Genomic DNA, 71,304 nt, shown 5'->3' with positions numbered 1-71,304 from the left:
CCCTTAGTGGCAGTGATGGCTTCCAGGTAGCAAGGAAGGTCTGGCACCCGTTACAGATGAATTCTTCTGTCATTAAACCTAATTGCTGGCTGACAGTGGCTTTGAGGGCCTCGGTGTTTGGATGACGGACACTGCAGGACAAAAGGTCTAGTCGAGGGGGTTGGAATCAGGGTATAATAGTCTTGCAACGAACAAGATAGTTTCTTTCGCTGCTTGTATCAAATATGGTCTCTCCATAATCTCAAGGCTCTTTCTACTCTCTTCTATTGATAGCCTTTTAGGCAGTCTGGGCTCTCAGGGACTCGAGGGGATTGGCTGGGCTGTTTCCTTTAACTCCTCCAGGTACAGTTTGGCCTTTTTGACAGAACCCTTCTACCTTTCACACGTTTCCGACTTGCTGACACCGTATACGGTGGTCTTGGAGACATTGTACATTGTAGGTTTTTCAGTGTCTAGAAGTGTACTAATTAAAATTCATGAATCAAGTTCAAGTATTATTTTCTCGACTTGTACGTAAGTTAGAGAGCTCAAATTTGTTTTATTTTGTAACTAATAGTTTATGCTTTAATATATAGGAATATAAATTAATTTCAATCACTCAACCTTCATTAATAATTGAATTAGTAAGTGTTCAGATTTCAATACTACTGAGGTATTTACAGATTATGTAATACGCAGAAGATGAGTATAAAAATAGACCTAGTACACTTATTGACCTTACTGCTGAAAGCTCCTTTTTCAAAACGAACCCTCTGCCAAATGATCAATATATAGAACCAACACCGAGACGACTTCAGGATATAGGAGTGTCAATAAGGAATGGTACCCGATACATAGGATCAGCAACACATTCTATCTAAACGATTGATTTATTCACATGGTCTATTGAATCCCAATCATTGTTTGATTGACTCTTTCTATTCTTTACACATATTTTCTCTTACTAATTAATTTATTAAGTAGTTGTCATGATTTTTGCAAGAACGTTTCTACTTGCTGTTCAAGCCAACTTTTAAAGTATTTTCAATGTGAAATGAATTAACTATGAATTAATAAACACTTCATCATTGCAATTTGTGGTAAATAATTCAATATTATATCTAAAAAATGGAAATAACATTATTGGAGATCAAAGCTACATAGCTACATGAATCATCATGAAAAATGTATTTTATTTTTTGAGCAAACTATTTGTTCGGTAAACTATCGGTGTACGGAAAAAAAGAGATACAAGGAGAGTGGAAGATGTCTTTAGAGATAGGACGTATCTTCATTTTCTCGGATCTGTGTCAGTTTGAATCTTTAGACGTAAATATTATTGTAAATTTTGAGATCCGGATCCAAAATTAGACGGATACTTAACTCAAATTTTATGAACATTTTACCCCACGTTTAGAATAAAAATGGCCCTAGGATAAAGGTTACATTTTTACTAATTACTGATGCCACAACAATAATTATAGCAATAATTATTGCTATAATAACATTGAACACGGTGTTACATTTACTGTGTCTCGCCACCTCTCATCCAAAAAAAAAAAAAAAAACAGAAAAAGTCCGAAATCAGTTTGTAGTTAGCCAAATATTTCAACTTTCGAATTATTATTCAATCATAGTTGATAATTGTTCACAGCTTTGAATAAACTAATTTGAATCCAACCACTCAATATTAAAAACTAAAAGTGGATTCGGTCTAGACTCCAGCCAAAAAACCATCATCTGAACCTCATTTTGCAAAGCCCAAAAAAGCCTGCAACCCAAACCTTCCAGCCCAACATTTATTTCTAATGTAAAATAATTCCTTTACAGGTAATTGATGACGTCATCCTCTATTTGACACCTTATGAAAAGTAAGCTGACGATGACGTTATTGATTATTTGTAAATGTTCATACACTAATTCCATATATGAATGATAAATGGCATCAAGAAGTGGCGAAAAGTATGTAATAAAACGGTAAAGCGGTATTCTCATTTTTAAATTAGAGTACTATGGATCTCAATTACTCTTATTCTCTGTTGAACGCAAAAACTATACAGAAATTCCATCTCTTACTAAAAATTTGTAGACTTCTATAGAAATGGCTAGAGAATATCAGTAAGTCCTCAAAATCAACAAAACGTCTCTTTTTATCTGTGCAGAGAGTAAATATGCTCCAATGAATCTCATATCAAAAAGGGAAATACATTCAGACTATGGAGGCATGCTAAACAAGAACTTGATAAATCTACAGCAAAATTGAATCTACCTACGCTGAAGGACCTTTTAAATAGTATCAACAATATTGATCATACATTTAATTCTGGTAGTTTTTAGCTGGTCCGTTAATTTGTAATTGGTAGTATAAAGAAGGAATTTTCTTTTCTTTTCCATTTGTGATTATTATTTAATTCCTGAGTAGAGAACATTTTTTAAACCCTGTTTAAACGTTCAAGTGTGCACATAAAACACGGATCTAAACCTGAGGATTTGTTGTGGAGTTATAATTGTAAGTCCTTTTTAAACTGAGAGTAGAATTGGGGATGGACATGGCAAATGTCCTTGGTTATGTCCTTTTTTCCTTCCTCTCTTGTTATAGCTGATTGTAGCCGATCCAATGAACAGTCATGAGCATTTTTCTCTTCTCAAAAACAAACTTCAAATTGAGTTTCAGTTTCTAGTTTTTTTTTTAACATACCCATTTCACACTGGATTTTCACCTTTGGTACTGATCATATATTGGATTAGCTGTACTATCATTTTTTTGGTCCAAGCCTGTGGGATGACCCGAAACTCGGCACCTTATAGCCCAAAACCCCGATCAACCTCAAATAAGATCACTGATTAGAGGAAAGTATATACAGGTGTGGGCGTCTAATACTGAACACTCCTTTAAATTTTACGGCATGCACATATTCGTGATTTTATTGAGTTGAAACCGGTTTATACCTCGAGAAAAGGGTCTTGACTATTATAAGCAAAACTCCAGCAAAATCCAAAAGTTCCAAAATTGCGACTCGATGTCTTTCCATATTATCGGCTATTGTTGCACTGTTGCTATTTGTTCTCAAATTATCGGCTGTTGTTTCACAGTTGCTATTTGGATTTTGTACATTTTGCTGTAGTTTTGCTTATAACTAGTCAAGACCCTTGCCTTGAAGTATAACCCGGTTTCAACTCAATAAAATCCCTAATATGTGCATGGCGTAAAATTTAAAGGAATGTTTAGTTTTAGACGCGCCCAGCTGTATATATATATATATGTATTCAACTTAGATAAACGATTTATTCACCCTTCTCAAATGTATTTATTTACAAAATTTTACGACAATCAAAAAATAAAATATATGTTCAAAAAAACCAAAATATATTCTGCCGGGGAATAATAATTATGTATCCAAAAAAAAAACTAAAAATATAGTCTTCCGGCGAATAATGTAATCTCTACATAAATCATTTATATTGTACATAGCTCTTAATTTGACATGAACAGGAGCTGCTTCTTAAAGTTGTCTCTCAGCCTCTGTCTATTCATCCTTAGGATCTGTTTAGCCTTGGAGATCAAACACTCGCTGCTGGCACTACTGGGAAGTATTACATTATATCTTTGAAAAACCTTTTTGCCTCTCAAGTAGGCCATGATAATTTGATAATTTCCAGACCTTCAGAGTCATCAGTCAGGTATCTTTCCACTTCTTCCTTGGCCATATCCATCTTTTTGGGACGTTCGGTGAGCAAATTACTCTCTGTCTGCATATCCTGAGACAGCTAGCTGGATTCCTTAACTTTATTTAAGGAGATCAAGGAAGAACTACATATTTTGCGTTTTCTTGAGTCTCCCCAGTAAGAAAGGCTACTTTGAATTTAGGGAGGCCAAAGAATTTGATGTGTCGAGACTAAAAGGAGACCAAAACCATAAATAAAAAAAACAGTTTTAAAAACAACAGCAATATTACATGATATGTAGTTTTGTACAAACTGATTGGATCGCAATTTTTTCACTATGTCTGATAGCCGATCAGAAAAAACTCCAATTAACACTCCTGAATATTTTTGACATTACTTTTCAATGGGACTTGTACCCGCTCTGTAGTGTGTAGTTTATTGTTGAATAACAAACCCACAGATAATTATAGTGTCAGAGACGATTATTATCCTAAGAACACTTATGCAATTCGAGGCATTTAATTAAACGTCTTATGAGTTAAAATTGGAGTAAGATGAATGGAGATTATCGTAATATATTGCAGCATGAATTGTCATATTTTTTTTCGGCAATGTGTCCCAGAACTGAATATTGCATATTATAATATTTAAACGTCAACAACTCTCCTTTCAAAATAAAGAGGTTTTGTTACTTAAAATGTGTTTTATTTGTAGGAGTAAAAATACCACGGTAAATTAAAATTTGGAAACACAAAAATTAGTGACGTCATCGCACACTCTCTACCGTTTGGCCTGTTGCTAAGACAATTTTTGATCACACAAAAAAATAACCATCAAATTGTCTCTTTCGAAAGGTGTTAAGTGAAAAATTATCATAATTTTAGAACTGAGGTTAGATGGCCTCGAAGAGGATTCTAATTTTTGAGTCCTCACCCTTTATACATTAGAACCATTATTTGATTGAAGAGATACATATTGTCACCGTTATGGTCCCTTTCAAATAAAATAAATTTACTATGACAATCAATTTGTTGATTGAAATTTATGATAATATGTCGAAGAATACAAATGTAATCCATACTACTTTTTGAGAAAAACCCTTCTAGCTTGCTATTGTGTTGACAGCCTGCATATATATTAAAGTAAAACCATTTTCAGGATTTGTTGTTTTAATTCATCTATTAGACGAAATATCTTTAATTTAAAAAAATCAAAAAAAATTAAAATATATAAATAAAAGTATTTATGTGAAAAAGTATTTGGCAATGAGGAAAAGATACAAAAAGTCAAGGTTACAAGCAACAAAAGACCTTTACTCCTATCTACAAAGTACGAGTACTTCAAAAGTTTTCCTTTGCAATTTTAACAGGTAATAATCGTTAATAAAAAAAATGATTTACATAGACATGTAATGGCTTTTTGGTCGGTTAATTTTCGGCCATTAACAAAATGTTAATGTATTTTCCTCAAAGGAGTGTAATAACTAGTGATGTCACGGATCGCAGTTTGCTAACCGCTAAACATTGTAAAACCAATCTTCAAAATCCGTAAAAGAACCAGCTCTTGTAAAATAAACCAACTCATAGACCCTGAATACATATTTTCCCCAAACAGTGTTTATAACTAGAAATGAAAATCGTATAGATTTTGGGCATGTTAAAAAAACAAGCGAAAATCAACATGGTAACCCTGATAATTTAATGAATTTTTGGAGGAGAGCAGCTTAGCTGTCATGATGTTTCGTTTGATCAGCAACAATCAGCAGTTACAAGGGAGTAGGAGGAGAAGGAAATAAACAAGGCTAATGGCAATAATTAATCAGATGTCGATCTCAATTCTACTCGGAGTCCAACAAGGACTAACAATTAGTCATAACTCTGCAAGAAATCCTCAAGGTTACGCTCTCTCTCTCTCTCTCTTTTATGTGCACAGATTTTGAATTAAATAGATTGTAATAGAAAAAAAAGTTCACTTCTTTTGATGTTAAATAACAATGACAACAGCTGAGGAATCAAAAATTAATTCTTAATATTTCCAATTCCAAAAAGGTGGGTCAATGAAAAAGTACACAGGATTTACATCACTATGTATGTATAACACATCCTGTTAAAAAGATATGCTATTGCACAAACAACCTTAGGCAAAATATAAATCTTAACGTCTAAACATTCGCGAAAAAGAGCAATTTACTTAATTGACTTGGATTGTTTTGCCACTCAACTGGTGATGCCAACCTAGAAATCAGCTTTTCTCTAAGTGGGTTCTGCGGTGAACTGGAATTATCTCTGTCTGTGTCAGAAGTACCGCCAATAAATTAGTAAAGGAATATATAAATACGTTATTTTTACATATGAAAGGATAACATTTTAGAGAAATAAATATATGAAAATCTGGTTCCTGTTAATTTTGTCTTAAACTATTTGGCATCAGGACATTTTTCCTTAAAACAAAAAACTTAAGACATTTTGCCATAAAGCCATTTCGTTACAAGGATATTTCGCCTTAAAATAAAAATAAATTAGGTTTATGCGTCGTTATTGTTTATTTTTGGTTGAAATTGATGTTCCTTTTGAACTTTTTTAATTGCCAATATGTAATATTTATTAATATAAAATGCATTAAATATTATTTTTTTGTTGGAACTATGCTCTTGCCGCATATTATGATTGTTCGTCAATCCATGAGTTTTTTTCTAGTATGAATAGTCGATCACTTCTAATGGTGATTAATAATGGAGAAATGATCAGCAATTCTTCTATTCAAATCGTTGCTGTGTTTTTGTTTTTTTTTTTGTTCTTTTTTCTTGTTATACTAATTTTATTATAACTTTGTCTTTGGTTCGAATATATTATATAGTGAGATCTTGTTGGTGTTAACATTGAAATTTTGTGAAATGATTCCATCATTTTTCCAACCGAAAAAAACTTTTAATGTTTTTATAGTAATACACATTAAAAATTTTTATTCACAAATTCAAAAGGAACATCAATTTCAACAAAAACGACCAATGCATCACATTTATTTATATATTAAGGCGAAATTTACTTGAGGCCAATTAGATTAAGGTAGAATGACATAGTTCCTAAAAATCTATCTCACGTATCCAATTATCAATAACATCGACAGTATATTTGATTTCACAAAGGAACTTGAGATGATAAACGATGGAATGAAATCACAGCTCTGAGTTTGTAACAAAGGGCGTAAGGGTAGAGACTTGCAAGGCTAAAAAGAGGACATACAAAGACAATTAACAGCATGCCCTATCCCTTAATGTGAGAAATATGCAGCATAAAATAGTTAAAGCTACAGAACAAAACAAACCTCACCTCTTTAGCTCAGGTAAAATTCCAGAAAATGACACTTGAACATGATCTACGAATTTCCATTTTTGAAAAAAACAACCATAAAAAAAAGAAAAAGAAAAGATATATTATACAATTTGATATAACATTAAGCCTCATGTCTCAAACTCTATAAATAAATAGAGTTCAAGCTCCATATACACAAGATTACTCGTTGCATTTCCATAGTGAGTGAGGGATTCCAAAAACGGACATTCAAGGGAGTCCTCGGGGGAATTCCTTTTTCTTTTTCTCTCTCTCTTTGTTTCTATCTCTTTTCTTCTTCTCTCTCTTCTAACTGGGGCATACAAATATTTATGGACTTTTATTATAAAATCGATTCAAAAATTTGTTTTATTTAAATTAAAGTTCATACTTTCAGCTATCCAATGAGATACTTAAAACAGCTTTGAACCTTAAAAATAGCCAAAAATAATAAAAAATGTATGACTGAGAGAAAAAACAGTACTTTTTCTACACCCAGTGGGTACTGCATTTTCATATTTCTTTTCATGAATAATTTAGGTGTTTTTGTTCTTAGGATTCCATGTTATTATTGAAAGAAAAAGTAGGAGGACATTGTTGCAATTAAGTTATAAGTTCGAAATAAATAAAAAAAAAAGAATCATACCTGTAATTATTATATATTGTGTAGCCATGATTGAAGACCTTGACATTAGGTAAGTTCTGAGGACATAAAATTAAATGTTGTATTTGTCGCATATGTTAATATACGGGTACATGGTATATATATACTTTGCCAGGACGTCATACTTTCTCTTTCTATCTAGAAAGTGGAAATGGTGTGAGTAGATAGTTGAAATTTAATACTGTCAACCTTTTAATAATAAGAAATTCCGTACTTCCCCTTCTCAGCCCTAACGAGCCATTAAATTTTAACCCGAGACTGAAGAGTAGAGATGAGTTTGCGAATGAGATAAACTTATATTCAGCTTGTCAATTCCTCTGCCAGGGGAAGTGGATTTGAAGGACGTTATACTATTATAGAGGGCTCCAAAAAGTTTCTCACAGCCTGGGTGCCATGTGTCAAACGGGCCTCCCATTCCATTCTTCTTCACTGTGAGCTATCTGAAAAATCCGAAAATTAGGAGAAAATGTATTCAACAGTCAACGACGTACTAACCCCAAAGTCCTCGTGAGGAAAAGATTTGAAAGGCTTGATATAAACTGAAACTCATCAAATGTGAGTCCCAGCGTGGTATTCCAAAATCCTTTTTGCGACACAAAGAAAAATGGTTTAGATATAAATTAGTAACATTGTCTATCTTTACCAACAAGAGTCGAGATACCCCTGAGCAGCAAATGTGTCATTTTTGTGTAACTATAATTGAGACTTCCTTCCACCTCTTTTATTTTTACACTTGTATCACCTCTGCGGTGAGAGTAGTAGAGACTGAGATATGGTTCCATTATAAGAAGTGGTTGAGTCCTTCCGACTGGCTGGTCTCGACATCAGCAAATATGGAGGAGGCTCTAAAGATAGAGTTTATCCTAGGCAAAGTTCAGGGGATAATATATGCGGCAAAGTAAACGATCATCCTCTACCAGTAGGGATGGGAAAATTAGTCAAAAGATTATTAATAGAGCTTGACTCTTTTAAAAACAATATATCCAGTATTATTAAACAATAGGGTTTTATAACCAGTTTATCTTAGGAAAGAAGGAGGGAATATATTTGTTTATATATATATTGATCTCTTTTGTGTGTATTTTTTTTTAATTGTTATTATAATTTTACTGTATTCTGCTCGTTCCTTTACGAGCGCGTGGGAGGGTGAGAAATCCCATCAATCATAACACGAGGCGTTGCGTTGCCTGTGTTTATAAAGCATTTATAGGCATGTACTACCTGCGCGTTTAGCAGGCGGAAATAAAAATATACAAAGTACTTTTAACATATAATGTATAGATTATATATTTTAATATATTTATGTAAAAATGTAGATTCACACTCTGTAACTTTTTTTTTATGGAAAGTACATAATTTTATCAATGATATTGAATAGGTGTATATTTGTGTAATATATATTAAATAAATATCAATAATAATATATATATATATCTAAATAGGAGAGGAGGACAGGGCAATCGATTTTCAACGCAGGATTAGACAATCAATGGATTTTGTACTGTATATTTTATTGTAATTTCCTGTTACAGGAGTTAACGGTTTTGATGAGGTAGAAGTTCCTCGCCTCAATACTTATTACAGTCCCAAAGTTTTCTATCTGGAGGGCCTGAATCTTGGCGGGGCGATGACATCGAGCTCTGTTTTGAGTGAAAACAAAGTTTTCCCCAAACTTTTATCTGTTAAAATTAGACCTTTAAAATTTTAAAAAAAAAGATTTCATCTATTTTTAGTTTGTTTGTGTTAAAATTATAAACAAAACAATCCACTATTAATAATTAATAGGTAAATTCCTAAGCAACATTTTTTTTGTTTTCTGTCCATTTGATGTAACCATAATCAAACTTGCACCCACTTTTGACACACTCTCGAAAATGCAACATATAATTGATCTTGTGAAAATACTGATTTTGGTAAATCTAAAGTAATCTTTTCAAATTTTTTACCTTGTGATTAATTGATTGTTATTGACATAGCTAACTGGCTATGTTCCTCCTTCAACCATATAGAAGATTGAAGATACATACTAATACTAATTTGCTAATCCTTTTCTTCCTTCATTTACCTTAGAACAATAATTCGTTCAATTGATTTTTTTTTTTTTTGGTGGATTTTCGAATTGACAACCCATACCCATAAGTTTGAGGCACGTGGAATTGATCTCGTTTTATGAAAAAAAAATCAACTTAATTGCGAAAAAAAAACAAAAAACTTGCGTCCAGAACTCAGGCATCTGGTCTGATCAGAATAAAACATAGCCCTACTTATGTCACTCAGAATTCTAAACAGCTTTTACTGTATGTGTAAAGTCTGTATTTGTCATCGTTTTTGAAGTTTTTATCGTTGTTTTTCGAAGGGGGACGAACTGAAACCAGATACACGCATAAATTATTTAATTACTATGTGTTATATTAATGTCCTTATGCAAATCAAATTAATATCCATCAGTTTGATGAGGTTGCATGTAGTATATTAAGCTATATTCACAATATGATACATTTGTCTATCATTTACCCCTCAGTCTTTAGGTCAAGAAATCAAACGGAAGCACAAAGGAACGACTTTGAAGCAAAATGGTGAATTCTATTTACTAAAATTGGATTCAAAAATGTGTAAATCCTAAAGAAGGAAACAACACGATAAATAAAGAATTGGATATTATCTGAGTTAATGCTTTTTAGAGCATACTGAGAAGTAATGACGATGAAAGTAAAGAAATAAGAGCAATTTTTATGAATCATGGGGTGAAAAGTACCCCACTTTGCTAACAGAGAGTTTAAGACTAATGGAAACATCTCTGCAAAACAAAAGCATTGCTCAACTAGAAAAAAAATCTAACACGCGTTGGAGGGCATATTTTCTACAACTCCAAACATGTAAAAACAGCTGACAATAAACTACAGTGTACATTTTCATGTTATTGTGAATTGTAGACATATCAACAGCTGACAAGAGAGTGCATAGGAGCTATTAATACTTTGTCAATCAAATTGTGTTTCGAAAATATGTTTTTTCCTGGAATTACGTCATTGAGTGTAAAAGAAGAGGGAATACTAATTTTTATTCGTTGTTAAATTGGCAATATTTTATTTCATATCTTAAAAATCATTATTTATATTTTGAGCTTACAATATCTGTAATTGAAAGAGGTAGTATTCATAGTCGGGATTTCCAAGCAAAACTTTGCCTGTTCTATCCACTATGTGCATGCAAAAGAAAAAGTTATATATGTAACACAAAAAAAAAAACCTTGAACGTTTCTGCCCTTCCTTTGATTGTAACATGCAAAAGGACGTCGTCACACAACAGCTTTACGAATCCTCATTCCCCTCCTTCATCCCCATTGTCTAGTAATGAGACCTCCTCCTCCCCTCCAGCATTTAGTAAACGTACAAGACCCTGATCCTTTAGACATCCCTTCACAAATTCCTCCTCTGAAATTTCTCCATCCCCATTTACATCCAACTCCATAAATATTTTCTTCGCTCGGGCCACGGCACATTCCCGAGAGATCCCTTCCATTTCATAGAGAGTTCCAATGATGTCCGTCATTTCTGACATTTCAATCGTTCCACTCGAATCCTCATCATACATCTGTAAATTGAGTATTTGCTGTTAGAGTTGAGTTTACTTTTATAGTCCTTGTTTTATTTGCTGTTCACCTTTCACCTCATCGTTAGACGTTTCTCCTGGTCTTTGTTTTTGTTTTGTCATCTTTGTCACATCACGTTTGTTTTAGTCTAGTCCAAGGTTTCACGTTACATTTCTTAGCTGGCATAAGTTATTAAATGTTCCTTTGATTTGCGTAACAAACTTAACATTAAGTAATGCGTATATCAAAGTTTCGTTACATGTTTCACGTCTTTTACGTACCGTTTCGATTTGTCTTCGTAGTGCCCCGTTACATTCTGTTTTGTCCTTTTTACGCACGTTTCATGTGATCTTCTTATAGTAACGTTTTGTATTTCGTTTCAAAAAAACCGTTTGTTGACGTCCTTTTACATTTGTTTTCTCTTCAAACGTCAGTAACGTCACGTTTTATGTCATGTTCGTTTAGTCTCATTTCGTCACGTTTTATGTTGTCTTTGTTTAGTCTCCTTGCATTTCGTCAGGAATAAGAAAATTTTGTTGGATCTGGCAAAACAGAAAAATGCAAACCAATTGCTTCTTTGTCATGAAAAAACCTTTGTTGAAATATATCACAATGTATTTAATTTTTCAATGGATCAATGAAAAATATATTTCTAAAAACTTTACATTTGAATAACTTCGAACCTCACATAACATGACGTTATTGTAGGGCAATGCTCACCATTTTGGAACCCAACTGACGTCATGGACAATTCATCCATAGATTCGGTCTAGACCGGTTTTTTTTTTTTTGTAACACCGGTCCAAACCGATTTTTTCTATGAGAGTAGTTCAGACTGAACTTCTTTAAATGACTGAATTAGTTCGGTCCACTGACAATCATAACAGTCTCAGTCCTATAAAGTCAATATACCGGTACCACTAAAGAACTACTATTACAGAACAATAATAGGATATACTAAGAGAAACGGTGTCTACCTTGAAAGCCCATCGGAGTTTCTCTTCCACTGTTCCTGACGCAGTCATGTCGGTCGCCATCATGAATTCTTTAAAGTCAATTGTTCCATTTCCATCCTTGTCAAAAATCCGGAATATTTGATCCACAAAGAGAGAGGAGTTGGCATTAGGGAGTATTACCTCATACATTTCCAAAATCTAAATAATATATTTTTAAACTATAAGTAACACCGAGAAAAGATTAAATATACTATATTAAAGAGAAATTTATGCCCATTGATTTAATCAAAAATAGGACTAATGGACATTTTAAAAAAAACACAATTTTTTACAAATCTCAATAAACTATCATTTAAACTTTTATGTGAGTTACCAAACTTTGCTTTTATCCAAAATATGACTTTTCAAATAGAATCTTAAAATAAAACTATTTATATATGCAAAAAATATATTTGATCTTGATAATTTTTGGGGACTATGAAAGCTAGCAACACCCCTGTCTATGATTATATAATTATTTTATTCAAACAATGAAATTTTCTACTTTAAGGCCAATTTTCAGGGGATCCATATGATTCATCAGAATAATTGTTTCACAGAAATGTACAGTAATTAGCTCTCAGTGCGTGGAAAATCACCATCAGAGATCTCTAAAGTGCTAGTTTGTAACTGCACTACTGTGTGTGCACGAGAGGTGCAGCCAAAACTTCAACAAGCTCCAAATTAGGACTAGAAGGCTAATAAAATTAGTTGAGGTAGTTAGAGCCACCATTGAAGGCAGAAAAGGCAAGGTGACCGTCTTGCTCGCGAATTTGACAGCAGCCAGACTACCGTGCACCACTTGGTGAAGTAATAACCTTAATACCTACAAGAGAACTCTCGTCAGGGTTGAAAGACATTGGAGCAAGTAAAACGAGTGGACAGTGCAAAATCCTTCTCAATAATCTTGAAAACCAAGTCTCCCAACAGCCCGACTGTTCCCCCTGGACTCTGTTATTTTTGGGCACTTCAAGGGGAAGCTTTCAGGAGTCCAATACACAAAAAAGTAACAAAAGAAGACTGAAGGCTGTCATCATCAATGCACCAACCTAGAGCCGAGCTTTGTACAGAACTGATGTGCAAAGTTCTGGCCAGGCTGTATTTCGCCATTAAGGCAAAAGGTGGCTATATGGATTGATAATGTTAATAAGCTATCCTTTAATTGTATTTATGTGTTAAGTTTTACAAATTATAATATATGTTTTTGAATATAACAATTGCAGTTTACATGGAAGAGCCAGTATAATGGTTTTTCACTCCTTTTTTTTGGACTGAAGACTGCAGTTTCGTCCAGTTTAGTTTCGGTACGGTGCAGTTCAGTCCAACATATCACCACGGCTACTTTTTTTAAATAAACACAGACGGTGGGAGTTTTCGTTTCAGCTGTTTTCTTAAGTTGACTCTGCCATGATAATAAGTAGCGGACTCAACGTATTATGAACTCAAATAATGTACTATATGGGATTTGGATTTAGAAAAAAATTAATATATATAAGTCAAGTGCCTTTGTTTGGAACTCTTGTCATTTCATAGTCAGTCATTGGTAAGATAAACAGTTTAGTGTACAATATGCAATATCTGTACATGTTGCAACTTGTATAAGCAAATTCTACAAGTTCCAATTTCTTAGTCAATCTAATTAATAACTATACATTGATATCATCATTTAGTTTTGATCTACTAAAATTATATGGTTATTAGGTATTTATGAGAAATATAACTGTGGGGATTTGAACTTTATAATGTGGCTCAGAATACATTTATTTTTGTAATTTCTGTTAAAATATTCAAAATTACATTATCAATATCTGGATCATCCATAAAACATTCAATTATTGCAGGATCCTAATCACAAGTACTGTAAATTCTTCATATAAAATTATTCATATGGTTCATTATGGTGCAACTTGTACAATTTGCACATACAAGTTACAACTGGACAAAATCGCAACTTGTACACAGCATAAATAATATTATGTTAAGTAGAAAGTTCTGGCGGTTTTTGCTATATGTCTTTAGTTAGCTATATCTCACAATTAGTTCATAAAATAAAATAAATAACGCTTAAAGTATGCTTAAAGGTTAAGAGTGCACTTTAAAAAAAGTTTATTTACAGTTTCGAGTTTGGTGAAACCGGTTGTGAGTTACAGCGTTAGTATCACTACTACCAAGTTGAAAGGCAGAGCAGGTGAGGAAATAAATTGTGTTGTTTATGGACTCAATACAATATCACACAAAAACTATCCCAAAAACCGTTTGGAACCATCTAAATCGGATAATTCTAACTATGTTAGTTGTATTGTCCAAATAAAGGAAAAAATCGTTCATAACTTCAATTATATATAGGTTTTTTTCTTTTCTTTTCTTTTGTTAGTCGAATTTAAGACTGGGTAAAAAAGCTATTCAGGCAGTCCGAAAACTTATAAGTTTATTTCCTTGCTAACGTCCACAAATTTATGTTTTCTTGTTTTAATCAGTTCTAGCATTGATGATCTGAAGGAGCTACAGTCTTAAAGACCGGTCCTAAGACCGGACTGAACTGAATAAAATAAGAACTGACACAACACTACTAATAAGTACAATTTCTGATGGAAATTTGAATAGCGAAGTTTATTATTATATATATGGATACCTAAATCAACAAACAATCGAAAATGAGTCAGCACTTATCAACAATCGATACAAAAAAGTGTAAAATTTGTTATTCATCATATAAAACAACAAGAATTTGATTGCAATACCCTACAAACATTTTGTTTATAGTTCCTCCTCAAGGATTGATTACTTTATTATTGTTATTTCAACGAGGGTCCGTTTTACCAGTGGAGCATTCAACGTCAACACGACACGAGGAGTTGACCACATGTGGCATAATTAACTATTTTTTATTATTAGAATAGTTATGAAATGAGAGAAGGATGCTAAGGATGGCTACATTAATAATTTAGAGAGCTCACACACACACATCTATTTAAAGTATTAATTTTGTTGAAATTCTAATGTTAATTAATCAATTAAACGCTTTTAATGTTTAAGGTGTTTAGATTTTAATGGATTAATAGATGCATATAATTTGATAAACAGTAAGGCCTACATTATTTTATCTGTCGATCATATTTTGATTTTTACTATTTTCCTTTCTTAACTTAAACCAAAACTTGATTTTTACTGATATCAAACTTTGTTATTTAGGCTTCACCTATAGACAACAGCAACAATGCTGACGTCACATGTAAATGTGACATATCTCTTCCTTACGTAGAAACTTTTTTTGAGATATATAAGTATGTATAAAAAAACATTTTATCATAATTGAACTATGGAGAGCTTTTTTACTTTGACAAAATTAATTACATGATTGTTTAAACACGATTCCTTCTTCAACCACATGTATTATAATCGACTAATTTTTTTAATGGAGGTAACTATTACATAGCTTTGAAAATATTTAAAATTTTACATCCATTATTTCGTTTGTTCTAGAGATATTGGCTTCCAAATGTAGTAAAATCAAACATATTTTCCTCATAAAAAAGTGCAGAAGTTTGACTTGATTCTCACTTCAACATTAATGACTAGCTCAATTTTTGCCAAATTTTGATTAAAACTCGTGAGTAGATTAATTAAAACCTGTTAATTTCAAAAATGAACATTTCATGTATGTTTTGTAAGTACTTTTAACCCCTTAGTGGGTTATTGTATGCACATACTGATAATTCGATATATCTTCGGATTTAATTTATCAAATAATTTGAAAATGTGTACACTGTTCCGTAAATTTTTCCCTACACCTCATATTTTCTCCTTCTATAACGAAATCGGAAACAGCAACAGCTAAAAGTTGAAATTCAATCCTTGCAACTTTTTAATAATATGGAAATAACTTCGCTAAGTGCAAAGATAAATATACGACTCATTACCTTTTTTTTTTGTATTTAATTTTGAATTCTGTATTTATTTATTATTATTATTTTGTGTAGGGACCCTGTTTTGTACGCTAAGTACAACACCAATATATGGCTACTATTTAGATGAGCAAAAAAGAATGTAATCTCCCTTTTTTTGACAATTCTACAACAAAATCTAACGGAGGTTATGTTTTGGTCTTTCTTTGGCAGTCACATATCGATTTTAATCAAACTTGATACAAAGATTGAATGTAGTCACAGTAAGAAGCCATTAAATTTTGGAGATTTTTGCACTTTACCGAGTTTCATTCTAATTATTTATGCTTGGGTTTTATGAAAAAATTTGGTAAATATTTTTTAACAAAATGCTCTATTTTAATCAGATTTTTAAACAGAAAGACATTTTCAGAAAATAAAAATTAATAAAATTCGAATGGGCACTAAATACAGACGCAAAACCTTTGTCTAAAATAAAATTGAGTTATTTATCTCAATTTTTTTCAAAGTTTTGCATTTTTTGCTACTTTTATCTTGAAATCAAAATATAAAATTTTCATGTTTTGATCTAATTCGATCTGTAACTTTTGCCGTAATCCTGGTGCCGAACAGACAAACAGAGACATAAACTCTGTTCAACTACGTTGGCGGTGGTAATTATGTTGCTCAATTAAAAATATATAAAATGTTCAGGGACCCTTCATTAAACAATCAAATTCCCCCTTCAAAGCGGCACTGATTTCTACTCTACCTTTTTCTTTGTGAGCGTACCATCTGGACAATCATTACGAAATCCGCGGTACCAGTCCTTGATTTCCTCTTCATCATATCGCGTATTTTTCTTAAGAAATATCATTTCATCATTTGACAAGTTAAAAGGAGCCGGAGTTCTACGTCCTCGTTGCCAACGTTCGGATTTCCGTCTACGAATTTTTCTTCGTCTCTCGTAAGTTATTGTTTCTTTCACCGGGGGTTTCATTTGTTCAGGGACTTCTTCACTCATTTCATTTTGTTCTTTGATCCCGGAACTCATTTTCATAGATTCCCTTCTGAAAATTATTAGAATATATTTTTTTAATACTGAGTGGTCAATTAAAAACTGAACACATTCAATTTCAAACTTCAAGGACATATAATGTATTAATTTACAATAGAATTTCAACAAAATTAACAGTATAAATAGATGTGTCTCTGAGCTTCCATAATCATTAGTATAGCCTTCCTTAGCGGCAATGATGACTTCCAGGTGGAAGGCCTAGATGAAGTTCTCTTTCTTGGTGTCCCAAGGGCTTGGTGCTTGGATGACCGGCACATTCCCTTCGACATTTGCCTAAAATGTGTAGTCGAGGGGGTTAGCTTAGGGCTGTGGGTGGGCCAAAGGTGTAAAGAGAGTTCAAAATAACTCAAAAGAGTCTTGCAACGGAGGAGATGTGTTTCTTTCATTGCTGGTATCAAAAGTGGCCTCTCCACCCTCACAAGGCTCTTTTTCTCACGTTTTTTTATAGCTCTCTGGACATTCTGGTGGGAAACCCCTTATCTCTTGTATGGGCTCTCATGGACTTAATCCATCATAAGCCATAGAAAATGATTATTGCACAAAATAGTGTAGATATTTACATAGTCAATTTCTGCAAAATGAATGAGTTAGCGACTAGACAATATATGGATATTCTAGAGTCACGAATTGTGACTCAGTAAATATGGAGCTTGATAATATTAAATATGCATAGACAAGCATATTTGTAAAACATCTAAAAAGATCCTTTATACAATTCCGTAGCAAAGTAATCGATAATCATACAAAAAGACAATAATGTGTTTGTAGTAAAAGTACAAGGTCGTTCTGATTAGTCTTCTATTCGACACCTCTTTTGTTGTCTTAAGAAAAACCGATCGAGAAAAATACATTAAAAAATGTATTAAAAGTTGTCAAATACACTTTTTATTTTTATTTTCTGGAGTTTTATTGTACGACCATATAATGGAATGGCCACTATGAAACGAATTGTAACAAAGTAGTATAAATCTCCATATTTGAAGAATATATACTAGATGTGTGACTTATCACCAAAGCATTAGTGAACATAGCTCAATTGAAAAAAAAAAAAAGTTGAAAATCAAACCCCTTTACTCCACAATTCTCCCATTTCAAAATGAAAAAGTTCTGTAATTTAATTTTATTTTTGTTCTGGGGGAGAGAAAATATCACATTAGTGATATCCGTGCTTCCCAAAATCTAATTTATAATATGGTTTTCACTCCAACAAACATGATACATTTTAAATCACAAAACCCTTACATTTTCAAAGGGATAATTTTTCAGGTTTGAAGATTAAGATATGCACAGATTTTACAAATAAACTGGGTATACACGTATTCCTTCAACAAGCATTTATCAGAGTGGGCACCCAAAACCTTCATTAACAAGTCTAAATTACGAAAAACGTGATGTATATGACATAAAGAAAAGACAACTCTAAACCAATTTCGGATATGTTTAAGAACTATATTTAGTTATATTTCTCATATAATATGTCCTCCTTCACAATCAATAACAGCCTCGATTAATGAGGGCCACAATGAATCAGACCAGAAGTCAGTCATATTGTTACTACAGAAGTTTTGGTTTTACTTAGTTGTATGGGCTGTAATGTAGCTCTTGATGTTTAGGGATTTGGGATGCAGATGCCATCGTTTTCGGCAGCCTTCTTTGGACTGAAACTGGTGCAAAGGAAATCCTATACGCGTTGCCTTTTTTGTTGTGTCTTCAATATTTTCACACTTGTGTAGCGATAACATAAAAATAAGCTGGGTTTTTTTTAATGAAACAGAAAAACGTATTATAAGCTTTTTACTTCAATGAAAAACTGAAGAGTATTTTTTAACGAGTCAAATACAATATTAAACCACTGAAAAACTGTCTAACAATATATAAATGTGATTCATATTTGTTTAAATTTTTACATGACCATATTATATGCAAGTTCAGTCAATTTGATTGTGCGGTATTTGAACTTTAAATTGAATATTTTTATATTCAATATAACCAATTTCAGTTGGTGAGGTATGTTCTTAACAAGCTATGTTATCGCCACATATTAAAAAACATGGGATGCAAACAAAATAAATTTATTTGTTTCAACTTTCGTTTAGTAATGAAGTCTTGTAATAAGAAATAACGGGGATAACATTAAATGCAACTACAAATTATTTGAGGCCACTCGGTAGATGTCTCACCTTTAGGAGTATAAAAATAGTCTACCCTTTACTCTACATAAGTCTTTCCCAGAATCCCCACTGCCATTTCTAAGATGTACTGTTGGTCAACTATCTCACTCCTACCTACTTTCGGACTATTCTAAAAGGGATGGACATTTTGTAGCAAGAAATAATAGTTTAGGAGTAAAAAAGAAATAACAGTTGGTACTGTTGTTCTTAGTCGAAGTTATGTTCATTTTTTTGTTTGATCATTACGTTGGAAGCATCTGTATCTAGAAAAATCGACAGGTGATAACAAAGTACAGTGCTATTATTTAAAATTATTTTCTACCTTTAAAATTTCTGATAAGGTTAGATGATGACGTCAGAGGCAGATATATATGATAACATCAATTAACAAAGATTGTTCTATGGGGCTACTTTTCCATTTGATTTGGATGTGTCGTCTTAAGTCTTTAGAAAACATACATCTTAAAAAAGTTGGGCAACTTTAGGATGAGATTGGGATGATTTTAGATATGCTCGAATAATATTTCACCGTATGGATGTAAGAAGGTAAGTTAGTCATTGTCAAATAGTCACATACAACCGCGAATAACCAATGATATCTAAAAGCTTTTGGCCCCTCAGATACCTTGTTTCAACTATATGACACGCGATATGCTTCTTATTTTATGCATTTTTATAGTTACTGATTAAATTTTGGAAACTACTTGGCAAGCTGATCACGAATATGTAATTATTTTTTTCATATCACTATACGAAGTTGAACGGAGGATATGTCTTTGTTTGTTTGTTGGAAATCAGACTCACGCTAAAAGTTACAAATCAATTTTGGTCACTATTCAAACTGTGGTAGAAGTAAAACGTCAGTCGGAAAAAGCGTTATGGTATAACCTTGTATTTCTATTAACTTTGGTCTGTACCACTTTTGATCAAAATCGATCCATAAATTTTACTGTAAGCCTGCTGACTAACAAACCAAATAAGAGGTATTCATTGGTGGAAGTTTACTACACCTTATATATAGGGCTTCATAACAAAAGAGTATTTGGGGTTTAAAAAAGAAACATTTTGAGGATTTCTGTGATGTTTGAGTGATTGATTTGTTTTGTTAACTGTTTTTAAATTTTCTGTAAATAGAATTTGTTGTTCGGTGTACATTTAAAATCAATATATTCTTACAACTTCATACTCAAATTAACCGAAATCTTTCAAATTTATAATCTCAATGAGTACGTTCATACTATTTCATTTCAAATATAGTGATCACTTTTATACGAGTATATGTATACGCACTACCACTATTTACCTGCTTGACAATTACGTGATATTTAAGATATTATCATAAAATAAATATATTTCCTTTTTAAAATATACTTTTATTTTAAAGCAAAGCAAAACAAAATAAAGAACAATAAAACCTTCAAAAGTCTTTTGAAACATATAATAAATAAATTTTTGTGTAAAAGACTTACTATTTGCCTATACAATAAATATGTTGAAAGAATTTGTGTAGGTATGCACTAGTGTTATGTTTCGGTCTGAAAATCCTGGACTAGTTTGATAACTTTATGATTTAAAATGGAACGAACTCATTCCGTCCTTAAAGAAATTCGATCTCATTTTAAAATTTGGTCTACTTAAAATCTCCTGTGGCAGATTCTGAGTTTCCCCTCAGATCCTGGACATTAGTTCGGATTTTGTGTTGTATAGGATCTGATGATGTGTTGCTCAACTCAACCCTACACAAAGAACAGCATTGGATTGATGTTTGGTGAGCTTGGAGGCCAAACACTGGTCCAACAAATTATTTGGCTTCCTTTCCTTTATCTTTTCTGTCAGAACTTGAACTCATCGTATCTTGGGACGGCTTATCATCAAGTATTTTTTTCCAAATTTGCAATAAAATCCTGATTCCAATGGTAGCCTGACCTCATTTTGGGATCAGCACTTTTTACTGGTGATTCATAATCCCATCCATACTGTTCCAGTTTCTCCCTGACTCTCCAGAGAAAGGATTTGTCCAGCTTTAAGAAGTTTGCATTCTCGTCATGGTCTCGTCCTGCGCGGAATCGTCGAATACATTTTTCGTTGATCAATGCTATTTTTTTTAAAGTGACTTCAAACACTTCAAGATAGCCGCCAAAAACAGTAAACAACGTCCTACCTGGTACTAGGGGATTGTATTCCTAATAAATCTATTACATGTCTTTTCATTCCTCGTAATTTCCTTCCCAGGTATTGGCTGTAAAATTCATCCCCAGACATTTCATTCCCATTGTTAAGAGGGATATTTAGTGACGTCATATGGTTTATATTTCTAAACTGCTTAGCAGTTTTTGTGTAGGGCTATCTCATGGACTGGAGATGAGTGGTGAGAGAACGATGACTAGTGATGGATGGGAGACGGATACGAATTATTTATGTCCGGTTATACCTTGGGAAATAGAAGAAGAAAAAAAGTTCCCAAGGCATAAATATTTTCCACGGATTAGGATTCTATTCTTACTCACTATTAACATTTATCATGACGTCATTTTAATATCCATAGACACCATATATCCTTCATATCCATCCCCCACCTAACATTCTCTCCTACTAGCCATTACTTTTCTCCAGTGCTGGCTGCTCAATGCCCAAGCCTCTCTTTAGAGCCCTGCACAAACAAATACTTTAGTAGTTTCGAAACATAAACCGCATGACGTCACTAAATATCCCTCTTCAAAGTAAAAATGAAATGTCAGGGGATTAATTTTACAGGAAACAATTTTCTGAGAATTAAATTACGGTCACGGCCATACCTGTATATGCAGAGGAGTTGCAGGCACTCAAAGCTCGTTGTTAGACAACGACTGCGCCCTGTACATCAGGGAGCACAACATACAGTACACTCTGTGTAAATGATTGAGGCTACATTCAAAACGCATGGGAGATTCCATTGATATTTCTTGTATCAAAAACTATTAAGTTTTACATACATACTTTAAGGTAGACATAAGCAAAAACTTTACTTTGTTATATCTGTTCCCCTGTTTATAAGTTAGTTTGATGTTGCAAGTTACAGATCAATTTTCATCCAACAAATGGTACGAAGATTATATATACAGTAACAATAAGAGGCCATTCAATTTTGAGAGGTCAAGGTAACACAATACGTAAAAAATGCAAAATCGACAATAACTTTCTAACCTATTGAGATGAATAACTCAATTGGATTTGAGACGGAGGTTTTGTCCCCTACTGGGTGCCCATTCCTGTTCATTTAATTATTCAGACCAACCTTTTTAAGAACTATACATTTTATTTTGAATTATTTTATTATTGATTTAGGTGTGATCCAACTATGGACACTTGAACTTCATAATAACTATTTGCAAAATTTTATGTTAATTTCAAACATTGATTAATATTTCATTTTTGTGATCATTTAATGCTGAGAGAATGGAATTTAAAAAATTAAAAGACTAAGGGTGTAAAGGGGTTAACTTGGCATTTAAGTAGAAGATATTGCAACTACCACACATTACGACTTTTACACACCATGTGCATTAATCGAGTAAGGTTTGTCTTTCTGTCTATCTTAATATCTGAATTTATGACAAAAAGTCACCGGGTGCTTTGTATATAGTGCTCTATGATGTATATCATAAATATATTTTGACTTAAGAAGTAATAATTCAGTCTTATTAATGAAATATTGCAGGTCTGTGCGTATAACATCGAACGTGTATGCAGACTGCACTGTATATAATGATCCCTGATATAAATCATATAAATATTTTTGATATAAGAAATAATAGTGTAGTTGTATTTACGAAATATTGCGGGCGTGTGTAAATATACAAAGATTAATATCTTTTTATGGGTCTCCTATGTATGTGAATCATTATTTAGGTGCATTTTCAGTTTATATTAGCATTTGAATAAATTATAATTGCTGCTATATTCAAATAAAGGTTGTTGGAATCTTTGGTCATCATAATGCCTTAGGTCCTGATGAACCACTTAACTATAACACACGCCTTAGAACTGTCGATCAGTACTATAAAAAACATGCCCTATCTTTAACAGGCAAGCTAAAAAAACCACATGAAACATTGCCGATTGTTTTCTTCATGCAGGGGTCATTTCATCTACTCGTGCAGCTAACTTTCCACAACATGGCCAACTAATCCTCTTCTAGAAATCGGTTCTGAAGAAAGGAAAAATCATGACAAAAAAAATAGTCAACACCAAGTTTGTTGGTGGCGAAGTTCTGAAGCTTAGTATGGAAGAATAAGCAATCAAATAACCCCTTTACTGCATGGTCACAAAAGTGGTTTCATTACAGTTTGCGACATCCTCAATATATTCCAGAAAGTCGAATAAAGCTTACCCTGGATGGTTTTTTCTGCAAGGAAGCTTTGGAATCTTCGTTCCATTTAGATAATTTATTTTTGTGATCGAGTAAGATTTCTATTATTTATGGTGAATAGTGTCATTACCGAAGGGTTTGGCATAAGTTTCAAACCTTAAGATTGACTCATTACGCTTACAATTAGAGGAGAAAATGACTTTAAGGTGGAGGCGATAATAGCAAAGATTCTAACGATAATTTATCCTTGCAGATCCAAAAGGACTCCTCTTCCTGCAGGTCTGAACACGGAAATCGTGAGAGATATGGAATCAATGGGCTTTTAATCATTTACAAATTTTTATAGTGTAAGGGGGACTTTTACCCATCTTTTAACAACTTTCAAATCTTTCATGTGTTATTAAGTAACTGACAAAAACTCCATTTTTAATGGATATATTTTTTTAAATTATGTACTATTGTATGCATTTGATTGATTATATAATATAAAAAATAAAAATATTTTTTCTGGGTTTTTTTATTAGTGAGCCCCTTCAAACTAACGTACTCATCAGTTATCCAAAAATATTATTTTTCTTATCTCAAACTCTTATTGTTATATTTGCATTCTTGAGGAGAGAACACAACATACGAATTGATAAAAGTATTGAGTAGCTACGTGTGAGTGTGCTCATGAAAAATAGAAATAATATTGAGGATGTCTTGCTGTTATCTTTAAATTATTACACGAAAGTTTATCTTCTAGCCAAAGCCTAATTACGACGATAATTATTTAATTAGATTCAATTTTGAACAATCGACGGTCTTTATATATTTTATATTCAATTATAATTTGTATTTAACCTTTTATTTTATTTTAAATTTCAATACCTAGTTAATGTTTTCCTGATGGTGTTGAACTCAATAAACATACAAAGGACCTTTATAGTTCAACATTTTCGTTTTTATGGCCTATTGAGAGTAATATTTTATATACCATCACTAAGCATGGAACTCTAAATCCCTGAAATACAGTCGATATTTTTCTTTTTCCCAAATGAGTCATACTTTCTTTAACTATGTGCAATGACATATTTGAGTTAGATAAGGCCTAAATACAGATGGAATTAAAAGTTCCAGATTTCACACATAGATTGGGCTATTTTTAATTTTTTTTAATTCACCTCATTTTCAGTGTGTACCAACCTTCAAAAGTCAGCTGTCAAAATTTCATTACAATCTGTTTTAGTTTGTGAGTCATTGTGGTAAGTGTGAAGCTACTTTTTCATACTTTCTCAGTGAAATAGGTTCAAACTAATTTAGGTTTTTAATTTTAAACTGCTTCTTAATGGGAAAAAAAACTGTTCAAGCTAATTAATGGTTGGAAAATTGTCAGGGAGACTCTGCTCTACAAAACAAATAAAATAAATCAATATTAATAATAATTAAAAATAAATAAAATAATTTTGGAGGAAAAAAACACGTGGTTTCTTTCTTAAGCCCGCAAATTTTCAGTTCATGTCTTATGGTATGATTGAAATTTTAAAAATGTCAAACTATTAACTTTAAAAAAAAAAAAATTTATCACATTTTTTTTAATAAAAAAAAAATGTATAACTGCTATCTTTGAATATGTTTATTTTCAAAGAATCTTTTCTAACAAAAAAATTATTCAGGGAAATCATGCAGCAGAGAAAAAATTTAACTTTCGAAATTTTTCTCAAAATATAATCCAGCGGACACCCCTAAATTTAGTAAATAAATAAGACTGACTGTACCTTCACCGCTTCATTAATCAAAATTCATGACACAAGTAAATGGAGAGTAGTCCTTGTTTGTTACCTTTCTTTCTTAATAATTTCTTTCTCTATGTCTGTGCAGTATAGGGTCTTACCCAAGCGCGTAACTAACAACGACTATAAAAAGACTTGATCGTTAATAAGAAATTATAGAGTAAAAAAATAAATGGTTTTCCTTGGTTGCCACTACCATGTGGAGAGATTGGAAAGGCAAATACATACGTACAAACAAACAATATACACGTTGTCTGTCAAAAAAAACAAGTTGGGGGGAGAGGGGGGGAGTAGGGAAGTCTGAGGAAAGTTGCAATAGTCCCTTAAAAAATCTTGTAATCAACTTTTACCTTTTTATGATAGGAAATACCTGGGAAAGTGTCTACATGTGACTATTGGATAGAAGAGGGAGATGAGGGGGTGTTTAGCTGCCTTTGGCTAGAATTTTGTTGCCCAATTTGTCGAAAAGACAGTTTTGATTTCGTCCAATAATAAATATCTGTTCTTAATTTTTTTCGAAGATATAGTTTTTATCAAATAATGAAAGTAGGCTGTCAATTTTGTCAAAAATGAAAGTTTTTTTCAAATTTTTCGAACCCCGTTTTATTTCGTCAAAATGAATGTAGGTTCTCATATTTTTCAATAAGAAAGCGTTTTTTGTCAAAAGATGAAATTTGTTGTCATATTTGTCGAAAACCGAGGGGGTTGTACAAAAAATGAAATTATGTTCTCAGATTAATAATTAGAAGTGTCTTTAGCCTAAAAATGAAAGTATATTGTTAGATTTGTCAAAAAGAAAAATAGATAAATCTTGTTGAATTGATCAAAAACACAGTTTTTGTGTCAAAAGGGGATTTTTTTTTTTTTTTTTTTTTTTGAGTATATGAAAAAATTCACTCATTGTCTGAGCTTTTTAATTATCAATGTAGCCGCCCTTAGTGGTAATGATAACTTCCAGATGGAATGGAAGGCCTGGCACCTGCTGCAGATGTAGTCATCTTTCATGGCGTCCCTGGCAGTGGTTTTGATGGCCTCAGTGTTGGGATGACGGTTTTTCAGGCCTTCCCCTCGACAAATAAGGGGCCCAAAGTGTCAAAAAAAAAGAGTTCAAAAGAGTCTTAGTACGGAAGAGATGGGTTTCTTTCATTGCTGGTGTCAAATGGGGCTTTTCCACCCTCACAAGTCTCGTTCCATCCCATTTTTTATAGCTTTCTGGACAGTTTGGTGTGAAACCCCCGAGAGCTCCTAAAGGGCCCTAATGGACTTGAAGGAATTGCCTGGGAACTCTTCCGGATCCAGGTTGGCTTCTTTGAAATAGTCGTTCTTCCTCTCAAACGTTTAGAGATGCTAATGGCGTAGACGGTGGTCTTGGAGATGTCTAACTACTTACGAGTGCGCAAATCGAAATTTGTTGATGACGTTAAAGTGTTATTTTCTCCACTTGTACATAAGCGAGGGAGCTCAAATCTGTTTTGTTTTGTAACTAATTTTGTATGCTGTAATATATTGCAATATGAATTAATTTCAATCACTCAACCTTCATTAATTATTGAATTAGTGAGAGCTCAGATATCAGCGACACAGCCGATAGAGTACACTGTATGTACTTCCTTTTCTTTTTTCTTTTTTATATGAGCTCGATGTTAAAATCTTACCAAAAAAAAACAGACTTACTTTGCTTTGCTTATATACATGATTAAGAGGTTGCAATTATTGATTTTGAGTTTTCCATTTAGGCTGTCTCCAAATTCGAGAAAGAAAAGTTTGTAACCATACTTAAATTTAGCAACTCTGCATAAGTTCAATCAGCTCACAAAAATACAATGTTGAAATTATTCTGGTCTTCCCTATTACTCTTACTTTGATTAGAAAAAGAAAGGACTCAGAGTTACTTTTTCTTACGCCTTCAAAACATATTATGGTAAACACAAACAATCAACGCATGAATTTGCATGTTTTTGTTATTGTACTCTAAGGTACCTACATATTCTACAACTACGACGCAAATTTCTATCCATCCGGATGACGAATCTGTTTTATGTTTTCCTAACTAAGATCTTAGAATTTCAATTAAATTAATATAATAAATAGATGTGTGTTTAAGCTCTCTTATGATGGATTCCAGGTGGCACTGGAAAGCCTGTCTCCTACTGCGGATGTAGTCCTCTGTCATAGCATCCCAGTGCTGGTTGACAGTGTCTTTGAGGGCCTCTGTGTTTGGTTGACTTACAGTGCAGGTGCCTTTCATTATTGGTGTCAAATTGGCCTTTCTATCCTCCAAGGCTCTTTCCATCCAATTTTTCGATAGCTCTCTGAACAATCTATTGAGAAATCCTGAAATTCTGGCATGGCCCTGTCATAGACTTGAAGGAATTGACACGGACTGTTTTCTTTAACTCCTTCGGATCTTGTCTGGTCTTTTTGAGAGAGCCCTTCTTTTTTAAATAAAAGTGAGAGTCTTTGCTACTATAGCCTCCACTTTCAAATAATCCTCTCCTCTCATTGTGAGAGCAATGCGCCAGTCTACCGTCATGAGAGTTATGTTAAACCTATCATTAATGACACTCTCACAATCAACAATAGAGGTCTCGTTCGATCACAGAAATATAAAGTTGGAACGAAAATTCTACTGCTTCTTTACAGAAAAAACATCCAAGGTCCGTTTTATTTGACTTGCTGGTGTATATCGAGGATTTCGCCAGCCTGTACTTCTTTACCCATGTATTGAAGTGGTTTGAGGGTATTATTCTTGGATGAATTGCTTCTTCTTCCATGTTAAGTTTCTTCTAGCGCTCTTCCACAAACAAACTTTTCTTTTCCACTGAACCTCATTTCCTAGAAGAAGATGATCCGCAGGCCATGTTGTAAGAAATTAGCACCACGAGTCAATGAAGTGACCCCAAAAAATGTTTGAAAAAGAAGTGACGTTTTACGTTTTGCCTCTTCTTTTATTTTTATAAAAACAAATCATAGAGGTTTAGTGATCTGTAATTGACCTTCTGGCTACACCGAAAGGAAAGCGATAGTTTTGCTCAAAGGATGGAGGCCGAGGGGTCTACCGAGGAGCAGCAGGATTTGCAAATTGGGAAGAATTCGACTTGTGCGAGTGATATAGGAGATGATTTCTAGATGAAGCTAGAAATATCAAAGTATCAACTAACGCGGATAAAGAAAAGGACAAAGGATACTCAATAAGGAAAATTGAGTCACGACAGCTTAACTATAAATGTAGTCTTTTAAAGAAGTAAAATCCAGAGGCGGATCATAATAATCCGTTTTGGAGTAAAATTTATATTGAATGGAAAGACGATAATGGAGTTCTTCGAAAAGGAATTTTCCCCTGACATTCTCCGTTATGAAAAGCAATTTAATAATTTGGCAATTCAAGAAGATGATATCAACCAAATTAAGGATTGTAAAAGTGGAGCAGGATTCATAATACTTACCAAGAAACCCCCAATAAATGTTCTCTTAAAGCTTAACCACCTATAAGATCTACAGTATATTGATCAAGGAATGTCATTTAGTTTGATGTGACTAAAAAGAATGATGATGCTACAGGAACCTATCGAAGTAGCAGTTAAAATTAATCCAAGGTTGATCTTGTGAAACTGAAGGAAATCATGAAAAAATATGGATTGCTTAGTGGGAAAATAAAAAAACATACCACAATACCTTCAGCATAGAGATGGGGTGAAAAAGTCATTTTTTAGGAAAAAAAATAATAAGATTTGCTCCGGGGTTTTGAAGTTTAAAAATATATTGTACAAGCCAATTCCAGCAATTGTCCCAGTTGAAAGAAAATAGGAAGATTTAATTTGTAAATTGTAATGTTTTAAATGTCATGAATTGGGTCATAAAGGAAGTAATTTGCTAGGTGAAGACAAGGACTTTGTTCGATGAGTTTGAAAAAAAGTTTGGACTACCGGTACGGATAGAAAGTACCAAGACTGTAGATGGCTATGAACCTGTCTCTGATGAAGATCAACCGGAGTGCTTGGTCGAGAATCTTGAGGAGATCTCAACAAATCTGGGAAGTCGTAATGTAGGAGCTAAGGCTGTACATACTAATTCAGATCTACAAGATATGCTGTCTGAAAGAAACGAAATTAATAAGAATGATGAAGAACATATTGAACAGTCACAAGAAGAAGTATCCAATTCCATATCTAAAGTTACAAACGCTATTCACCTCAGAGATGTCTGGAGAATAGTATCGAGAAAATATAAAGAGGTCTTCTGGAAGCCTACACCTATTCCTAAATCTCTAGAAACTGAGTCAAGCAGACTCATGTTCTACAAATGCTCAAGGATTCGAGGTATTAGGGAAGCCGTACGGATGTTTTTCTACTTTACAACAATTCTTGGTTTTGAATTCAATTCTTTTGTTTACATAGTCTCGCTACGATCAACCGGAATTTTCTAAAAGGGAGAAATGAGGGCTCGCTCATCAACTCACCCTTTTTATCTCCCTCGTTTTTCTTACGTTGGAGGAAGGGAGGAAAAAAATTGTATGAATGAGTTTGTGTTTATATTAATCTACATATATTAATATTATAATAAATTTTTTTTTTTTTAAATCCAATCAGCAATATTTCCTGTGAACTTTATAGCTCCCCTGTTAAAGTTAAGGCATGTTCTTTATAGTACTGATCGACAGTTCTAAAGCGAAAGTTAAAGTTGAGTAGTTCAATTATTTTAGAGATATTTATTACTTTAAAAACTTTGTTTGGTCCAGAATATATTCTACTTGAGATTGCATATTGAGAAGATCTTTAGAACGCATATTATATTCTTTTTTGCCTAAACGTCTTCGTTTTTCATGCGTATTTTTATCCAACTAGGGTTTAGATTTTTGTAAAATACTTCTGTGTCTATGGAACCCCGTCTCCACCTTTTTAAGTGAGGTAATAAGGCGGTTATCGGAGATAAACTATCGTTCGTCTACCAAAAAAAATACCCAAATGTATCCCAAGATATGAAAAATTTTGGGAACGACCAATTTGTCCACGATTTGAAGTTTTCCAGAATTCTTGAGCGATGGGTAATCAGATGGAACCAATTAACCAAATTAACTCTTTAGTTAAGCAAAACACTACTTGATGGTTGACGGTTACTAAAAATGAAAACAAACGGAAATTTATTTTATTAGTAAATCAATCTTTTGCATGATCAAGGGAGAACTTGGTTGTGATGCACTCATACGGGATCTGGATGAGGAAATGTTAGCCGAATGAAAGGAGAGAGTAACAAAAAATAAGAAAAAATTATCTACCATAATGCAAAAGTAAAGTGTTGAAATTTATGTTTTAAACTTCCTTAAAATTCGTGAATATTTAAATAGTACTCCAATAAATATTTACATTAATCGTTTTTTTGTTATCTATGACATTATTACTAAAAAATTATGAAATAAGTACTGCTTTTAATTTAAAAATATTTATTTTTAGTCAAATAAAATTTAAGTTTTCGATTTATTGAATGAAATTATTATAATTATTGTCCTCTAAATAAAACTGCAATTATATTCCTCACATATTCCGGGTGCAATTTTAGGATATCGATTCTCCCTTGTTGAAAAAGTCGAATCCTAAAATAAGTTGAAGCTAACTGGTTGATCAAAACAAATATGGGATTTGTTCGTTAGGTTTCCATTAAAAATGTTTTCATTAAGAACATTAAAAATCTAATTCTTTTTCACTAATTCTTTTTCAAATAACCAATTTTTACCAGGTTCAGTTAACCTTAAAACCCGGCTCCAACAGGCTTTATCACTTTTGAAATTAATATAAATTATAGTACTCATATCAATGGATATGTCTATCATACTATCACAATATTCAGAAAAAGTATCCCAGCTTGCTTTTATGGTATCGCCATACATATAATCGATCTTTTAGATCAAGATATGAAGGTTGCAACTTATATTTCTGGCTTCAAGCCATGTGTAGTATTCATAAGGTCCATCTATAGTTTTCAGTTGATAGCTTGGTATAACGTTATACGTGATTTTAGTATTTGATAGAGATCTGAAATATTATTTCCAGAAAAAAAAATATAATTGACTATAGAACACTTATGGGCAATAATTTTTCATATATTTCTGCGTAAATTATCAAGGCAACAGAATATCGATGAACTTGATTCCTTTTATGGCGACCATGCACCACCGTGCAATGAAACAATGGTATAACAAATTCAAGAGAGACAGGTCGTGAAGACCGTCCCAAATCGGTTGTTGTGACAGAATACATCGATCCTGTGCATGAGCTTATAAAACAAGATCCTCATGTGACTTATCAGGGAATCGAGGCATGTTTGGAATTAATTCTGACCAGTATCTACAGAATATTTCATGAAAATTAGCAGAAAAGAAGATTTGTTTACGTAAGATTCCACGTAATCTGACGACTAATCAAAAGAAGGCTCGTGTCGATTAGTTCCAGGAAATGCTGAAAAAAAAGTTATTAGAGGTGTATAATATTTACAGAGGGGACGAAACATGGGCCTATGCATATGACTTTAAAACAAAACAACAATCGACTGTATAGATCTTTCAAAATAAACCAAATTCAACAAAAGTTGTTCGTCGAGGAGCCATCAAAGGAAAAGGTTCCCTGTTTTTTTCTGTTTGACAGGTCACATAGCTTCAGTGACATAAGAGCAACGGTTAACATTTAATTCTTATTGTTACACGACCAAATGTCTCCGGAAGTTTTCCAAATATCTTTGAAAAAACAACAGAAAAAGAGACCAATAATTCTTCATCAAGACAATACAAATGTTTTCACTTTGGCTCAAACTAAGAACTATTTGGATAGTTTGAACCAATATTGGATATACCAAGCCAACAGTTATTATTAACTCATTCGAACTGACAGGATTCTGGGAAAATTAGGAAACAAGTGTATTAATTATTAATTGAAACCCAAAGAACATGTTTTAGTCCATGTATCTGCCCTCAGAATTGATGGTGAGCTCCAGGTGGTGGCGGAAGTTGTAAATTCAGGATATACTGGGTGCTCATGGAGGCCAAAACCTTCAGGGCGCGGATGATGTTGTACCGTCTCCTGCAGACCTTGTACTCCACGTGCGCCAAGATTTAATAGTCTAAGGGGTGGAAGTCTTGACTCAGGGGCGGCCAGAAGTACTTTGAACGTTTAATTAATAGACTTTCTCCTGCCTTTTTTAAAGCCCTGGACACCGCTGATGGGGACTTCAATACTTTGTGTGTTCGAATGGGTTAATAATAACTGTTGGCTCGGTATATCAAATATTGGTTCATACTATCCAAATAGCTCTTAGTTTGACCTTTTTTTTTTCTTCTTTTTTTCCATTGCAGGTCTGGGTTGCTCCATGTTTGGGGTTACATTGCTTTTATTTCTTGGTTGACTTTGCTTATTATTGTCTACAGTTTCTTTATACAATTATTTAGAATAAGTTGTTTGGACAAAGGTACGCCATTTAAAAAAGTGTTGCATTTTAAACAGATGGGATAAACTATGTGTTCAAACAATAGGATATCTTTTGTCCTGATTGGAACAAAGTTAATTCACTCTAAAATTAGATTAATTGACGTAGTAGTGTGTAATTACACCCTTAACTGACATTATTCAGGGAAATATAATCATTATCTCTCTCTCTCTAGATTATAACGCTATAAATTATTAATCAAAATTTAAGTATTTATATCCTATTATTTAAATCACAATAGATTTAGAAATGTAAGTTTTTTGTATATACTTCGAGTTATCAAAGTAGAGATTCAACTAAATGGCCCTAGTTCCTTATTTTTGTAATTTAATCTAAGGACAAAAATCCATCTTTACCTCTTATCTTAATAAATATTCATAATTTTACAGCTGTACCCCCCTCAAATTCACGAAATTTTGCTTATTACTAGAAAATTTTATTGAGAAACTCGTGCTCAAACAATGGAAATGAAAGATAACATGAAATGACATCAAAAATAATCTTTTGTATTGAAATCTTTTCGGGATCAAAAGGTCTCTGACTAATTCTTGCCCCGGTTTCTTTGAAAATAGTATTATTGAATATTATTTAGTCGACCACAGCAGCGCTCAGCGTGGCAGCATGTATGGCCTCGTCTCAACTCAGCAAGCCAAATTTTTATTTTTGTAAAAAAAGAAGCACAGTTACCCAAAGTATTTTCCCGCTTTTATATTGGTTGAACTGAATTTAAAAGCGGGATTATACTCTGGGTGAGTCTGCTTCTTTTTTTACAAAAGTATATGTTGTCCTTAGGGCGTCCACACTGGGAGGGCTGGAGGGGCTTTTCACCCTCCCCCAAATTAAATTTTTCTAATTTTTCTCCGAAAAAATGAATAATTGACATTTTCCTCCAAATAAATGTCTGTTTATTACAAAAAGCTCTGGATTTTTTTTTTAATTTCCCAAAAAATAATTTTAATAAGAATAGCTATGGTTTTTTAAACTTTTTTTCTCAAAAAATTAATTATTTGAAATTTTTTCGGAAAATTTTAATAATTGAAATTTGTTTTTATAATTTTTTTCCTACAATATTTTATTTTTCGTGGTCGGCTCTGAATTTTTCAAAATATTTCCAAAAAAATTGGTTTTTGCGAATAGGTGTTGATTTTTGAAATTTAAAAAAATCCAAATTTTAAGCCTCCCCTCCCCCTTCAATATAGTTTTGCGGACGCCCCTGAGTCCGTAGGAGAATTGGATGAGGAAAAGCATTCCTATTTCATATGATAACTTAAGAGAGAAGTGGAAACGTATTAATGACAATCTTCTATTTAATAGTAAACACAAAGCAACGCCAGAGTATTTATAACAACATCAACTCTTGCTTCCTTCAACACGGTGTTACCTAACTAACACAAAAAATGTATTTTGTTGTCATTAGTAGATTAACTCTTCTCACTTAATTCACCATCCTAACTTCATTTCCTACCTTTCCCAAAAGGACAGGAATACAATTTTTTGTTGATCCCTCGTCGAATAATTGAGGGTAGTTCAGATAAATTAGAAAAATCTTTAAAGTCTTATAACGAACGAACTAGATGGTATAAAATCATATATTTTTTTTAATTAAATGAAAGCTACATTAAATGGCATTTACCCTCTCTTGATAACTTCGGCCACACGGCGCCAGAATCTCTTACGCCGGGCCCGGTGATCTATGGGAAGACTCAGTTTTGCCATTGTACGAATATTGAATTTCTTCAGGGCCTCCAGAGACGAATCTTACACGACGCAGTCATATTGCTCGACCATCCCTCAAAGATACAAATAACATAGGTTACTGTCTAGGCTGTTTGCAGCCAAAAAAAATTGGCTCCAAAAGTGAGGAAATTTTGCAGCCAATACCCAGCACTTTTTTTGGGCTTGTAGGCTGGTGCACTGTCTTATTGGAAGGTATAATTTCTTCATGGGGCTACTCCATCCATCCAAGGAATGTAAGTTCAAAGAACTTAACCAGTACAATGGAAAAGCTGGATCCATACGAAAATTGCCAAAGCTTGCACAGCCGTATGGCTGAGGTTATCAAAAGATGTGGATTTCATTATGAATCATTGAATGTCATTAAATGTAGCTCTCAAATTATAAATTTAATGATTCTATGATAGTCTAGTATTATTTAAGTGATAAATAGCTGTTGCTATGATTGACTTATTTCGCTTAATAACAGATTATTTCTGGCCTTGTTTTCCTGTTTCTTTTTTGGGAAAGTTTGGGTGACATAATAAAGATAAGGACGTGTCAATCTTAAAGGATACTTCAAATATGAAATTAGGGCATTTCATTCAGTAAGTTGATACATTTTGACTGAATTAAGTGAAACATCTGTGTTTTTTTTTCTTCTTCCATACTGGCTAAATATAATAGATTTGGAACTGTAAATTATATCTGCAAGGGATAGAAGAAAATTCTATATATTATAAATTAGTTCTTTCTTTTACCAAATTGAATCATACATGTTGATTGCTTTTGGAGCACTCTTTCAAATTTCACCCAGCAAAAATGATATTTTCAGACAAAATCTTTCCTCTTCCATAGGTCCATGATTAATAACTTAAATCAGAAATGAGGGTTCCAATAGGAGCAGTGGTTCTCAAATGGGGGTACTCATACCCCTTGGGTATTTGGAAGCATTACATCATGTATTTGAGATTTTGAAAAAATATTTTGCAACCGGTACAGAACTCAGGGGCGTCCACAACAGGTGGTCTGGAGGGGCTGTAGCCCGCCAAATTAAGGATTTTTTTTGTTTTTTTACAAGAAAATTTAATAAAATTTTATTGAATATCTATGGATTTTTAAATCTATATCCAAAAAAATTCATTTTTGAGAACAACTGTGAATTTTGAATTTTTGTTTTACTAAAAACTTTTTTGAGAATAAATATGGATTTTTAAAAAAAAATCCAAAATTTAAATTGTGTGAATAGATTTTTGAAATTTTTTGAGAATAGCTAATAGATTTTGAAATTTTGTTCGAAAAATATAATCTTTTGAATTATTTTACAAAACATTTAATACTCACCAAAATATAATTTTGTGGACGCCCCTGTCACTGAAACTAAAAATTACTTGTGCTGTTAAGGGGGTATTTGGGTTAAATAAATATTTTACAGGTGGTACATCAATAAAAAAAGGTTGAGAATCCCTGCAATAAACGATGTCTGAGCGTTCTTAATTCATCACTTCTCCACAAAAATTATTTCTTCTATTTTACAATTGTTATTTAATGGAGGTTCTGCAAATCTATATGTGAAGACCGATACCTGTCTGCTCATTTAGTAATACTATTTTGACAAGCCTCCGTATGATAGTTACTTTAAATACATATTTTATTCCACATCTTTAGGCTATATGTTTGGCCCGTCAACTCAAAAGAAAAGTTGAAGTATTTTTCTACAAAAAATCAGCCTTGATTACATTTGTATTCTTTGAAGAATTTTCGTTAACTTCTATCAGTGAGGGTTTTGGTCTGGAAATCCTAGACACCTATGAGATTGTTATATTTTTTGTTGGACAGAATGAGTTTGGTCCAACAAAAAAGCTCGGTCTGGACCGGTCTCATAAATAAAATTTCGTACAACATCGGTCCAAAGGAAAAAATCAGTCTAGTTCGGTCCCAAAAAAATTGGTCCAAACCGATTTTACAGATATATTTTTTATAACATGACATCATATATTTTTTCAAGTACAATGGCGTATACGAAGTTTAAACAGAGATCGATTGGATTAATTTTGGTCCTCCCGTCTCTTATATTTATACAGTAGTTGTTCTAGAATTTATCTTTACTTTTGAGATTTTTTTGAAAAAAATGATTGACAAGATCATGATCTAAAAAAATAGTCATTTCATAATATATCAGACCGAATAAAGTCGGTATAGAAAAAATCACTTAAGATTGAAACGAAAAGAAAAATTTGGTGCTGGACCAAGTCTGAACACTAATTTATATCAACAAATAGAATGTCTAAGGTACATGGCCCAATTCTTCCTTTCAGAAGTATGATTTCAATAATGTCGATGTCCTTAAATAGAAAATGCACGCAAACTCCAAATTTGGATCCTTTTAAGACTATCTAAAGCGCCAGAGAATTAATAGAAACATTTCCGGGTCTGTCGTTACTTTTAAGCATTTTGTGTATTTTTGTAAACGTCTGCAGAGAAATGGATCGCATATAGGAAATTTAATGGGACTCTTGAAGTAGGATCCAAATTATATCGGGACAAGCGAAGTGAAGGCTTTTTATGCAGAATATTGGAAACCACAGACAATTCATTGGAAACCCGATCAACATTGCCCCAGACATAAAAGTCTAAAGGGTTCAATTCAAAAGAGGAAGGAGGCCAAGAACTGGGTGGGACGTGCATCACATTCTCAGAATCAAGAAGATATTCTTCTTCTTTTTTTTCTTACTGATTTGCTGTCCACCTTGCTGCCAGATCCAAGGTGGATATTTTATGATGGTACAGATCCAGTTAAATACTTTGTTGCGCTGAACTTTGATGTAAAGCATGCTGTGGGTACTTGGCCTTCATGATCTTAGGTACATTATTAAGACTTTTTGTCAACCATATAATATTCTTCGATTTATGCAGAATTTTTCATGATCAAGAAGAACCAGAGTATATTATCTACCGGAGGCTTCTGTTTTAGCTTGATAAGAGACTAGGATCAAGTGATCCTTTTCTCCCCATTTGACAGGGTGAAATACTGTCCCTTACGTGCATGCATAGCTGTGATACTGTAAGTCTTCATTGATGACAAGATGTACAGCTGAACAAGACTCTACGTGGATGCTATCATGTTCGGATTAATTGATTAGACGCGATTCTTCTCAACTTTTTTTTTTTTCTCTCAACAAATGTGGTATTTTAGACAATTTTGGGAACTGCTGCGGCACAAGGCTAAGTCAGCAGTCCTTTAACATCCTGCTTGACACTTTTCTGAATTTTAGGAGTAATCGAGTAGTGCATAAAGTAAGTAGTAGCCATAAATGCATTGTTAATTTTACTATTTATATTGCATAAAATACACAAAAATCATTCTGATTAAAAGAAGATGTTGTCGTAAGGATGCACTGAGTAACTGACGTGGTGGAGCGACATTCATACCGGACTTATTCTCCATTAGTGTATGTTTGTATTAAAATTGGTTTGTAGCTAGATGTAATGTGGCAATTTGTTAAAGAAACCACCCATTAATTTGGCATTAGATGAGGCCATGAAAAAAGAAATTTTATTTCAATACATATCAGAAATGGAAAAGCAGGGTGGAAAAGTAATCCAGACAATTAGTGGCATGGGTCCTCCAAACCAAAAGCTATGGAAATAATGGGGCATATCATAGGACCAACCTTTTTTTTTAGTCATCCAGGTCTTTGGAATTTTTTTTTTTTTTGAATAAAAAAACATATCTTTTGATAAGATTAATCTATATTCTTTTTTTTTATGTTACAGATGTCTTCAAAAGAAGAATATTTTTTGATGGCTGGATCCAAACCAAAAGCATCTAATTAGACTTGAATTTTTTTTTTTTTTTGATAGATATATTTTTTTATTAACAAGTGGATTTGATCTTCCAAAAAGGAAGAAACCCTTCGGAAAGAACTATTCCAAAATGTTTTAAAAGCTCAATTGCAATGTGATTTAACTCCATTACATTTCCTTAAGCATAAAGCGTTAAAAAAAAGTAGTGAAACCTGCTAGCTGGATAACAATTCAGTGTCAGAGGGTTGCCCCTTATTCCTACTAGATGTCGTTTTTGAATCAATCTTCTACTGACGTCAGAAATTGTATATTGGTATTAAGGAAATTCCATACTCAATATACACATAAGATAAAGAAGACCCCATTTAAAGCCCTTGATTAAGTTATTTTTGATTTTTTTGTAGCCTACCTACTTATTATATGTTTTTATTCATTTATATTATACTACGAATATCGCATTTTCTGAAAGAAATTAGTTCTTGATAAAGTCTTCAGTTTTAGCTATTGCTTTTTTAAATTTTGAAAATTAGAATTGATTTACCTACTCAGCTGTTGCTTCATGAACGCACCCTCGCGGGGAAAAAATTATCTACAGTCCATTCAAATAATAAAAAATCGTGACGATATATTCTTTGACGCGCCACTATCTTTTAACGCTTTACTGAGCTGGACCGCTTTTTTGGAATTGGAAATCAGAATAATAAATTTTTATTCTCCTTAGCATTTGTCATTATACTTGTAATCCTAAGTAGTGAGCTTCATTTCCTAAATAGATTCAATTATTTAGTTTACCTGATGGAATATTCGTGAGGTCTCATAGTAGACGGAGATTAACTTTCAGGATTTGCTGCAGAGTTATAATTCCAAGTCATGGTTGGACTCAGAGTAGAATTGGGAATCGACATCTGAGTAATTCTAACCAAAGGCTTTCTTGTTGTCCTTCTCCCATATCCTCCGTAGTCGCAGGTGATTGTAGTTGATCTCTTTCAAAATATTCTTTAAATTATCGGGGTATCATGTAGATTTCTGGTTTCTTTTTCTTTTTTAAACATGCCCATTTGACATATAATAATCATCACTCGTTATAGTATTCCCTGAAAAGGGAAAATATATATAAATTTACTGTTTATTACTGAAAAAATATGCATCATTGTCTCTTAATAAAATTTGTTAGACATAAATTATAATAATTGCAAATTATTTTCCGCATAAATATATACTTGAAAATATAGCTTTTTGTCTAATTTAATTTAATTTTCTAAATGACAATAAAAAAACAATTTATTTATTTGTTAACAGACAAAGCTGTTCAAATGAGAACTTATTGTACTCAGTAATCTTTAGAATTCTAAATTTCTATTACTTTCGATAAGTTGAAAAATTAACTAAACGCCTTCAAAATTTCATTCACTTTTATATACCGTTTTTATACCAAAGCCATCTTTTAGTACAGGACTTGAACGCTAAAAACGGGCGTGTGTATTTTACAAGAACTACGTGCCTTCATTTTCTTATTAGCAGTCACTGAAGGTAAAAAGAAATACAAGGTTAAGCCATGATGTAATCGGCTTGCTAAAATATTCCATTTGATGTTTTTACCTACTGCTAGGTAAGGTAGACAGATTTTTACGTAATGCATAGTTGCAAACTCAGCTGTTCACAAGTAATTTTACAACCATTAGTTGACTATCAATTATTAAAATATAATCTCTAGAGAAGTCTCAAAAAGTAGAGATTATATCTCCAAATATGAGTCCAAGTCAAGTCGTGAGTGTTTGGGCACGTCAGTTAGTGAGTTTCAAGCCTTGAGTCTCATTAATATCATAACCTTGTCGATCTGACGACGAATTTTAGTCCACTTACGAGTCTTTCACTAAGAGTACAAGTCAAATCTTAAATTTCTTTTTTCTAGTCCAAATCGACTCCTCGTGGAGTTTGAAGAGCCAATTTAATCAAAGTTAACTATAACCTATGTTGGAGTATTCAATTCTGATAAGTTACTTATAATTATAATTAATTGATGACCGTATATACTGAATATTATTTTCTTTACTTTACTTCCTTGTATTGAATTTAACTAAGTCTAAAGAAAACAGCACACACTTTTAAGAGGTTGTGTGAGTTATTCAACTCCTGAAGTAAAAGGTATCTTTGCTTTAATACAACTCTCAGGGTTGGGCAAATGAGCGAGTGCGAGGAGAGGATAGGAGGGATACCTATGGTACTGTTGATTTAAAGTTAGTTTTAATAAAACTGCTGGCTATTATGCTATAATTTAAAAAAATAGAATATGATATGCTTCTCCTCGATACTCCATATTTCCATATAATATGTGTGGTGATACCATAAAAGAAAGCTGAGATACTTTTTTCAATATTACGACAGTATGATAAACGTATCCCTGGATATGAAGTACTATAATTTATTTTTATTCAAGAAAGTCATAAAGTCCTTAGGAGCTGCGGTTTTAAGGTACACTGAACCTGATAAAATTGGATATTTGGTAACACTGATCCTAAAAGATAATGTGACGCCATAACGTATAAATTATTATTAAGGAAGAGGGTATAAGGGAGTATTGCAAGAATCACGAAAATAAGAAAGAAATTAGTTGGTTAAAAGCATGTTCATCAATTGATTATATTGATGATATCAAAATTCCATTTAAAGTTCAAATACTGCACGATCAAATTGATTGAGTTTGTATATAATATGTTTATGTAAAATTTTTAACAAATATGAATCATATTAAAAATATGATTGGACACCTTTTCAGTGGTTTATTATTAGATTTTACTCTTTAAAAAATCCTCTTCGGTTTTTATTGAAGTAAAAAACCTATTCTCTGCTTCATCAAAAAAAATCCCAGCTTGCTTTTATGTTATCGCTACACATATTTAGATCTACTAACATTAAGATCTATTCAACTTTTTCAATTAAAGTCGTAAATATGATACGTTCTATGTAAAGAAGGGATGTGAGTAAATAAAAAATTATGTATAGCGATAAGAAAAGGAAAAGCGGTTGATGAGTGTGCTCTGTTTGTCTCTTTGGCTCATCATTTAATCAGTCGTGGGTGTGCTAATATCACCCACTAAAAGAAGAATTATCGCCTATCTTTGGTGTAAACTGTTTTTCAAATGCATAATAAAATAAATATAATTATGATAGTTTACCTTTATTGTCTGGCTCCCACCTTGTGTACTTACAAAACACCCATCTCTAGGCATTTAATTAAGGTTTACCTACCCATGAAATTGGAAGATATAATTATCTTTCAATAATTATATGTAGAAATATTTCATATTTCTATACTATTGATCACCTAACATTGAGATCTCTTCAATTTCTGCAATTAAAGTTTCAAATAGGATATGTTATAGAAATAATAAATCAAGAACTAAGGAGTATTTGTGATATTAAATTAAATAAGTGTGAGTAACTTTTAAAAATTCAACTAACAAACAAAAAACTATTATTTAAAAATTCTAATAGAAGTTATATGCAGACAAATGACACGATCCCCTAAGATAGTGTATCTTGGGGGCTCAAAATTGATATTTTTCTATTTAAAAAGGAAAAATTTCAAATAAATAGTGATGAAACTTCTTCCAATATCTTTACCAAGTGGTCCATTAAAATCTGAACATTTTGACTCTTAAATTTCAACACGATATAATTTATTAACTAACAATATAATTTTAACAAAATCAATACTATAAATATGTAGAAGTGTGTTTGAGCTCTCTTAATCATTAATGTAGCCACACTTAGCAGCAATGACGGCTTCCAGATGGTGCAAGTCCTGTCATCCGCTACGGATGTCATGTCCGGTCATGGAGTCCCAATCATGTCTGATATTGCTTTGAGTGCCTCGTTATTTGGATGATGGACACTGCTGGCCTTACCCTTGACATGCACCCAAAAGGTGTTGTCGAAGGGGCTGGCATCAGGGCTGTAGGGGACCAGAGTAAAAAAATAAAATAAAAATTCAAAAAATGTATTCATTCAAAAGAGTCTTGCAATGGAGGAGATGGGTTTCTTTCATGACTGTTGTCCAAAGTGGTCCTTCATCTTCACAAGGCTTTTTCCACCCGCTTTTCTGATAGCTCTCTAAATAGTCTGGTGTCAAACCCCGAGATCTCTTGTATGGGTGCACATAGACTTTAGAGGGTAGGCATGATATGTTTTTTTTAACTCTTCCGGGTCCATTTTGGCTTTATTGAAGAGCTTTCTTCCTCTCCAACAATTCGGACTTGGTGACGACGTAGACGTTGGTCCTGGAGGCTTCCATTTGCTTGGAGTGCACGAATTGAAATTCATCAATCACATTCAATTGTCAATTTCTCGACTTGTTCGTAAGATAGAGAGCTTAGGTTTATTTTGGTTTGTAACAAATTGCCTATGACTTAATATATCAAAATATTAATTAATTTCTATCACTCAACCTTCATTAATTATTGAATTACCATGACTAAAACAAAAACTAGTTAGAGATGAGGAAACGTTCATTTTTTGTGTATGGCACTAAAAAAGAAGCACAAAAAAGTTTCTCAAAAAGTAACACTGTTATTCCCAAATCCCGTTATGTGATACTAAATAGAAGGGCTACCAGATTATGAAAGTTTGATGGATTTGGATTTATTTAATTTAATAAAATCACCTTCATTTTCAATTTCGATTGGTTTTTCATTCAATTGCGCCACACAAACAAAAAAAAATGTATTGGCTTTAGATACGGCGAATTTGGAGGGCAAAAGTCGTGCGAGATGAAGACGTCATAATTGTCTTGGAGCCATTTTTAGTCTTTCTTTCTAGGTGTGGCAGGGATCCTGCTACAACATATTGGTAACTATGTCAATCCAGGGTTTCCCCTTGGTCTCTAGTACGTCTAGGTAGGCATCAATGTTCACCCTGGGGCCAACACATGAGGAGGTATGATTTGGCCTTCAGGGATAACCACCACAAACACCATGACGTGGCTGGGATCTTCGTCTGCATGACCTTTAGATGCCTCCAATTCCCTCTTAACAATGTGAACGTACGTCTCACTAAGTTGCAGAATTCCAACAATTGTTATGTTGTAAAGTCCGGAAAGAATTTCAAGAAGGGATCCGTCCCTTTTCCAAATATTTAGTAGAGCAACTTTGTAATTGATTTTATTTTTTTCAACTGGTGGAAAATTGAAGAAGCTATATACCAAATAATGAAAGATTATCTGTCTTGATGCCCATGTTTGTTGAAGAGAACACCACAAAGTGGCTGCATAGATATCTTGTGCCCCTTGTATATCATATTTTTCTTAAACCCACCTAGCAACTTCCCTCAATTTTCTACATTCATATTTTGTTTTATTCTACTTTTTTAGTCCTGCATTGAGAGCATACTCTGCTAGTATTTTATATAATTCCATAAATCTAATAACACAATTAAAATGTAGCCTCAATCAAAATGATACTATTTTTAGACTACCTGGAGTTAATTTATCATTGTGTGAAGGATTAGTTACGAGAAGGACGTTGCTTAGATTCTACATATTGATCAATCTTCACATTCAAAAAACTTGTACAAATGTATAAAATCTGGAATCAACGTATTTTTAGCTTTTTCTCATTATATCAAAAGTGTTTCTAAATGTTTTAATTAATTCCATAATGAAGTTGGAAAAATAGCAAGAATTTCCTATAAGTAGTCACATTTGCTGCATTTATCGATCATAGATTCGTATTTGTACCGGGTGTCCGGAAAGTCCTGACTCATTTCTAACTTCCAACTTCATTAAAATCTACAAGGACTAAAAGTAGAGATACAGAGAAATATTTTTAATAAAAAACCTTCACTTGGTTATAATCTATAATATGTTTTTTACAATTTGGCCTTTAGCTTCCATAACAGCCACCGCACAGGGACGGAAGGAGGAGCAGGTGTTCTTGATGTAGGTGGGGCCCAGGCCTTGGTGATACTGGCCTTGAGAGCTTTGATACTGCTGTGGCGTTTTTTGCAAGCCTGCTTTTCAATGTGCGCCCAGATGTTGAAAACCAAGGGGTTCAGGTCGGGGAAGGAGGGGGCCAGAAGTCCTTATGCCAGAATTCCACATTCTCCTTGAACCACTTCTGGGTGTTCTTGGCTGTGTGTGCAGGTACCCTATCCTGCTGGAAACACCCCCTCTTGCCAGGATACTCCTTCCGGATCCATGGGACCACCTTGGTCTTGAGCACCTTGATGTAGTCCTCCAAGGTGAGCCTGTAGCCCTCTCGGAAGAAGACTGGAGGCATGGCTTTACCATCTGAGCCAACAACTCCAAGCATCATGATGCTGTCTGGGTGCTTGGTCACGGACACATATTTCTCATATCCCACATAACCATTAAGGCTAATGTAGCGATCATTTTAGCGGTTGAAGACTGGATCCACTTTAAAAGTTTTCTCATCGGAAAAAATGAGAATTCTGTCCCCATTGCTTTTCATGTTGTTCCAAATCTTCTTGCATCGGATGTATCTGGCCTCCATATTGGCCTTGGACAACATGAGACGGGTGGTGCGGACCAAGGACTTGCTCCCCAATGTCCTTGATAATATTGGCAGCAGTAGTCTTACCCATGTTGTTCTTCTTGGCAATTGTTCTGATGCTCAGAAGAGGGTTTATCTTGATCTGGGCCCTGATCTTCTTCTTAGTGGCCTTGGTGGCCTTTAAGACTGGTCTCCTACTTCGAGGCTTGTCTTCAAGGCCTTCCCCCTTGCCCAACCTCCTCTTGATCCTCCCAATGGGGCTCGCAGACATGCTGGTGGCCTCAGAGATCTCCTTGTGGCTGATTCCTGCACGAAGCAGGGGAGCTACTTCATGTCTTTTAGCCTCCATGTCAAAAACAATTATGAATTTCGAAATGTCATGGAAACAAAACTTGTAAATCTGAAAACGGTCTTTAACTTTTATTTACGCAACATTTACGTAAAAATTCTCTGAAACCTTGAAAAAAGCCATCGAAGGTACCGGTCAAGACTTTCGGGACACCCGATATTTACTTGAATTCAGTGTGTCTAAGCCTTTCCTTCATACAAATCTCTGCAGAGCCTTGGACATCCCTAAATATAAAAAATGATAAGGAATATGTATGGACTTGAGGGGATTAGCCTGGGCTGTTTTATACAGCTCCTCCAGATCCAGTTTGGCCTTTTAGACTGAGCCCTTCTTCCTCTCCAACAATTCAGACTTGCCAACGGCAAGGACGGTGGTCCTGGAGGCGTCCATGTACTTGGAGTGCACGTGTAGAAATTTGTCGATCACGTTCAAGTGTCATTTTCTCGACTTGTGCGTAAGCTAGAAAACTCAAGTTTTTTTTTTTTGTAAATAATTATTTATGCTTTCATATATGGAAATATGAATTAATTTCAATTTCTCAACCTTCAGTTTTCAATGGACCACCCAGTAATACTATATGCATGTATAACATTTGCATTGAATACTATTTGATGCAAGTGTTAAATAGTAATATTTGAATTAAATCAGAGTAAAATAATTAGAGAAAAATATTTTGTTCTTTCCATTGTTTACACTATGGAAAATTTTATAACGATGTTCTGACATATTTTAAATAGATTTTAAGGTCAAATATATAATCAAACTTGGCAATAGAGGCAAAAATTTTCATAGAATGTATTATTTAAGTCTTTTTATTTCCTGGTCCCATTTTGACATCCAATAGTTCAATAAATATTATTAAAAAAGGGGTTTTTATTTTTATACAACTTGGTTGTTTAGTCACAAAATGGGAAAGACTAAAATGATGAAGTCACATGAAAACACTCTGTTCTATATTTTGTAGATAGCCTGAAGGATTTTATAATATGTGTTAAGCAATAATACATTTTTTCTCTGAGCAAACTCCATTGTATCGCGAAGAGTGTTAAAAAATATATATATTAAGGAGCCCTTAAAAAATTAAACCTAAATATAAGAGGATTGGAAAATCTAAGAACAGCTCAAAGTCCGGTAGAGGTAATAGTTAAAAATGGCTCTGAACAGACATGGCGTCGCTAAGGGAAGTTATGACGGAGTTTGGTGTGATTACCAGTGAGGTTTAAGAGGTTTTATACTCACTAACAAAATGAGGAAGAGTTGGAGTTCTTTTAAAACATTAACCAAATAAGATCTGGAAGATTAACATTTTCTATAAAAGCAAAAAAGAGATTGCCGTCAGTAATTCCTCTCAAAGGAAAAAAGGTCGAATTAATATCTGACATGCAACATATACAATGTTTCAGATGCGTAAATTAGGTCATAGTAAGTCCAAATTTTCTGCTCAAAAAAATCATCCTACATGGTTTACGAAAAAAACATTTTTCGAGCTGACCTACGTCTGCCTGATAGACTTGAAGGTGCTCAGGAAAGAAGTGCTATTGCACAAGCTGTCATCTTAGAGGAACGGGAGGGTATTGAAGATGTCAATAATGAACACATTCAACAGGTCCAAGTGTGTGGAACTCAAAGTGTATCTCTATCACCACATATGGATAACAAGATTGATATCAACACACCACATAACACTCCACTCAGAGACTATTCGAAAATATTTTTAAGAAAAGCCCGGAAGTTCCTTCCAAGAGACCCAACAATTAGGTAAAAAGACGCTAAGAGGGCATTTTCATCCCAACAGGGGAACTCTTTGGAAAAAAAATCACGGAAAAATAAGCAAAAACGAATTCCAATCTGTACGGAGGTTTACGGAACGAAAAATGTTAAAAAGATGGACCTTTCAGATCCGGAAGGGTAGGAAGTGTTACATCTATAGATAATTTTAAAAAAAAACAAATAAAAATCCCTTTCAATATTTCTATCAAAACATAAATATAACGTCAACTCCATTGCATCTTATGGAAGGGTTTCTTCTATTTTTAAATATTTAAACGCAGTTCCATTCCCAGATGAGGTTACTCTTGCCGACACTCGTCATAAGGATACTAAGGCTATTTGTCTCCTCTTTCACCAAAACCATACTTATTTTGTGTATGCGGCTGTTTCAAGTTCATCTAACCCCTCCAGAAGCGTTCTCTTGCTTATAAGAAAGTGTCTTGCTGCGGTGCTAATTAATTCTGACAAAAGTGTTAATTTCGTATCTCTGGATATCAATATTTTGGGAGAGATGACAAGAATCCCAACAAGAACTGCAATAACTTTTTCTCTAACATTGTCTCCGAATACCATTGCCTTAAGTCATCTTAGTTTTCGGGGCCCTGCAAGAATATGGGGTACAACACACTCTATTTATATGGTAGCTTCGGCCCTGTTTGTATCTTATATAATTTCCTGTGTTCAAATTTTCTAGCAATGCCCTTGTTTTGAGTGGCTGTTACCAAACAAAGCCTCTATAAAAAATAACCGAGACCGAAGACCGGAACCCAGACCAATAAAGCCGAGCCGAGACTGAAACCATTGCAATAAAAGAACTGAGACCAGGACAGATAGAACCGCAGTACTTAAACCAGGCACAACCTTGCTTGTCCCCCCCTGTAAAGCCAATTTTGCCTAAGCCTACCTTCAACACTACTCTTTTCTCCTATATTCGTGCTTTGTTTAGATGCTCCCCCTTTTTGGTCCTGTATTGAGGGTATCATCAGCTAGTATTTTATATAACTACACAGATCAGTATTTACCCATGCACCATTAAACGGTACAAACATTACTTGCTTAAACAGAGAAATTGCCTGTTCTCAACAGGGAGTAAGTTTCTTCTTCAATCCAGCAAAAGGCTGTCCTCAAGGGGGAATTCTATCTCCATTCGTATGGAACTGCGCCATTCAGCATATTATTTAATTACTATTTGTTTGCAGAGCACATAGCCTAGCTGACAACTAGGATTGATCTGATTTCAATGGCTGATATGATTCAAAAGCGAATATAACTAACTTTTGTTATCTCAAATTAGTCTCAAGTTTAGTGGGTCAAAGAATAAGGAGATGTTATGTACCTGGGCACGTAAAGGGGATCTGCAATAGAGCCGGAAAGAGTATTTATTTTTTTATTGATAGAATTATTGCCGTTGGTCGTTTTGGCGATGTTTTTATAGAAGTTTGTGATTTTGACAGTAATTGCGAACATTGTGAAATGGCATTATGTGTGTTGACTTGGACTTTAAGAGATAATCTTATTTTCATTGGGGAGTGTTTTTATTTAATTTTAGTTTATGTTTTGGTCAGGAAGTGGTGTTTATTTTAAATCTTTCATATAAATGTTCCCTTTGGGATCAGATTTCATTTGTAACAATGTGATGATTGCATTTTGATATGAAATATAACTTCTGGGGTATAAGCCATACGCAAGGATTGCTGCATTAAATTGGAGTTCAGTGCCCTTGGGCGGCTTTGTTGTCGCATATGATCCAAGGGTAAGAATAGAAAAACTACACAGATCAAATAACTCAATAAAATTGAGGTTCAATGCAAATCATAGACGTACTGAAGGGACATCAGGAACCCCACCTGAAGTCGCTGGTGTCAATCTTAAAATGGCATTGGTCTCATTTTAAAAAGGGAGACAAAGGGTGAAGGGAAGGAAAAGGAAAAAGAGAGAGAGAAAGAGACACAAAGATAGAAAGCTAGACAGTGAAATTAAAGATCACATGACATGCATTATCATGAGAAATAACATATCGATGACAATATGATATTATTGTTTCTATACCACCAACTTCTTGTTCTGCAGAACAATCATTCTCATCTCTTTGTCGTATAAAAACATACCTGAGGAACCGATTCAATGAAGATCGTGTCACATCAGTTGCAATTTTGAATATTGAACGTGAAACCACTTATTTTGTTGAGGGTCATAAGATGGAGGAGATAAACAACTAATTTGGGAAACAACATGAAGCTCAAGAGCATTTGCTTTTTGATAATTCTTGTTATCTGTTGGTTGCATGTTTTTCTGTTGCATGGAAAATGTGTAAAAGATAATAACATTTTTGATGTTATAGATTCATATTTAACTGAGTTGTTCTTTTTGTAATTTGAACACATACCCTAACATGCATATACCGGGTGATTAAAAACTTGTTTCTTTTTATCACCCGGTATTTGTATTTCATCATTCAATATCCCCCGATGTTTTCTCATAGATGGTGCTGTTATCGCCCCATCTATTTATTAATTTTTTTACGTTGAACCAGACTTCAAACGAAACATATCAAATTTTTATGACAATCGGACTATTTGTTTACAAATTACAATGCTTGAAGTTATGCTACTTCTGGTGTTTGTAAAAAAAAATGTATTCAACCCGATGTCATGTGTTGATATATCATTGCTTCTTGATGGGGAAAAATCCCTTAAAGACAAACGTTTGGTTAGATTAGTGTTATCCGAACTCTGTTGCATCGACAACGACGGTAGAACGTTGGTTTGCTGAGTTTAAATGTGGTCTTACAGACAACGATTATGCTGAACGCTCTGGTCGCCCAAATTTTGCAATTACTCCCGAAAACATATCAAAAGTCCACAAAATGAATTGTTCGATCGTAAAATGAAGATGTACTAGATACATGACATCCTACAGATATCAAACAGCAGTGTAATTACTATTTTGCAAGAAAAATTGTGTATGACCAAAGTATTCTCAAAGTATTTTGCTCACAGTCGACAAAAAACTGCAACGTGTCAAGGACTTGGAACGTGGTTTGGAGCTGTTCCGCTGCAATAACCCAGAGTTTTTACGTAAGTATGTCACAATGGACGAAACCTTTTAATAAAAGATAAATTGTATCATGCTTGAAATGCTTGAAGAAGACTATGTTGAAGAATAAAGTTGAATGTTTCTAGGATATTGAGTTTTACTTACTTTCCTCGGGACTTATTGAACGATGTGTTATTATCTGGCGTAAATGGTTGTCGGGCTTAAAAAAGGCTGTGACGTTCCTAATGTAGAGGTCTACGATACTAATGATACTATTTTTTAACAACCTCTTAAAGAGTCAAGGAGTCAATTTAACATTATGTGTGGGATTAGATTCTAGAAAGTCATTGCTAGATTCAACATATTCATCAAATGAGAAGTGTTCTGTGAAAATAGTTGTCCGAGTTGTTTACCAATAGGGGCAAGGGCTTCTACGTAAAGGTAATTATAAAGTTGGATTCTCATTGGCAACAACCTATTGAACAGAACGGAGCGTACTGAGCTGAAATTGTATGATTATAACACTTTTATAAAGCATTGAAATAAAGAGAAAAATCCGAAATTACTTTTTCCCTACCTATTACATACTGAAAATCTAAAAAGAAATATCTAAATTTATAATTTTTTTTTTTTTGATCGATTAGGAACAAGAAAAGAAGGATAACAGAAAACCCCGTTCCTAGTAATTTTTGTGTAGTGGCATAAACGTGGGAGTTACAGTCTGGAGAGAAGTGTGGCAAAATTAAGAAATTATGCTGTAACCAAGTCAACAATTTTCAACCTTTCTAGGCCTGGTTGTCTTTTGTTTGCTGCTGAAAGCAGTTGCTGATGCATCGTACATATCAGTGCAATATTGAGATCCTTGACATACTGTCTCATCGTCTTTACAAGACTTTTGATGATCATCATTTCCACGTCCTCCATGATCCCAAATTTCCCGTGTCTACCACTACCGTGGCACCTCTCCAGACTCTGACCTCTGAAGCTATCATGTTTTTTATCTTGTAAACAAGAATCCAGAAACACCCTACTACCTTCATTATGCCCTTGACACTTACTTTGGAGTAGAGCAAATCAGACACCATTTACCTTTCCGCCTCCATGCTTAAAACTGTTTATTTGTGAAAGTGTTTCTTAATTTATTGGAATACTACTTGCTTTTCAATGAGACTAATTAAAATATTTATTTTTTTTAATTGTCAGGAAGGGAAGGGTAATTATTTGTGTAATGCGACTAAAAATGAAGGGAATGTATTCAAAAGAGTTTTTTAAAACTTAAAAACTGACGCTGCTATTCTCATATCCAGTTATGGGATATTAAATTAGAAGGAATGTCGATTGAAAGACTGACAAAATTTAATTTTTTTAATTTAATTTATTTCATTCGAAATATACAATACTTTACAAGTTGTAAATATTGGTCAACCCTATCGTTAATAAAAATACTATTGTGAATGTGCAGGTAGATAGTAAGACAAAATATTATATGCTCTCAGGTTGACCTGTCTTCTCCTTCTTACCCTTTTCAATTTCTTTAAAGTCCAAGTAGATAAAATAGCCGATACAAACATCTGAAAGCACAAAAACCAAAAACACAATCATGAGATGAAACTCATTTCGTAGAATCTCATTGGACAATGTTGTATTTTGGAAAATATTTATCTTTGAATTTTGGAAGGAAAGGAACGAAAACCAATGCGCTGTAGCGATAAATAAATTAACATACAGAAAATACAGGTTGAATTTTGCATTTCGAGTGATGCTTCCGAAAATGAGGAGTATACTTCCGATCAAGGAGAGCCCTGATGCAGATGTCATACTATATAAGGCATAACTGTACTCATAATTCAAATTGAGTTCCTTGATGATTAAATAAATAAGACATGGCAGAACGAAGATGTTGTTCATCAATATACCAAGAGCCAACAATAATACTTCCCATCGAGTTTTTTTAATCCGAAGAGTTCTCTGGCTCTGTGAACACAATGTATCTTCGTCTTCTTGTGTCTCCCATCCAAGATCTAAAGAAAAAAAGTTTAGGAAATAATTTGGGAAATGACAAAATCTTACTCATTTTTATATATTTTATCGTTCAAAATAAATGTATCAAAGTCCCGAAAAAGCTAAAAAACTTTCTGTAAATGCCTAGATTCCCTTTTTAGCACTAAATTCAAACACGCTTAGAACTCCAATAATACACATTTACTAACTGATATCTATCATTTCTATCTGAGGTAACATATTATATAAATAGGAAATTGCTGACTTTGTATCATATGTATCCAATTAACGCTTTTTTTTGCAAAAAAAAAAGTTGGTCGAATAGCAAATACGTAGAATGAGCCCTTTGCAACGATAGATATCTCTAAAAATTTATATAAGGAAAATAGTCCGAAAAAAAGCTTATTTTTAATTGGTTTAAAAAACATAATTTTTGTGTCCCAGTAGAAAAAAAAGCACAATGTTCCTATTTCTCCTCATTGACTACAACGTTAGTTATATTAAGATTTGAGTAGTTTGAAATGAAAAAACAATTTTTACAAGTAGAATTGGAAAGACGGTGTTTGTGTGTGCTCTTTCTTCTTGGAGAATAAACACTCACTGCAGGCACTACTCGGTATTCCAATATCATTTCCAAATTTTCAGAGTTATCAACAAGGTATCTTTCAAATTTCTGTTTGGCCGTATTCATCTTTTTGAGACGTTTGGGGCAGAAATTACTCTCTTTCTGCACATCCATAGGCAGCTGGTTTGATGGCTGATCTTCAAATAAGGTTGTATCCTCAAAAAGGAACGATTTTGTTTTTTCTTGAGTCTCCTTAGTAAGAAAGACTACTTTGAATTAAGGAAGATAAACTGATATATAATTTAGTACAAATTGATCGGATCCCTTTTTTTTTTTTGCCTATTTTTGGTGCAACATTGAGATATAAAGATCAGGACAGATTGCGATACTGCAATCAGCGATTATTGCAATTGATCGCCCATCAGAAAAAACTCCTATCGAAAAGACTTGTAGGTCATAATTTTTAACATAATATGGATATTTGGGGTTAAATCATATTAATATAAAAGGTTGCGTGAACAATACACTATAACTTCCACCTCAATGTTTTGACAACAAACAATAATCATCATGGAACAAGCAAGGAGAGACACCATCCTCGAATTGGCTCGCGTGGGCCACAAGCCCTCTGTTATCTACAAGCTTATTAACTACCCCAAGACCACGATCTTCAATGCCTGGAAGGTTGCGGGGAAGGTCTCAGTGACCTTATCCCCACTCCCCGCTTCCTTGAAGGCCTCCGGAAGTCCATCAAGGCTTCACCAGGGACTTCCTTGTCCAGTTTGGCGAAGAACCGTGGTGTAAGCAAGCAGCTGATCTCCAAGGCTGTGAATGAGGACCTCGGGTACAGGTCATATTGAATGGCCAAACAACACACCCTGATGGCATTCATGAAGGCCACCAGGCTCACCAACGGTAAGTGTCTCCTCGATGACCTGAACAGCCATGGAATCATCTTCTTCTCCGACGAGAAGAACTGGACTATCGACAGAAGCTACGACGTCCAGAATGACAGGTGGCTTGCCAAGGTGAGAGAAAAGGTCCCTGCGGTCTTCACCACAAAGTCCCCGGCCTCCGTGATGACCCTGGGTGTCATCTGCTGCACCGGTGAGGTGATGCCTCTTTTCTTCTTCAATCCCAAGGAAAGGGTTAACGCGATAAGGTACTGCGAAGTACTTGAGGAGTTCGTCATCCCCTGGATGAAGGATACGGGCGCTGGGAGGGAGTTTATATTCCAACAAGACTCAGCACCCGCACACATCGCCATGAGGACCACTAACCTCTTCAACTCCCACGACATCACTTTCTGGGATCGAAACACCTGGCCCTCCAACTCATCCGACCACAATCCGTGTGATTACTACTGGTAGGGGAAGTTTGAGAGGGAGATGTGCAAGGTCAGCCACAAGAGCATCGCGGCCCTGTAGGGCTCCATTACGAGGAAGTGGAATGCTGTCGATTCCGCGGAAGTCATCAGGGCATACAAATCCTTTAGGGGCAGGATGGAGAAGATGGTGGCTGCTGATGGAGGACATGTTGAATAAATTTATTGTTTAATATCATGTCTAACTTTTACATATTAACAAATACACTCCAAATTCCATTTTTATCAAGCAGGTTGAATTTTAAGATAGTTCCAATTTATCGTGAACACCCTGTACATATGTTAACTTATAACGTGATAATAAGTTTTGATGACTAACCCTAAAGAAAATTATTCTATGAATTTTAAAGGAGAACGTAAGTGTGCTAACCTAGCTCACTTATATATTGTCTGTCAAATCTTTCTTGCAGGACAATAACATAACAATTGAAGATGGCTATCAGTTGTTGTAGTTCTTAGATGAGTTTTTATAAGCTTTTCCCCCCCAGTTGTACTCTTTACATATTTATGAGCTAACAAGCATTCATAAGGTGTCATATCTTTCACGTATCTTGAAACAATAGACATTTGATCATAACGTTATAGATCAAGTGTAGTGTCAGAAGATATTCCGAACATTCCTGAAGCAATAATCTTGTTTATAATCATTATTTGTATATCAGTGCTCAAGACGTCTATCATCTCGTTCTGGGATTGACTTGACATATTCTGTTTTCTAACAAAGGTTTCTTCGTCACACAATGTCAAGATAAAAGATTTACAATTTGTTTGAAATTTACATTTCCAGGATGATCTGTCCAGCTAACGTTTTTACATCATTCATCAAAATTTCAACAACTTTAGTATTCTAAGTGCATATACTTCTTTTAGAATCTGTAGGTTACGACGAGACTTATCAACAAGCGCATCAATGAACTTAATGGATTTGAATACTGTCCAAGATTAGAAATGGTTTCTCTATGACTGTTGGATGATAAGTACGCACTTAACTTGCCCTGTTTTTGCTTCCCAACACTTTTCATCTTACTCCAGGATGATACGTCATTTCTCACCCATACATTTTCGATATTATGCCGCTGAAAGAGAAAGCAAAGCAATATGAATCATCTTTATCGATGTTATACTCTTTTATCGGAAACATGTTGTGCCATAGAGCAAAAAAATGTTTTTTGTATTTGAGACAAAATTGTATTATTCTTATGGAATGTCTTCAGCTTTAGCTTAAATGGCCCTTTAGCTATAAAATATCCGTGCTCGGCATAACTTAACTTTTGTGGGCGTTTACCAGGATCCAAAGACGGTAATTTTTATAGCTGCAAAGATTGTCTAAGTTATTAAATATAAGTATCGCATCTTGTGTTTCGTGAAGGTCTATGTTTTTTTCTCGTATGCTTGACAAAAACTTTGAACTGGAACAAATCTGTTCCATGATATCTGTCATTTGACAAAGTCCAGGATTTTTAAGTAAAACGTGGAATGTTAATAAATGCTAATTATGTAATTAAAATAGTGATATTTGTGATTTTTTCCTGCATCTTCCGAATCTCCTGTCCTTTCTACCATAAGTAAACCATAACGCACAATTCTCAAATCTTTCATCATGAGTGAGCAAGAAGCAAACAGGCAGAGGATTTCAAACCTTCTGGATGCAGAATAATTGAGGTGGCAGAAATTAGGGACATTGTGAAGTGATCCATATATAAAAAAGGATGGAAAAGACCTCCCAAGGAAAGACAGAAGTGGGAGATACAACATGAAAAGGGATTCTGAGTTTCTGGGGGACCTGAAGAAGAAGATCAAGGAGTACCCCACAAAATCAATGAATCGTCTCTCTAACTAATTTAACGTGGACGAGGGGACAATCAGTAGGTCTGTGAAGGAGGACTTTGGGTTGTCCTCTTACACAAAGACTCCACGCTACCTATTGACGGACACTCTAAAGGAAAGGATACTGCAGAGGTGCAAGAAATTTCGTTGAAAGATATGTTGATTCATTGCTTATTTTTGGGTAGTTATTGACTAATAGTATATATAACACGTAAAAATATTTTGGATCAATATATAAAATTTTAATAATTATAATTTTATCAAATTTTCCAATTGATATCTAATTTTTTTACAAATGGCAAGCTTGAAACACTTCGATTGGTTGGGGAGGGCAACGACCCTGTTTGAGAGCATTACCGATATAGGAAAAAACAACAATGATCCACGCTAAATAGTTTTCATCTTGTTTGAGCATTATACAAGCTGTTCATCCTTGATAAACACATGGTAATATAATGAGTTGATACTTAATACAATAGTGTAACTGTACTTAAGGATACATCATTGATAGACACGGGGTCGGATTGAACATTGGTGTCTGCTTAAGAAATAAACGGATTAAAATTGAGAATTTGTTAGGGAGTTATATTTGTAACTTATCGTTACACTCAGATTTGAATTAAGGATATACATTGGATACGTTTTTGCCCTATGAACTCTTCATATGGTATACAGAGTGACATTTGTGTTTATTTTTTTCCTTTAAACCCAAATCTTTCTTCAAAAGAGCTGTTCACAGCTAATCGAATAAAACGTCATAACAGCTAAGCTGCTCTCCTCGCACACATTCTAGAAATTGTCAAAGTGACCCAGTTCATTTTTGTTTTTTTTAATATACCAGGGGGACATAACGGGTGAAGCAACTAAATCTTTACACTTTCAATCTAGAACTTTAACAAGATGTAAACGGTAATTCAAAACGAGCGGTTTTTGGACTGTAGAAATAAATCACATAAAATATTATGTTATGGTCAAAACTTTGTTATGAACCGAAAAAACAATCCTCTACAATTATTTCTAGAAAATAATCCCCCTCATGTTGGCTACAACTGGCCTTTAAATGGTCCATTCTTTTGCCCCAATTTTCGATGACGTGTTCGAGCATTGTGAAGGGGATCTCCCGAAAAACTCGCTCAATACAAATCTTGATACCATTCGGATTGCTCCTCACCCCAAATACGGCAATTTTGCTTATTTACATAACAATTGAGCCGGAAGTGGGCCTCATCAATGAACAAAATTTGGCATGGAAAAGAAGGATTTTCTTGGATACGTTCAAGAGCCCATTCACTGAACACATGACGCAAACGAAGGTCCGACGGCCTCAATTCTTGCACTAGCTGTATTTTCTATGCCTTTAAACCCAAATCTTTCTTCAATATAGGCCAGGTTGTTGCATACTATAAGCCAAGCTATTGAGAGCGGTGGCGAATCGATTTTTCACAATCTTCGGCTACACTCTCGGCTATCAATTCCAGCAAATTATCCTCCATTGATCAGAGTCCAAAATGGCACGTACCGAAATGCATTGGTCCCGTTCAGATGGCATTTTCTCGGCTTCTAAGACACTTAGGTAGATGTAGTTTTTTTTTGTTTACTTTAGTATTTAACTAGAACAATTTTACTACATTCCCAAACACCTTGATTGATGTAGCAAAAATGAAGTTTAAATATTTTTTCGCCGCACCCGTTATAATATTAATCAATTATAACAAATCATAGATATATGTATATTAATTGGGAAAGTTATCTCTTCCCCCTCCAGCCTGATACCGGGCTGAGCGAAGAAGAGGAGTAAAATTTTATAAGTTCAATAATTCATCTGCGTGAGGACTTTGAAGTACATAAGTTCCCAGCGAGCATTTGGAGGAAGAATGATATATGTCGACTCATGAAGAAAGGCTTCCTTGTCTTTTTACGTACAATTAACAGTCTTGCAAGCGTTCTGCTATTTTTGCTGGTCGTTCTATTATTTATTTATTTTCGATAAGCGTTCAGGCATTATTTCCATTCGGTGTTCTCATCATAAGGCAGTACCATAAACACTGAACGACAGCAAATCGAAACTTCAACTTTGATAGTGTCAGGAAGCCCTAATTTGAGAACTAGGTTTCAATATTTTTTAACACTATAATAAGGTGTTCAAATGAGCTACAACTGATTAAAATTGGTTATTTTATTGTCGAGATGTAGCCCAAAAGGCAAAGTTTAGCCAAATGGATTCGAGCCCAACACAGCAACAAGACAAGACAAACTAGACTGTGGACTAGTCAAAAACACCAGGAACTACCGCTAACTCGTCTAAGAGGTCGATGAGGTTCCACCAGGTCGACCAAACTAAGTTCCCTGCCTCTGCGACAATACTGGGAATCGTGGCATCGGACAGGAAGAGGATGCTCCTGTATTTGTTTCTGCAACGCCTCAAAGTCAGGACCAAGTAAAACTAGGACGTTCTCAAGGAGTTGGTCTCACCCTGGGTGAAGTTCAACTACCCAGAGGGACACTATGCACTCCAGCAGGACTCTGCCCTGGTACCAATCCAGGACCACGCAGCAATGGCACGATGGAAGAGTTTTCGATTTCTGGAAACACTATTTGTGTCCTCCCTTCTCACCTGACATGAATTTTCTCGACTGTGTCTGGGGTTATGTCGATTGTAGGCCCTATTCCGTCCATATCCATGTTTCGATGCACAAAAGATATCTGCCTTGAGGTAGTGGGCGGCCATGTCCAAAGGCAATGTGTCAAGGTGTGGCAGCCTTCAGGCCTAGGCTCAAACCATGAGGACGACAGAGGGCGGCTCTTTCTAGAAATAACTTTGAAATTAGAGAATGGGGGATTTAGAAGCTAAACTGACAAAAAAATTAAGCAATTTCTTTTTTCTATTGCATCAGATCCAATTGTAACGGCGCAAGAATTGGAATTCCTTACACTACTATAAGTACAGCCTTGCTCATAATTGAACGAGAAGTGAGGGGGGCACATCCCACCTCTAAAGAGTAATAAATGTCTTTCGTAAGGCAGAAAAAATCTTATTTCTCAATTACTACAGTTATTCACCTCTCTTCGATGAAAATAACTTCCAGCAACATTGCTATTATAGACACCAATTAGTGAGAAACTATACAGTGGCTCTCGCAAGACACAAGAGCAGCATTTCTTATTTTAGTGGTCAACTTGCTTACATTCACGGGGAAATAATTAGCCTTAGCCGCATGATTCAACATTATTGAACTAGTTAAGTTCATATGTTTAGAGTTTTTGTTAGTACTATTGTAACGGGACCCATAAATCTCATTTTTAGCGTTCATTGTTCAAAAAAGAAAATTGCACGTTCTATGGACGTCATTCAATTTTGTGTTCTGCTCACAAGCCTTACAATTAATAATCTAGAATCTTGAAAATCGTTGAAATGTAATGGATACAAATTCTTTCTGTATCTTCCATAGGTCTGAGTTCGTAAAAATGAAAATAAGGAGGAATTACACAACAAATACAGAATACACATTCCTCATTTAATATGTTCTTACACTACTATATAAAATTTTACAAAAACTCATAATATCCAATGATTATCTGCCCTAGATTACTTATCGCATAGAATTAGTTCAATGTGTTTCGTTGAAAATTGAGAAGTTTATTTTACAAAAAATTATTCATACAACTTTGAACGTACTCATAAATTAAAATAACGAAATGAACTTCTAAATTTGTTTCTGTATGACCTATCGTTTTCAAGCAAAACCTTATATGTGCTGATGAAAATCGGGTGTATAATGGGCATGTTAAAAAAAGAAAAGGAAAATCAATATGGTAACCTTGAAAATTTGAATAATGTATTGGAGTAGATCAGTACAATCAGCTGTGACAAGGGAGGAGGAGGAGAAGAAAATAGATAAAAAACATTGCTAGGAAATATTCCCATATCGATCCCCAATTCTACTCCCAGTTCAACAAGGACTTACAATTATAACTCCACACCAAATCCTCCAGGTTACTCTCCGTCTTTTATGTTGTGTATGTACTAAGGATCAAAGGATCTTCTTCTCTCCTTCCTCTCTTCTCCTTCTTCTTATTATTTAATATGTGTTATAAAAATATGTAAGGTACTTAATTTATTATTCTTAGTATAAATACCCTGTCAGTATTGTTAATGTCAGAGTAGTCAATATTATTTACCTGAATCCGTGTTCCTTGTAAATCTACCTTTGAATTATTTCTCTACGTTATTCCTCTTTCTCATGATCGTCCTGGATTCCTTTTTATTATAGATTGTGTCCTAAACACCTTGTCAAAACACAACACAAAATGGGATACGAACCACAAAACTTGCCTTTCCCTCTGTCTATCTTTGGATTAGCCTTGGATGTAGACTCCATCCTTTTGGAACGATGGATAACTTTTGAGCACTTATTGTCTAATCCATGACAGATTCACTCGATCCCATTTCTTTGGCGTGGCTGATGGAGGTTTCCAACAATCTTGCTATAGGTAACACGTCTTTCAACTTTGTGCTGCCCCTCTGGAAGACAGTTTGGCAGAGCCGTGGGGACGGCATGTTTTTGGCTAATAAGTCGATAATATTTTTGTCTTCGAACGAGACTTTGTAGCTTCCACACGAAAATTGCCCAAATTTTGCTTAGTCACGCAAAAGTAGTCATCCATAGGCTCCCCAACTCTCTGTTTCATCTCAAAAAGTCCGAAACGTTCAAATAATAGACTTTCCGATGGAGAAAAAGCCTCACAAATCGCCCTTACCGTCGAGGTAAAGACGTCTTCTTCAGGCAAATGAATAATTTTTATGGTGTTGAACCATTGCTGGACCTCTGTCCTAGCACAGCACAGTGCAGCGGTAGATACTTTTTCCGTTCTGGGGAAAAATCTCCAAACAGGGACTCCCTAATTTTAAACTTGTCCCACCATGTCGACCATCTATTGCACCTTTGCTTACCATCCATCACGAAGGGGGAAAATTACCGTACCCCCCAATTGCCCCGTCGTGCCTGATTGCACGAGACTTCAGTACCCATCAATTAAATCGAAGGACTTGGGAGAACAGCCACAACCCTCGATATAATCCCTCACCAACGCCACGAGTTCCATTTTCCTCTCAACTTGTCCACACTTCCCAGTTCCAACTGGGAACATTCACATCTCAGCTCTGCGAGCTTGAGCCTGTGTAATAATTTTACCATCTTCGTCGCCATTGTAGTGTTCCACAAATGCTACCAAAATACAGAAGTATCGGATTGGAGAAAAAGCTAATAAAGGAAACGATTGGATACAATCATACACTCAGATATATTTAACAGGGATTCCTTTTGAAAAGGATGTACATACACTCTGATAATACATAAAATATTTATACAAGTTGACTCTTCTTGATAACGACTATGGTTAAAAACTAATCCCTGCGTCATAAAAGTAAATAAAAGACGCTAATACATAACATTTTATGAGAACACACGACTTGCTTTTTTGAATAAATAAACACAGATGTATTCTATTTTCCTTTCAGCTGATTTGATTAATTTTTAGTGATGTACTGCGAGCAGCAATCGAGGAATTGCGAGTTTTACTCGTTACTCGCTTAAATACTTGCTGCTCTCTGGAATAATCGTGACGTGCTTAAATACTTGTTACTTGTTTGAATACTTAAGATATACTCTCATGGGTAATAAAGATAAAATTAATTGCTTTATGGGGGACTACATCCCCTCCAGTCTACGGACGCCTCTGACACTACCAAACACTTTTTGCTTGCTAACAAATTTTTCAGTTAAAAAATCATGTATAATATAGGATTATTGAAAATTTGTCATATAAAAATCGTCTTTCCCTTCTCTAAAAGTAACCATAAGATTAACATACTTAACGGGCTCAAGATCTTGTTGACCAGAAACTTTTTGAATCTGTATATTAAATTAAAAAAAAAATACCTTTTGAGGATTGTCATGCTTTTATATTCTGATAAAAGAAAAAGGGTTGAAACATAATTTTTGAGAATTATGAGTAAATAATATTTTAGACACACGAGCCGATTTTATAGTGTATTTTTTGAAGCCTATCAACCATAGCTAAGCCTTATGATAAAAAGTAATATTTATTGACTATGTAATATTGGAAAACTTAATAATCATACCCAAGTCTGAAGAAACTAGTCTAGCAGTATGTTTTTACATATTTTTAGGGTTATTTAAAAAAATTGAATAGTTGTAGTACAAAATTCAGAGTTTCTTCATTTCGAAATTAGTAAATATTTTATACTTTACTGATAACTTGATTCATTTGGTGTGGACGATAAAAACATTTTTTAACTTCATAAAACTCGAATACCAATTTTGCTCGTGACAAATCACTATTAATTTTCATAAGTTGACTCTTGCATGATATAAAGCAACTGACTATATGTTTTATTAAATCAAAAAGTGTACTACATAAGATTTTTATTTTTACATGTAATAATATAAATCTAGGTCTTTCTTTAAAATTTGTGTTACTCCATGCTCAGTCATTCGTAAGATTGTCAATTTAATATATATAATGATTATTAATTCATATCTCAATTATAATTAACAGTTGCCTAAAACAAAAAGGCAGAAGGGAATATGTTGTTGTTTTTTTTCCTTTTGTCAGTGGAGGCTCAGAGCAAATAAAAAGCAACACACGAATATGCAATCAAATTTTGAATATCATTGAATCTATTTAAGATAGAAAGTTTACTACTCAGAAATTAAAGAATTATTTCAAGTAGTACATAACATACTTCGCAGATTTAATATTTACAATATATTGGATGATTTTTCATGCTTTTCTTATTAAAATCTTTATTTTTGATTAGTATAGTCATATAACTATATATTATATTATTTGCCTCTTAGTTGAACTTCATGGAGTTGAAATGACCTTAAAGTTGTTGATTTGCATATAATGCATATATGCATTTGCATACACTCTAACCTTTCTATTTATCTCTCAATAAGAGGTATAGGGGTGCACATTGTCTAGCCACATATTTTAATGGTCGAACTCAAAAAAGTTTGGGAACCAAAGGTTAAGGCCCCCAAAATAGTTGCAATTTTTTTTTTTTTTTTTTTTTTTTTAACCAGAATTATTGTGTTTTTTATCCTCAAAGTCAACACATAAAAGTAACAGCAACCTTCTAAACTAAACAAATACTCAAAATAACCAACATATACGTAATATTTAAAATAACATAAATTTTAAAATGCCTAAATAAAGTATTTAAAATAACATAAATTTTAAAATGCCTAAATAAAGTATTTAAAATAACATAAATTTTAAAATGCCTAAATAAAGTATTTAAAATAAACCATTCATAGTCAATAAAACTTCCATTCATAGCTTTTAGTTTCTTTTCAATCGATCATAGTCTCTAAATTGTAGATACAAATTTCAGTGTAATAATATTGACTCTCATTAACTCCGACGACAAGTATATATCCCACGCATCAACAATTCACAAATATTGTCTAATTGTCATTCTTCCATTTTGTGGATAAGGGCACTTCAAGAATAAATCAATATAATCCTCTTCTTTCCCCTCACAAAGTCGACAAATTGCACTATTCTTTTTCACTTATTTATTTGTAGGAAGCAAATTTGTAATGAGCCAATAATGTACCCACCATGTGTAATGGGAAATCAAATGGCTTTGAATGCTTTTTAAAATCCCCTTGGCACATTTGTTGATCCCCATCTCATCCTGAATTTTTCGATAAGCCTCAAACCAGTTGAGGTAAGTTAAGTTATGGGGTTCTTGATACTCTCCTTCCAAATAGTTTTTAGTGAATGGACACATGTATTCACAGGTCTTTCAGAACAAACCAACAAGCCATTTGGGCTCGTTTCTTGTTATTTTACAGATTTCAATATTATTTCTTTTTCATTTATTAATATGAAAGAAGCAGTTTGCCTACGCCTCCTCCTTTATATTTGATATATTTTTATTAGTCTGCATTGACGTAAAAAATAAATAATTTAGAAAAAATTGTCATGGTTCTTATTGGTATTTTTTTCCTTATGCTGAATTTGGCCTCCTAGTGTGACAAAAGAAATACTTATTTGATTCTGTATTTACTATTTAGAATTTACATGCTGTATAAATTAATATGTTTATATCCTATTTTGGGAACAACATTTTTATTATCTCATTTACCAAAATACTACTTACAATTCTTGGTAATACTGCATAATATGCTACAATTTTCTTACTTTGTTTTGGTTAAACCCAAGGTTAATAGAAATACAAGGTTAGCCCATCATGTAATCCGGCTTGCTAGAATTTTTTATCTGATGTATTGTACCGACTGCTGGGCAAGATAGGTAGATTTTAACAAAACACGCAACCCTTAATAGCCTATGACGTCACTATTGTTAGAATGTTCAATTTAATGTATAGTAAAGACTGCTGGGCAAGAACAATAGATTTTGATAAAACAAGTAACAAAGCGTCATAGTAGATCTACTATGACGTCAATATTATTAGCGTGGTGGAAGTCAAACATCAGTTGTACACGCGTTATGGTATTACCTTAGATTTCTATTAAACTTGGTGAAACATAAAGGACTCTTGGGAAATAGCTGACATATAAAACATCAACAACAACTACATAAATATAAGGAGAAGAAATAAACTTCTTATCTATGCATTCATGAAGTACTATTATTAGTGATGAAAATCCTGTGTAAAATAGGTATGTAAAAAAAAGAAACGGAAGATCAACATGGTAACCCTGACAATTTGGGGAAGATAACGAATAAAGCTCATTACATTACATTAAATCAACTACAATCAGCTCTGACAGGGGAAGAAGAAGAAAAGGATATAAACAATGGCATTTGCTAGAATTACCCCGATGTTGATCCCTAATTCTACTCGGAGTCCAAAAAGGACTTACAATTATAACTCGGAAACAAATCCTCAGGATTACACTCCGTCTTGTATGAGCACACACGAACGTTCAAACAGGTTTTGAATATAATTGGATCTATTAAGTAAAGGATGTTCACTACTCAGGAACTAAATAATATCGACAGCTGCTAAGGAAAAGATAATTCATTCTTCAGGTTAACAATTAAAAAAAACAGGCCAGCTAAAAATTTCATTAGATTTACATTACTGACTATTATAAAATAACCAGGAAAGGGTTACTTGCCGTTGATTGGGTAATGGGCAATGCTATTGCTTCTAAATGTTTAGATCGCTTCCGTGCGGGCGAGCATTATAATATTGCGCCTGTATGTTATATGATTCTTTTTTATTATGAATTTCAAAAAATATAGGCTATATACTGCAAATAGGAAACATAAAACACATAAAAATTTGTCTAAAGGAGGAATCTATCTTATATTTTGTCAAAAAAATTTGAAAAGAAAATTGAAAAAAATTTCTTAATGTTGTATACATCTTTTTTAACAAGAAATTACTCATTTAGAAGTCTTATAAATTCGAAAGAGACATAAATTTAGAATACTATATTTCAATGTCTATCAAATTTTGACAAAATAATATTTTTAATTATTCAGCAAATGTATAATAATTGAATGATTTGCCTTAACACGGGCGTCCGGGGGATTATATTTTGGGGGCTTAATTTTTGTAGAAAAAAATTCTACCTTGCAACATATAAGGGTTGCTGTTCAAAATATCAGAGATGAGGCTTCTGCTGTCATTAGGAAAAATTATAAATTTAGTGCATAGCATAGACGAACAAAGATATATAACTGTACTCCTCCATCGCCCTCGTTTAGTCATGGATTTTTAATCACAGCCAACCTTATCAGAATCAATTTCATTATTTGATTCTGGATCGATGAATGAAAATCGAATAATAACAAATTCAACTAAAAAGAGTATTCCCTCCTTGTTTGTGAATGTAACTTTTAGAGTTAGTCCTATTATATTTTATCCATTATTCACGGTAGACGTACTTGTCATGGACACAGTAACTCCATGTGTATATATACTTCTTTCGAACAAAAGTCGTGAGACATACAATAGATGTCGGGATGGATTAATGAGGAACAAAAATGGAGTTACATTTAATCCCATCAGTGTATAAGCTGATTTTGAACTAAACACTATACCTACAACTAAGGATGTTTCCCCTTTGACTAAAGTTCTTGGATCAGTCATTGTGGAGGCAAGTAAAAAAGTCAGGGCTACGACACATTTATATTGAAAACGAGGATATAATAACTAAAATAAAGAAATATTTATTTCATTACCTTTCCTACCTCGTCAATGAATTATAAATACTTTTGAGATCCTGACAGAAACATTTCATTAGGATCTTAGAGGCATTGTCGATTATTTTGAAGATAATTAATTCGTTAGATTTATAGTAAGATCAAGACGAGAGCCAAGATAACGATCAGCTATATGGAATATTAATAAAAGAATGGAAGAAGGTTTACCTAGAATAAATAACCCCTTAGAGGCTTTGCATATGGTTTTCCAGTCTTCCATGCAGAGCCAGAACATTTCACTTTCAAAATATAAATAGTATGCCTATTCTTTTTTTAAGTGGATGTGTGATAAATATAGGAATAAATGTAAAATTTGAATGTATTTTAACTTATTTTAATGTTTCATACCACAAAAGTACTTGCAAAGGAGGGGTGAGTAGACTACATGGAAGTAATTAAATGGAAGGATGGAGGACTAAACGACTAAAATGACTATTATTATTGTCTAGATTTCTCTACATACTAAAAAGGTCAAGATGGGTACATAAAAGATGATAGATAAGTAAAAGTATTATAAATACAAGTTGTAACAAATACTAATATGCTACAATATACAAATAGCGAAGCACATCAATGATTCGATCTCAGAGACAAACATGAACAGTATGATCCCAGAGGTTGTTAAACTCTGTAGACTCTATATTGCGAATCTAGTAACAATAGCGTCAGCAGAACACTCTTTCAGTGTACTCAGATGTCTCAAATTCCATCGGAGCAGGACAATGTTACTGTCTAGGTTGAGCTCACGATTAATTTTCAATATGTACAGGGATTGGGTAGTTTTCATTGGCAATAAAAGACTGGTCAATGAGTTCATTTCACGCTGTGACACAAAACTAAGGAACACATAGTCTCTCATGAAGAAAGTTTAAATGTTCTTCAGTGTTCCAGTATGGATCGAATGTTTAAAAAGTTGTCGTGTTTTTTTCAATCGTTTCAAAAAGTGATGTTTAGGACAGCAATTTTAATTGTGATAAATATGTATTAAAATTAATGTATAAGAAATTACATATAATTAACCATATTGTTGGTATTTCGTTACAGTTGGGATAATGATATATTATACAATGGCCAACAGCATCACTTCTATGTAATTCAATGTAACAAACCTTGATAACTTTTTTGTGACTTCAGGTATTTATTTCATATAAACTTTGCACGTGCACGTGTGTACTTGCTCTTCTATGTGAATACATGTCGAGTAACTTGAGCATGTTCTGAGGTGATTGTGTTTGGGGTTGAACCTGAAGCAAAACATATCTTGAGCCATCTTAGGTCTTTGCTCCCTCCCCCTCTAATCCGACCCTTGTGCTGGCGCACCTGGTCACATTCATTATTTTTTATTTAATATTAGGTTAAGTAAAAAATTTGAGCTCTTTTCGCTAGATGTCTTTAATCTCACGATTAATAAATTGTAATTAAAAAAAAGCTTAAAGTATGAAAGGTCAAGTGTATACTTAAAAAAAGTTCTTTTATAGTTTTGTGTTTGGTTAAAAGGCAGAGCAGCTGAGTCAGAAAAATTTGTGCTGGTTATGGACGCAATACAGTAACAAATACAACAGCAGAGAGGTACTTCCAACGATTCCTTTCGGGTACTATAGACGTTGAAGATGTGAAGACGATTGAGATTGCATCAATTCTTTCTCTTACTGTGTGATCATGGTGGCTACTAGACAATTTTCTTATTAAATCGAAAGCTAATTATGTGTTCTAGAACATTGCTCATAGGAAAGTTGTAAAAGAAATAATCTTGACCTCTCAAAATTTTCAAAATAGAGATGAGCACATAATAAAGGTTGCCCCGGTATACAGAGTGGGATTTCTGTTTATTTTTTACATACTGCAGATCATATTTTATACGACTCTAACTATGAGCATTTCCTTGCTTTTATTTACGAGTGTCGTTTGAAAATTTCGTACAAAGTTCGAGATATGGTACTACTGGCGCTTATCGAGATTATGTTTAGTCAGAAGCATCTTTTGGAAGAGCACACAGCAACTTTCAGCCAAATCAGTCAATTTCTTTTTGTTTGGCATTCGTTTGAATCGAGGAAGTTGATTGATTTTCAAAAAATGGACGGAAAAGAATTTCATTTGTTGATTAAACATTACTTTATGAAACGTAAAACGCCTGAGGAGACTAAAAAGAACCATGATAAATATTATGAGGACTCTACACCTTCGATTAGAACAGTTAATTAGTGGTTTCAGAAAAAATTGAGTGGTCATATGGGCGCAAGTGACGTTGAACGTTCTGGACGACGCCCTGTTGAGGATGCTACTCTAGAAATCATTAATAAAATCTATGATATGGTCATCAATGACAGAAGAGTGAAGGTGCGTGAGATTACTACTGCTGTTTGGATCTCGAGTTGGATCCCTATTTCCATTAATTTAGCAACTACAATGACTAAAGTATGAGCTTGTGCATTGTCTTGATGGAAACTGACTTTTTTGTGGCCAATCGTGGAGTTTTTTCTTGCAGCTCACTTTTCAAATGGTCCAATAACGATGAGCAACATGCACTTGTAATAGTTTTACCCTTTTCCAGATAGACGATGATGAGTATTGCTTGCGAATCCAAAAGACAGTCGTCATAATCTTTCCAGTCTATTCCTCGATTCAGACGAATGCCAAACAGAATAGACCGATCTGGCTGAAAGCTGGTGTGTGTGGTTCTTCCAAGAAATGCTACTAGCTAAACATATGTGCTCGATACGTGTAAGTATTTCCATCTCTCAGACTTTTCACACAACCCTCTCGTTATAGTAACTCAATAGTTGGGATGAATTGGATAACTAACAACTGATTTTTTTTTCTTTGTTGTTGTTGTTTTTTTGAGAAAAAGTTGCATGATACAATTAAGCTAAGTATAAATTTTTGTATTTATGAGGTGATGCTGTAATATAAACATGAAGAAGTATGTCACGCAAACTTTCCACCTTCTTTGAAAAACGAAAAATTCAAAATATATTTTGCAGATTGTATCATATTATATTCTGCTAAATTATGTAATTGTAGTGGTTAGAAGAAGAGGTTCAATATAAATTATTTATTTTATGTATTGATGCTTCAAATCATATTTGCATTCAAAAGAAGAAGGGAATTAAATTTGTCCCATCAATATTATATTATTCATCCTCTTTCTTTTTTTGCATTGATTTGCATGAGAAAGGCAATAACCTTTAATAGGTATGAATTAGTGATACCCTGGATTGCGGTTCTAAAACGGTTCACAAACTTGTAAACTCAAAAAGTGGATTATCTAGTTTCTCTTTCTACCTACCTATATTCTATCATTACCAGTGATGAAAATCAAGTATAGAATGGGCATGTTAAAAAAAAAGAAACTTAAAATCAACATGGTAACCCTGAAAGCTTAAAAATAATTTCGAGAATAGAAAGAATAATGGGCATGACGTTTCATTATATCAGCAACAATCAGCTGTGGAAAGAGAGGAAAGAGAAAAGGATATAAACAAGGAAATTGACAAGAATTACTCGGATGTTGATCCCCAATTCTTCTCTGAATCCAACAAGAACTTACTCTGCAACATATCCTCAGCTTTACGCTCTGTCTTTTATGAGCACACACGAATATTTAATCAGGTTTTGAATGTAATAGGAAAGGATGTTCACTATACAGGAATTAAATAATAATGACAACTGCTAAGGAAAGTAAAATTTATTCTTCATATTACCAATTCCAAAAAACGGGCCAGCTAAAAATGCACCAGATTTGCATCACTGATCATTACACTCCTCATCTACAATCAGCACCTTTGTGTGAGTTCTTCTTCTAAAATCCAGTTTGGTTGGGGAAAATAAGCAAAATAATTGGAAAGAACCCCAGCTAATCGATGTAGTGTCCCATTTAATTGTTCATCATGTCATCAATGGAGACTTACAGTACCACAGCTATACACTCCACAAGGGGCAGATTCTTACCCAGTCAAACATGTAGAAATGTTTCAAAACAACTAAGTTATGAAGACCAAGTACCCTCAACAAGTTATGTTTCTTGGCGTTAATATCAGTGGGGATCATATTATGCAGCCTTTCATCTTCAAACAGAGCCTGAAGGTCAACACCAAGGTCATTATCAGGGTTTTACATAACAAAGTCTTCCCCTGGAACTAGGATCCGGCAGCAAAACAGGACACTCTTCCAGACCAGCAAAAGAACACTCGATTTTTTCATTCAGATAATGTTACGTACGTCTCGCTGAGTTCTTCATACCCTAACTCCCCGGAATTGAACATGTAGATTATTTTATCTCCGGCAATATTGAACAGTTTCCCAATGAAGGTCCCCACAGTACCATAAGATCCCTGAGAGCTGAAACAAGGCGGCATTCCAGACTTTCCATAATTACATAAGTAGGACGATGAAGAAGACAACGTGTGGTTCGTGCTAATACCAATTTTATTGATTGAATGTCCAATATATGTTGTAATGTTGATTTGTCTGAAAATTGTACTTAAATCAGTTAACAAATAAAGTTAGAGCAGCGTTTTATTTTTATTTCCTCGGCTTACCAACGTTCAAAACCAATGACTCTTTAGAACACGAAAATGGGGAATATAAAAATCGACAGTTGATATTAACACTTTAAATTCTTTAATTCTTTTTTATTCTTTTTTAAAAGACGGAGGGGGCTAGTTTGGTGGTAAACGGATGGAGGATAGTTAGTGTCGTGTTGGTCCTCATTTAGAAATAAAGACTACAATCCCCTACAGTTTAGTCTCAGGTCCAGTCCAGTTGAGTTCTACTGATAGTCATCCAAGGGGTCAAAGTCCTAGAAATAAATGGAATCCGGAACAGGCTTTTACAGATCTGTTACATCACTAACTTATGAATGATAACATTCATAAATGAGGACATCCCTCTAAAATAACTAAATACTTTTGGAAGTTTCCTCCATCAGTTTACAAATAAATGCTTAAACTAAATATAATTATAGTAATAAGGAGTGACAGATGGTCTCTTTTTGCGAGTTTGAAGGCCATAAACTCGTAGATAAAAAGTTGTAGATTTGCAAAAATGGGAGGACAAATGTTACTCTCTCTCTCTCGTAAAAGATGAAAAAAAAATAATAATATACACAAGAAGCATTGCTA

The 71,304-nt window shown here is 33.9% G+C and overlaps 1 protein-coding gene and 1 long non-coding RNA gene across 3 annotated transcripts; both read right to left on the bottom strand.

Annotated features, from left to right (window-relative positions):
- Positions 1-10,695: 10,695 nt before the first annotated feature.
- Positions 10,696-25,715, bottom strand: LOC121132085 (neuronal calcium sensor 2). Of its 2 annotated transcripts, none has more exons than XM_040727535.2 (4): positions 25,528-25,715; positions 16,882-17,179; positions 12,208-12,384; positions 10,696-11,232 (listed from the first exon to the last, which is right to left on the bottom strand). In XM_040727535.2, exons 2-4 carry the CDS (start codon positions 17,167-17,169, stop codon positions 10,960-10,962), a joined length of 738 nt encoding a protein of 245 aa, XP_040583469.1. In that variant the 5' UTR covers positions 17,170-17,179; positions 25,528-25,715; the 3' UTR covers positions 10,696-10,959. The 2 variants fall into 2 exon arrangements, with proteins under 2 accessions (XP_040583469.1, XP_040583468.1); XM_040727534.2 differs by having other exon boundaries at positions 25,464-25,605.
- Positions 25,716-51,490: 25,775 nt separating this feature from the next.
- LOC121131722 (uncharacterized) lies at positions 51,491-52,345 on the bottom strand. Its single transcript, XR_011784360.1, has 2 exons — positions 52,206-52,345; positions 51,491-52,156 (listed from the first exon to the last, which is right to left on the bottom strand). It is a non-coding gene; the product is annotated as an uncharacterized lncRNA (long non-coding RNA).
- Between the last annotated feature and the right edge of the window lie 18,959 nt (positions 52,346-71,304).

The sequence above is a fragment of the Lepeophtheirus salmonis genome, chromosome 1 (genome assembly GCF_016086655.4).
Source record: "Lepeophtheirus salmonis chromosome 1, UVic_Lsal_1.4, whole genome shotgun sequence".
Taxonomy (NCBI): Eukaryota; Metazoa; Arthropoda; class Copepoda; order Siphonostomatoida; family Caligidae; genus Lepeophtheirus; species Lepeophtheirus salmonis.
The sequence above is the reverse complement of the archived record's forward strand: the minus strand, read 5'-3'. Positions and strand labels throughout refer to the sequence as shown.

Excerpts from the sequence above, each read along its gene's own strand:
- LOC121132085 (XM_040727535.2), bottom strand. The coding sequence starts at position 17,169 with ATGAAAATGAGTTCCGGGATCAAAGAACAAAATGAAATGAGTGAAGAA. Across the intron at positions 12,385-16,881 it reads GTACGCTCACAAAGAAAAAG|ATTTTGGAAATGTATGAGGT; the intron begins GTAGAGTAGAAA and ends TATATTATTTAG. Across the intron at positions 11,233-12,207 it reads AACTCCGATGGGCTTTCAAG|ATGTATGATGAGGATTCGAG; the intron begins GTAGACACCGTT and ends CTCAATTTACAG.